Source organism: Mobula birostris, chromosome 10, assembly GCF_030028105.1.
Source record: "Mobula birostris isolate sMobBir1 chromosome 10, sMobBir1.hap1, whole genome shotgun sequence".
In the NCBI taxonomy this organism is placed as follows: Eukaryota; Metazoa; Chordata; class Chondrichthyes; order Myliobatiformes; family Myliobatidae; genus Mobula; species Mobula birostris.
Window position 1 is genome coordinate 22,208,717 of NC_092379.1, and position 60,948 is coordinate 22,269,664.

General features: G+C 47.4%; 1 long non-coding RNA gene across 1 annotated transcript; it reads right to left on the bottom strand.

The window, feature by feature from the left end:
* Positions 1-27,916: 27,916 nt before the first annotated feature.
* On the bottom strand, positions 27,917-59,709 carry LOC140204458 (uncharacterized). The gene is made up of 3 exons (XR_011887622.1): positions 59,402-59,709; positions 58,473-58,520; positions 27,917-28,192 (listed from the first exon to the last, which is right to left on the bottom strand). It is a non-coding gene; the product is annotated as an uncharacterized lncRNA (long non-coding RNA).
* Between the last annotated feature and the right edge of the window lie 1,239 nt (positions 59,710-60,948).

The window sequence follows — 60,948 nt, forward strand, 5'->3', positions numbered from 1 at the left end:
AAAAGATTTCAAAAGAAAAAATTGCTGTTCATTCCCAAACATGAAGCCATGGATGAACCAGGAGGTATGTTGTCTGCTGAAGGCTGGATCTGTGGCATTCAAGGCTGGCGACCCGGATCTGCAGCAGAAAACCCGTTATGACTTATGGAGGCTATTTCAAGGGCAAAGAGACAATTTTGAGCGAGGTTGGTGGCAACATCAGATGTACAGCAACTCTGGCAGGATTTGCAAGACATTACTTTCCACAAAGCAAAACCCAAATGCATGAATGGCAGCGATGCTTCACTACCAGATGAACTTAACATCTTCTATGCCCACTTTGAAAGGGAGAATATAACTACAGCTGCAAAGATCCCCGAGATCTCTGTCTCAGAGGCTGATGTTAAACTGTTTTTAAAGAGGGTGAACCCTCTCAAGGCGAAAGGCCCTGATGATCTACCAGGTAAGGCTCTGAAAACTTGCGCCATCCAACTGGTGAGAATATTCAAGGCCATTTTCAACCTCTCACTGCTATGGGAGAAGTTCCCACTTGCTTCAAAAAGGTAACAATTATACCAGTGCCTAAGAAGAATAATGTGTGCTGCCGTTATGACTATCACCTCGTTACACTCATATCTGCAGTGATGAAATGCTTTGAGAGGTCAGTCATGACGAGATCGAACTCCTGCCTCAGCAAGGACCTGGATCCTCCACAGTTTGCCTATTGCCACAATAGATCAATGGCAGACGCAATCTCAATGGCTCTTCACACGGTCTTGGACCACCTGGCCAATACAGACACCTATTTCAGGATGCTGTTCATCGACTGTAGCTCAGCATTTAACACCATCATTCCCACAATCCTGACTGATATGTTACAGCACCTGGCCCTCTGTACCTCCCTCTGCAATTAGATCCTTGACTTCCTAACCAGAAGACCACAATTGGTGATAATATCTCACCTGCGGCCCCTTTAAGTTATATGTTTTGGTCTTGTATAAAGCTAGATAACTTTTAGAGAGATGTTTTTAAAACGCTATCAAAAGTCTTGGATCAGGACCTACAACCTAATTTACTTACGGCAATCTTTGGGATTATCCCATCGGAAGCAGGAACTATTCCTGTTTCCGCTCAATGTATGATAGCCTTTTCAACTTTATTGGCTAGGAGAGCCATTTTAATGAAGTGGAAGGATTCTAATCCACATACTGTCTTTTTTGGCCTTCCTCCATTATGTCCTGTTTTAGTTTAGAGCAAATCTGGCGACCTTCTATTCAATATTTTCATTTGATTTGATTTCCTACGCTCCCAATTTTTTTTTTGAAGTTTTAGATTTGATCAGAAAGTTTTCCCTTTTGTTTTGTCATATCCTCAGAATGGACTGCCCAGTCCCTTTTTTCTCCCTTTTTTCTTATAGTTTAGTGTTTTTTACCTTCATTTAGAAAATATAAAGTTTTTTTTTCTATGAATTGATAAAAGGAGAATTAGTTGTCTTTTTTAATTATATATTACATATTTGCTTAATACTATGCATGATTTTGATAATGTCTATTTCACTTCCTGTTTGTATTGTTATTGATATATATATTTCAGATAAATCTCCTCTTGTTTGTATATAGGCTCTTTTTAAGTCAATAAAAAGATTAATAAATAATGAAAGAATATCTCACCTTCACTGACGATCAGCACTGGTGCAGTTCAGGGGTGTGTGCTTTGCCCACTGCTCTACCTTCTCGATACCCATGACTGTGTGGCTGGGCATAGCTAAAACAGCATCTATAAATTTGCCAGTGACATGACCTTTGTTGGTGGAATATCAGGTGGAGACAAGAGAGTGGACTGGAGTGAGATATGCCAACTACTGGAGTGGTGTCGCAGTAACAACCTTGCACTCAGCGTTAGTACGACGAAAGAGCTGATTGTGGACTTCAGGAAGGGTAAGACGAACCAACACATCCCAATCCTCATAGAGGGATCAGAAGTGGGAGAGTGAGTGGTTTCAAGTCCCTGGGTGTCAAGATCTCTGAGAACCTAACCTGGTCCCAACATATCGATGCTGTTATACAGAAGGCAAGACAGTGACTGTACTTCATTAGCAGTTTGAAGTGATTTGGTTTGTCAACAAAAACATTCAAAAACCTCAACAGATGTACGGTGGAGAGCATTCTGACAGGCTGCATCACTGTCTGGTATGGGGAGCTACTGCACTGGACTGAAAGAAGCTGCAGTGGGTCGTAAATCTCCAGCTTGCATACTAGCCTACAAAGTACCCAGGACTTCTTCAAGGAGCGATGTCTCAGAAAGACAGTGTCCATTACTAAGGACCCCCAGCACCCAGGGCAAGCCCTTTTCTCACTGTTACCATCAGAAGCCTGAAGGTACACACTCAGCGATTCAGGAACAGCTTCTTCCCCTCTGCTATCCAATTCCTAAATGGACATTGAACCCATGAACACTACATCACTCTTTTAATATATATTATTTCTGTTTTTGCACGATTTTTAATCTCTTCAATACACATATACTGTAATTGATTGATTTTTTTTCTTCTTCTTTTATATTATGTATTGCTTTGAACTGCTGCTGCTAAGTTGACAAATTTCACGACACATGCCGGTGATAATAAACCGGATTCTGATTCTGATTGCGCTTCTATTTGCAGACAAGGATAGGTGTGGTCCTTGTGGAAGAGTTTTAAATTGAGGTCAAGCTATTTACAAGGACATTTGGCAGGAACTAATAAGTGTTAATTGGGAACATCTTTTCTCTGGCTGACCACATCAGACATGTGGAGGGTGTTTAAAGAGCAATTGCACAGAGTGCAGGAAAGGTATGTTCCTGTCAGAAGGAAGGATGGGGATGGAAATACAAAAGAACATTGGATGTCTCGGGAAGTGATGAATTTAGTCAAGAAGAAAACGAAAATGTATGTAGAGCTTCAGAAATCAGCACATCAGGTGTATAAAGAAGACAGAAAGGAACTAAAGAGAATGAAGAAAGCCAGGAGAGGCCACAAAATGTCCTTGTCAAGTAGGATTAAGGTGAGTCCCAAGGCATTCTTGTGGTAAACCATACATATATGTTGTAACAGGGTTACCTGTCTGGACACACCCCTCTGCTGACTGTCCCTGTGGCTCCTCCCACAGACCCTGAATAAAGGTGATTTCGCCATTGCTCCTCCTCCTCAGTCCAGGGGCAGACACTCAGCATGGAGGTCACATTTTACTGTGAATAAAAGCCTTTCAGTGTTTACCCTACTTCCAGTCTTTTGGAGTAATTGAAGGTGCATCAATTTTACTTGCAGTAACTTGAAAGCAATGAACACAACGGAGACCCGACAAGTTAGACCTCGACCCGCAAACACCTGAAGCTGGAAACGCTTTCGAACTCTGGCTGGCTTGCTTCGAATCACACCTAGAGGCGATTAAAGCAACCGACTCCACAGCGAATCGCAGAGTTCCACTCTCCAGGGTCAGTCCACGGGTCTACTCGATGATCAGAGACCAGCCGAGCCACGACAGCTCGACAAGCGCACTCAAAGGACAATACCTGCGGCCGGTAAACACCGTCTATATGCGGCATCGCTTAGCGACTCGGCACCAGCGGCTCGGGGAATCGAGTACTGAGTTTGTCCGGGCACTACAGACGCCCGTGCAGCCCTGCAATTGCCAGGGACTGACAGCAGGACAACATGCAGAGCTCCTAGTGAGAGACGCCTTCGTCATAGGGACTAGGTCAGTGTATGTGCGCCAGCGGCTATTGGAAAAAGCTGATCTTACCTTACGTTTGGCGATCAAGCTGGCCGACACGCTGGAGGCCGCTCTGCACAACTCGGAGGCTCTCCAGGCACGCGATCCCCTGATGGCCTCGTGGGTGCCGCAGACCCCACAACCCGCCGGCGAATCGACATCGGCTGCTGTCAGTCGCGAGTCCGTGAAGTGCTACTTCTGCAGACTCGAGAAGCAGCCCCGGAAACGCTGCCCAGTCCGAGAAGTTCCAGCTGCGGAAAGAAGGGCCACTTCGCCAAGGTCTGTAAGTCCAAACCGCGAGCGGGATCGAGCAGCACCGCATGTGAGACATGGGTATTGCCATCTTCCTTGCACGCCGCCACCACGTGCGAGACATAGGGGTCGCCATCTTGCCTGCCGCTATCTTCCCTGCACGCCGCCACCACGTGCGAGACGTGGGGGTTGCCATCTTACCTGCTGCCATCTTCCCTGCACGCCGCCACCACATGCGAGACATGGGGGTCGCCATCTTGCCTGCCGCTATCTTCCCTGCACGCCGCCACCATGTGTGAGACATGGGGGCGGCCATCTTGGTCAGCGCAACCCCCCCACCGCCTACAACCAGCGGGTGCTCACGGGGCACCCCACTGCGCTGGACCAAGACAGCGACTCAACCCTGGCCTCCGTGACCCTTGATCAAAGTGCTCCCCACCAGCTTGCAAGGTCAATGATGGACATCCTGGTGGAGGGGCGTAGGACAAGCTGCCTGTTTGACACGGGCAGCACGGAGAGTTTTATCCACCCGGACACGGTGCAGCATTGCGGACTTGTGATACGGCCAGTAAGTCAGAGGATCACCATGGCTTCCAGGTCGCATATAACAGACATCCGGGGGGGTTGTGTAGCGACGCTAGTGGTGCAGGGCACAGGATATCGAGACTTTACATTACTGGTCATGCCTCAACTGTGTGCCCGTGTTATTGGGGCTCAACTTCCAGAGCCACCTGAAAAGCGTGACAATGGAGTATGATGGGCCTCTCCCACCAATCACTGTCGTAAATCCCCAATTTTGTAGGGATACATCACATCCCCCGCTACTAACCACACACACACACACCGACCCGCACATCCCACCCAACACCATGCCAACTGCCGCACTACCGACACCACTTGCGGCCTCTCCACCTTCAAGATCCCTCCTCCACCGCTGTTCGCCAACCTGACCCCTGACTGTAAACCTGTGGCAACTAAAAGCAGGAGGTACAGCGCGGGGGACAGAGCCTTCATTAAGTCGGAGGTGCAGCGGCTGCTCAGGGAGGGGGTCATTGATGCAAGCACAAGTCCTTGGAGGGTGCAGGTGGTCGTTGTTCAGAACAGGGAGAAAAATAGGATGGTCGAGGACTATAGCCAGACCATCAATAGGTTCACGCAGCTCGACGCGTACCCTCTACCCCGCATCGCGGATATGGTCAATCAGATAGCACAGTACAAGGTGTACTCGACCATAGACCTAAAATCCACTTATCACCAGCTCCCCATCCGCCGGGAGATCCGCCCTTACACCGCCTTCAAGGCGGACGGCAGGCTTTATCACTTCCTGCGCGTCCCCTTCAGTGCCACAAATGGTGTATCTGTCTTCCAGAGGGCAATAGACCGGATGGTGGACCAATGCCAACTGAAGGCCACATTCCCATATCTGGATAACATCACCATCTGCGGTCACGACCGGCAGGATCACGACAACAACCTCCAAAAATTTCTCCAAGCAGCCAAAGCTTTCAATCTCACCTACAAGGACAAGTGTGTATTTGGGACCACCCGACTTGCTATCCTTGGGTGTGTCGTGGAGAACGGAGTCATTGGCCCTGACCCTGACTGTATGCGCCCCCTGTTGGAACTCCCTCTTCCCAACACCCTCAGAGCCCTCAAAAGGTGCCTGGGCTTCTTTTCATATTATGCCCAATGGGTCTCTAACTACGCAGACAAGGCCTGCCCCCTGGTCAAGTCCACCACATTCCCCCTCTCAGCCGAGGCCCCCGCGGCCTTCAGCCGCATAAAAGGGGACATCGCCAAAGCAGCAATGCATGTGGTGGATGAGGCCATTCCCTTCCAAGTCGATAGTGACGCCTCCGACCTTGCACTGGCTGCTACCCTCAACCAGGCGGGAAGACTGGTGGCATTCTTCGCCTGTGCCCTTCAAGGCCCTGAAATTTGGCACTCCGCGGTGGAGAAAGAGGCCCAGGCCATAGTGGAAACTATTAGGCACTGGAGGCACTATCTCGCCGGCAAGAAGTTCACCCTGCTGACTGACCGCGCTCAGTCGCATTCATGTTTAATAACCAACAGCGGGGCAAAATCAAAAATGATAAAATTCTGAGGTGGAGAATCGAACTCTCCACCTTCAACTATGACATCATGTACAGGCCTGGGAAGCTCAACGAACCCTCCCATGCCCTATCCCAGAGAGCATGCGCCAGCGCGCTTATCGACCGGCTATATGCCCTGCATGTAGATCATTGCCACACGGGGTCACCCGGCTTTTCCACTTTGTGAAAGCCCAGAACCTGCCTTACTTCCTTGGGGAGATCAGGACGATGACCTGGGACCGCCAAGTCTGTGCAGAGTGCAAACCGCACTTCTACCGAACCGAAAAGGCACATCTAATCAAGGCCACACACCCCTTTGAGTGACTGAGCATTGACTTTAAGGGCCGCTTTCTCTCCACCAACCGCAATGTGGAACTTTCTTAACGTTATCAACGAGCACTCACGGTTCCCCTTCACCATCCCCTGCCCCGACACCACTACCAAGTCAGTTATAAAATCCCTGTGCAAGCTCCTCACTCTGTTCAGATACCCGTGCTATATCCACAGTGACAGAGGGTCCTCGTTTATGAGTGACGAGCTGTGCCAAGACCTGCGGCTAGGGGAATGGCAACCAGTAGGACCACGAGCTGTAATCCCCGGGGGAATGGACGGGTGGAGAAGATGAATGCCATGGTGTGTAAAGCCACACTCTTAGCCCTCAGGTCAAAGGGACTGCCGGTCTCCCGCTGGCAGGAGGTCCTTCCCGAGACACTCCACTCCATCCGCTCCCTGTTATGCACGTCCACCAATGTCACCCCTCATGAGCGACTCTTTTCTTTTCCAGAAAGTCGACCACTGGGACCACCCTACCAACTTGGCTGATGGCCCCGGGGCCAGTGCTGCTCCGGATACATGCGAGGAGCAATAAATACTCCCAGATGGTCGAGAGGGCTCACTTATTTCATGCGAACCCCCAGTATGCGATGTGGTTTTACCTGATGGGCGGGAGGACACGGTCTCCATCTGCGACCTGGTGCCCGCAGGAGCACTGGGCCCCTACCCTGAACACTCCGTGGTGACTATTAACCCCGTATCCACCGATATCTGTACCCACCGGACACCGCGCACTCCAAGCCCCACACAGATACCACACAACACTCCCATACCGGACGTGACGCACACGCACGAGGGATTACCAACACCTAACGTGCTGACACCTCAAGTCAGGCCGGAGCCAGCACAACCGCCGTCGCCAGTGCAATCACCACCGGTGCTACGTAGATCACAGCGACGGACTCGACCGCCTGACAGACTTGACCTGTAAATATGCTTTTTTAAAATATTGTCAGTCACTTCACCCCGTGGAACTCTTTTTTAAAATAAAAAGGAGGGGTGAATGTGGTAAACCATATATATGTTGTAACTGGGTTAACAGTCTGGAAACGCCCCTCTGCTGACTGCCCCTGTGGCTCCTCCCGCAGACCCCTGAATAAAGGTGATTTCACCTTGCTCCTCCCCCTCAGTCCAGGGGCAGACACTCAGCATGGAAGTTGTATTTTACTGCGAATAAAAGCCTTTCAGTATTTACCCTACTTCAGTCTTTTGGAGTTATTGAAGGTGCTTCATTATCCTAATTCTCCGCACCCCATGTCCAATCAAACTGTGGGTACAGGAGCTTCTCCATTCCATGCACAATCTCCCTTTAATCTCTCAGCTGAAAGCAGTACCTCTGTCCCTCTGTACTACAGTGAACAGCCAAGTCAGCCTGAATTTCTGTTCTCACATCACTGAAAAGTGACTCAACAGCATCAGTGCCCTGGAAGAGAACTCACTGTGGGGACCAAAGCCTTTGGCCTGCTCGGTGTTTAGCTGAAGGAAACTTTGTGCATCCTGCAGCATCCCCCATCAGAGAGTGTGGAGCTGTTGGTACAAGTACAGGTGACTCAGAACTGGAGATCGACCATGTACATGTTTTAATGTGATGTCAGCAGGAGAGAGCATTCTGAAAAAATATGTCAATGCAGGAAAATACAACAGATACTGGGGTAAACACATTAGGAGTAGAAAACATTAAACAGTTACTAATCAATGCAAACCAAGAATAGAACAGAACAGCTATTTAGATGATGGGCACCAGCACCTGATTTGAACAGAGTAAGTCCAAGAAACAGGCATTGCAGGAAGGCACACAGGACCAGATATTGAAGGAATACACTCCAGGAATAGACATTGGGGAAAACTATGAAGGACCAGACAATGGGAAAAATACCCCTCCACAGAACCAGAAATTGTGGTTAATTCTCAACTTTGTTCATGAGGGAATACGACAGAGATTGGGAATACACGATTGATCTTCAGGAAGGTTGTGATTCCAATGTATGAGAAACAATTTTAAAATCAGTTATTTGGAAGAATCTGGGAATCTGATTCCAACCCCCACATCTCAGGGATGCATCATGTCAGTCATATGGGAAAATATATGCCGAGCAGATTTTAGAAACTGCACCCAAAATCACAGGTTGTAGGAGTTTCCCTGTGCCCATAACCTGGAGTGCAGAGCAGGTCATGAGGGTGCATGGCACTGAATCAGATACTGGGGACGTTATTGCAGGAAAAGGAGAAGACTTGGGACCAGCTCCAAATTTAATTAAAAATTAATTAAGAATTAAGTCACAGTTACATGTTTAATCAACTGACTTTAAACATCCCCGCGGCCGTGGTGTGATCTGAACTCAGCTGTCTACGTCACAAACTCAGCTTCTTGATTCCATATGTTTTGCTCAGCAACCAGTCTCCCTCCCAGTCTCACGCTCCAGCCAACTAGAAAGCCAGGATGTGCAACAACTGAGGACCTTACCTTGTCACTGGCCTCTGCTCCCCTCTGGGAATGTCGGTTCCTGACACTGACCTGCCCACTCCTTCTTTCCCTCCCTGATTTCGTGCTGCCAGTCCTCCAGCATATCTTACACCCTTCACTGCTCACAGTAACAGCATTGCCTTCTGCTTCCTGTTTGTGTCTCTGCCTCTCTCTCTTTCTCAGCTAATGGCTCTGACAGTCTGTTTGTACACAGTGCAGGCAGCTTGTCAGAGCCAGCATCTGACCCTGTGTACTGTGGGGTGGGAGGGAGAAATGAGGCAGCAGATTGGAGGTTTGAAAAGTTTGAAATGAGCTGAGGGAAGGTGGAAGGAGAGAGAGAGAAGCAGGAAGGACAAGGACAGAGAGATCACAGTGTACGAGGGAGAGACTCTCCAAGGCCAGGACGCCAGACTAATATCCAAATCTGTGCCATCTTCCTCACTGCCTCCTCTGCACCCGGTGTTCCAGACAATGGGAATCTCCCCGACTTTGTGAATGTGTGGCTCTCCAAAATCTGATCCAAGTATATTTTAGCACAATACTGCATTTGGGGGCATTCCCACAGAGACGGACTGAGAATTATTCCTTTCAATCTCATCCAAATGATTGCTGTTACCTGGATGAAGGAAGCCTCTCATTGATGGGAATCGATCCCATATTCCTGAGTATTAGGTGACAGCTGACACTGAAACAGATGGTATTGTAGGGGTTGAAGAAGGTTAGCAACAATTACAGTGGGATCTTGATCAGCTGGGTCGGTGAGGTGAGGAATTACAAATAGAGTAGAATTCAGATGAGGATGTCTCAGAGCGATTGCAGAACATTCTCAGTGTGGAGGGTGAGCAAACAGAAATGGTTGCACACATTGGCTCAAATGACAATTGGAAGAAAAAATGGATGTACTGCTGTGCAGTGAATATAGGGAGAAAGAAAATGTGTTAAAATGGAAGACCCCAACAGTGGTCATCTCTGGATTATTCCCAGTACCATGTGCAGGTGAGGTTAAAAACTGAATTTATCATTGATTAGTACATTGCTGAAACCTTGCACAGGGAGCAGGAATTCAGTTCAGTTCAGCAATTCAAGAAGGGTTACAATTAAAAATAAAATGTTGGGAACTACAGATGAGTAAATCCAATATCTGTGGTAGGAAGCTAATATAACAGAGCAAAAACTGGTGAGAAATTAGAATGGGAAGATTTTAAAAACATCAGAAGGCAATTTACAAAAACAAGGAGGCAAAACATCGAATACAAAAGTAGGTTAGCCAATAATATTGAAGAGGTTACCAAAAGATTCTGCAGATACATAAAGTGTAAAAGAGAGGCGAGAATGGATATCAGACCACTGGAAAATGAGGCTGGAGAGGTAGTAATCGGAGACAAGGAAATGATGGACAAACTGAACAAGTATTTTCCAAACAAACAACAGGAATTCTGCAGATGCTGGAAATTCAAGCAACACACATCAAAGTTGCTGGTGAACGCAGCAGGCCAGGCAGCATCTCTAGGAAGAGGTGCAGTCGACGTTTCAGGCTGAGACCCTTCATCAGGACTAACTGAAGGAAGAGTGAGTAAGCGATTTGAAAGTTGGAGGGGGAGGGGGAGATCCAAAATGATAGGAGAAGACAGGAGGGGGAGGGATGGAGCCAAGAGCTGGACAGGTGATTGGCAAAAGGGATACGAGAGGATCATGGGACAGGAGGTCCCGGAAGAAAGACAAGGGCGGGGGAACCCAGAGGATGGACAAGGGGTATATTCAGAGGGACAGAGGGAGAAAAAGGAGAGTGAGAGAAAGAATGTGTGTATAAAAATAAGTAACAGATGGGGTACAAGGGGGAGGTGGGGCATTAGCGGAAGTTAGAGAAGTCAATGTTCATGCTATCAGGTTGGAGGCTACCCAGACGGAATATAAGGTGTTGTTCCTCCAATTTGAGTGTGGCTTCATCTTTAGAGTAGAGGTGGCCGTGGATAGGCATGTCAGAATGGGAATGGGATGTGGAATTCAAATGTGTGGCCACTGGGAGATCCTGCTTTCTCTGGCGGACAGAGCGTAGGTGTTCAGCAAAGCAGTCTCCCAGTCTGCGTTGGGTCTCGCCAATATATAAAAGGCCACATCGGGAGCACCGGACGCAGTATATCACCCCATTCGACTCACAGGTGAAGTCACAGAGGACCTCATCCGTTTCCTCCGTCCAACGCGACACTACTTTTGACACCGTGACCTCCCGCTTCAGTTTCTCTTTGTAAGGCGGGAGGAGGAGTATGGCCTGATGGTCCGATTTTCTGAAGTGAGGTCCTGGGACGGAAGGGTAGGCATCCTTGACCGCTGTGTAACAGTGGTCAAGTATATTCGGGCCTCTAGTGGGGCAGGAGACATGCTGGGATAACTTTGGCAGCGCCTTTCTGAGGTTGGCCTGGTTAAAGTCCCCGGCTGTAATGAGCAAAGCCTCCGGATACCCAGTCTCAAGTTCACTGATGTTGGCATACAGTATGTTCAGAGCACACTCCACGCCCGCCTGGGGGGGAATGTAGACTGCTGTCAGTATGACCGAGGTGAATTCCCATGGCAGATAGTAGGGACGACAGTTCACCGACAGGTGTTCCAGGTCCGGGCTGCAGGAGCTTGTCAGTGCCACTGTGTCCGATCACCACCCAGTGTTGATCAGTAGGCAGACACCACCTCCCCTCGTCTTGCCCGAAGACGCCGTGCGGTCCATCCGATGGACCGAAAATTCCTCCGGTCAGATGGCACAGTCGGGCCTGGCAGGAGAGAGCCAGGTCTCAGTGAAACAGAATACACAGCAGTTCCTCATCTCCCTGCAGTAGGTGAATCTCCCTTTAAGATCATCCACCTTGTTCTCTATGGCTTGCGCATTAGCTAGCAGGATTGTGGGCATAGGGACCCAGAAGCCCCTCAGCTTCAATCTGACCAGCAGCCCAGCTCTTTTCCCACGCTTCCTCAGTAAATAGTGCATCTTTCCAGGTTTCCATCAATGCAGTGTGTTGTTGTCAGCTCTTTGAGAAATGTGGACGCATCCTGTGGGGATCGATCGGCTGGTCGCGTCGTTGGACACTCCAGGTCAGGCCGAGTGGGGGAGTCTTCGCTGCCACTTCCAGCTGCCAGGGGCCAGGGCTGTCGATTGGGTCGGACCCCGAAGCCAACACTTAATCCCGGATGGCTGGGCTCCTGGCTAAAACAAGTCTGTAAACCGAGTCACAGTTGCGGAGGCCTCCACTCCAGCCGAGCCTCGGGCTCGACTTCCGAGTTTGGCGGTGGAGGTCTCATCTTCCAGCAGCTGTGGATGGCTACCAATGGGGCTTTACAGTGGCCGCTCTGGGGAAGCGTCTGGGGCGCCTTGAGGTCCCCGCCGTCACTTCTGTGTGGTCGTCTGCTCCGAAGAGGTGCTGGTCAGAATGGGCCGTGTCTCCAAGCGCTCTGGCTCGGTAGCAGACCGCTGGTTTCCGGGAACGTGGTGCGCCTTGTTGGTCAGGTCCAGGTGAGGTACGGAGTTTATGAAGCAGGTCTGGCACGGTGGTCTCCATCTGGGTCAGTATCTTCGCCAGAGTGCTGTTGATCTTTATCTTTATAAATTGGAGTTTTAGAAGGGTTTCTCGGTTATAGGACAGTGGAGAGGGCAGTTTGCTCAGGAGAGCTGACGCAAAGTCGCCAGTTACCGGCGCCATCTTCGACAAACTGCACAGGACCGAAAGAAGGGTCGTAAGTTTAGTTGGCTCCAACTTGGGTATGAGCCTACAACGTACCCAGGACATCTTCAAGGTGTGGTGTCTCAGAAAGACGGCGTCCATTATTAAGGACATCCAGCACCCAGGGCATTCCCTTTTCTCACTTTTACCATCAGTGGGAGGTACAGAAGCCTGAAGGCTCACACTCAGCGATTCAGGAACAGCTTCTTCTCCTCTACCATCCAATTCCTAAATGGACATTGAACCCTCGAACACTCCCTCACTTGGTTAATATATATTATTTCTGTTTTTGCATGATTTTTAATCTATTCAACATACATACACGGAAATTTATTTATTCATTACGACCCGGATCTGGGCCGTACCCTCCAAATATCCGGTCCTGCCTCTCGGATTTTTTGCACTACCTTACTTTCCATTTTCTATTTTCTATTTATGATTTATAATTTAAATTTTTAATATTTACTATCAATTTGTACTCCAGGGAGTGGGAAGTGCAGAATCAAATATCGCTGTGATGATTGTGTGTTCTAGTATTAATTATTTGGTGACAATAAAATATAAAGTATTTATTTTTTCTTTTATATGATGTATTGCATTGAACTGCTGCTGCTAAGTCAATAAATTTCACGACACATGCCGGTGATAATAAACCTGATTCTAATTCTGATTCTGGATGTCGAACTGACCGATGAATCAATGGGATTGGAAGTAGTGACTGATACGATCACAGTCCTCCCGATACTGGACGGTCTTAGTTGTCCTGATAGTTGCAGCCTGGGACATTCAATCATGCCCACAGAACCTCGTCTCTGTCCCGCTGTCTGAGGAATCTCCTATCATCACTGCATTCCTCTTCACCTCTCTGCTTTTCTGCGTCCCATCACCAGATCAGTGCCAGAGACCCGGTCCCTCTGGCTCCCCGCTGGCAGGTCAGCCCCGCAATATTATCTGAAGTTAAATTCTTATTATTGAGGGGAACAGCCATGGGTGTTCTCTGCAGAAGCTGTCCATTTCCCCTTCTTCGCCTGACATTCACCCAGTTATTTGTCTTCCCCATACTAAAGGTAACTACTTAATTGTACCTCCTGTCGATCACCTCCTCATTCTCCAGTATGAGTTGAAGATCATTGAGCTGCAGCTCTAATTCCTTAATACATTCTCTCAGTTTCTGCAACTCGGTGCACCTGGAGCAGATGTGTTCACCTGGGAGACTGGAGTCTCCCTGACTTCCCACATCCCACACAGAGTGCAAAACACTGCCCCTGGAGCCATTCCTACTAAACTACTATGCCCTAATAGATGAGGAATGAACTAATGGGAACAGAAAGAGAGAAACCTTATGGTCTAATGGAAGGTGGAGCAGGACTAAACAGAGGAAATCCATGAGACATAATCTCTCACACACAGAGCCTTGCTCACTAATCCTAATCTACCCCAAGGCCATTTGGCCCATCGAGTCTGTTTCGCCATTTTATCATGGCTGATCCATTTTCCCTCTCAGCCCCAATTGTCTGTCTGCTACCCATATCTCTTCATACCCTGATTAATCAAGAATCTATCAACCTCTACCTTGAATATGCCGAGACTTGGCCTCCACAGCCGCCTGTGGCAGTGAATTCATCTTCTAAAATAAACCCCTATTTTCTGAGGCTGTATCATCTGGTCTTAGACTCTCCAGTCATGGGAAACATCCTCTCCACATCCACTCTTAAAATGGCTATTCAACATTTGATCGGTTTCAATAGGTCGCCCCTCATTCTTCTGAATTCCAGTGAGCACGTGAAATGCTCATCATGTGACAAGCCTTTCAATCCCAGAATCATTTTTGAGAATCTCCTGTGAACCCTCCACTATGTCAGCACATTTTTTCTCAGATAAGGGGCCCAAAATTGCTCACAGTACTCCGTTAGGCCTCACCAGTGCTTTGTAAAGCCTCAACATTACATCCTTGCTTTTATCTTGTAGTCCTCTTCAAATGAATGCTGACATCACTTTTGCCTTCCTCACCACCCACTCAACCTGCAAATTAACCTTTAGGGAAGCCCACACAATGACTCCCAAGTTCATTTGCACCTCAGATTTTTGAATTTTCTGTCCATTTAGAAAATTGTCTGTCCTTTTATTTCTTCTGGCAAAGTGCATGACTGTTCACTACCGAACGTTGTATTCCATCTGCCAGTTCATTGCCCATTCTACCAATCTGGCTTCGTCCTTCTGTAGCCTCTCTACTTCCTCAAAACTACCTGCCCCTCCACCCATCTTGTATCATGTGCAGACATTGCAACAAAGCCACCAATCCTGTGATCCAAGACTCTGACATTTTATGTTAAAGGGAGCAGTCCCTCCACTAGTCATCGGCAGCCAAACAGAAAAGGCTCCCTTTATTCCCATTCTTTGCCTCATGTCAATCAGCCACTTTATCCATGCCAGTGTCTTTGCTGTAATATCTTGATCGCTTAACTTGTTAAGCAGCCTCATTTGTAGCAACTTGTCAGAGGCCTCTGAAAATTCAAGTACACAATATCCACCAATTCTTCTTTGTCTATTCTACTTCATATTTCTTCAAAGAATTCCAACAAATTTCTACGGCAAGGTGTTCCTTGAGAAAACCAATGCTGACTACAGCCTATTTTATCAAGTGCCTCCAAGTATCTGGAAACCACAACCTTAACAATCGACTCCAACTTCTTCCCAACCCCTGAGGTCAGAATAACTGGCCTACAATTTCCTTTCTTCTGCCTCTTTGCTTCTTGAAAAGTGGAGTGACTTTTGGAAATTTCCAGTCTTCCAGAATTATTCTGGAATCTATTGATTCGTGAAAGATCATTACTAATGCCTCCAAAGTTTCTTCAGCCAAGTAACGGGAGCATCACCCACTCCTGCTCCCGACACTCTCGAAGTTCCACCATACTGCTCGTGCCTTCCACAGTGAAGACTGATGGAAAATACTTGCAACACACATCAAAGTTGCTGGTGAACACAGCAGGCCAGGCAGTATCTCTAGGAAGAGGTGCAGTCGACGTTTCAGGCCGAGACCCTTCGTCAGGACTATCTGAAGGAAAAGTGAGTAAGAGATTTGAAAGTGGGAGGGGGTGGGGGAGATCCAAAATGATAGGAGAAGACAGGAGGGGGAGGGATGGAACCAGGAGCTGGACAGGTGATTGGCAAAGGGATACGAGAGGATCATGGGACAGGAGGTCAGGGAAGAAAGACAGGTCGGGGGGGGGGACTCAGAGGATGGGCAAGGGGTATATTCAGAGGGACAGAGGGAGAAAAAGGAGAGTGAGAGAAAGAATGTGTGTATAAAAATAAGTAACAGATGGGATACGAGGGGGAGATGGGGCATTAGGTCTCCCTGTCTAGGACGACTGGAAATTTCCAAAAGTCACTCCACTTTTCAAGAAGCAAATAGGCAGAAGAAAGGAAATTGTAGGCCAGTTATTCTGACCTCAGGGGTTGGGAAGAAGTTGGAGTCGATTGCTAAGGTTGTCGGAGTCGCCGACACTAATGGTTCCTTTTTTTGATGTTACATAACAGCCCATGTCTTTTTTTTCTTAGTTTAGTTGATTAACACTGTTTAGGTTAGTTTTTCTTTTGGGGTATATTTTTATATTTTTTTCCTTCTTCATGATTTTATTTCTATATTTTTGAATATTATATTTGTATCCTGTATGATTGGGAAGTTTAATACCCATGTGTCAACTGGGTTTATATTTAACTATGTTAATTATAACAATGTAATCCCAATAACTTTGTATCAATACTATGGTATGTTTATCATTATGAAACCAATAAAAAGATTGAAAAAGAAAGATGGCCAACTCCTGCTCCTATGTGTTATGTACGACAGACCCCCTAATAGCCACCAGGACATTGAGGAACAGGTATGTAATCTGATTAAGGAAATGTGTAAAAATAATAGGGTTGTTGTCATGGGCATTTTAAAATTTCCACATATAAACTAGGACCTTCTTAGGTTAAGGGTTTCAGATGGGGCTGAATTTATTCGGTGCATCCAGGAAGGTTTCTCAAATCGGTATGTGCACGGTCCAATGAAAGGAGGGGCCATACTGTACCTGGTGTTGGGTAATGAGCCTGACCAGGGAACTGATCTTTCAGTGGATGAAGAGTGACCACAACTCCTAATCTTTCAGGAAGTTTCAGACTACTGTGCTATTCCATGCCCTCACTTTGGGAAGTCAGATCATCTGGTTATACTTCTACTCCCTGAATATAGGCAGAGACTGAAGACTGCAGCACCAGTCGTGAGGACCAAGAAGGTATGGACCAAGGAAGTACAGGAGTGCTTACAGGACTGCTTCGAATCGGTGGTCTGGACCGTATTCAGGGATTCATATTTGAATCTGGACTAGTATGCTTCAGTTGTTAGGGACCTCATTCAAACCTGTGTGGATTTTTCAAGATTTTTATAATGAACTTTATAAATCTTTATGTCCAGTAGATTCTTCCAAAGTGAATGCTTTCTTACAAAAGATTGTTTTTCCTAAAATTTCTGTTGAGGATCAAAAAACTCCTGATGTCCAAATTACTGAAGCCGAAATTTATAAAGCTATTTTCTCAATGCAATCTGGTAAGGCCCCTGGACATGATGGCTATCCTGTAGAATTTTATAAAAAATTTGGAAAATTGCATTCTCCATATATGTTGGAATTGTTTAAGGATTCACTTGTGAAAGGTGATTTACCCTCTACTTTTTATGAGGCTTCTATTTCTTTAATTGTTAAAAGGGATAAAGATCCTACTGGTTGTGCCTCATATAGACCTATTTCATTATTGAATGTCAATGCTAAGATTCTGTCAAAGATAATGGCCAATCGGTTGGAGAATATTTTATGTAAAATTATTTTTAAAGATCAAACAGGCTTTATAAAGGGTCTTTATTCTTTTTCGAATGTTTGGAGATTATTTAACATCATATATTTGTCCTCTTTTAAAACTCCACAATGTGTAGTCTCTTTGGATGCTGTAAAAGCATTTGAGCGAGTCGAATGGAAATATTTATTTAACGTTTCAGAGAAATTTGGCTTTGGTATTAATTTTAATAATTGGATTAGAATGATATATAAAACTATTGCTACTGTTATTACTAATAACTGTAGATCCCCTTTTTTCACCTTTCACGGGGGACAAGACAAGGTTGTCTATTAAGTCCTTTCTTATTTAATTTAATACTAGAACCCCTTGCTATTGCTCTTCGTGAAGCTAAAGATATTTTTGGGATTTTTGTGAATGAGACCATTCATAAGATTTCTCCTTATGCTGACGATTTACTGGTTTATATATCCAATCCCCATAAATCTATTCCTGCCTTGCTAAAATTATTAAATGAATTTGGAAAGTTTTCAAGATATAAAATAAAATTTAGTAAAAGTGAACTGTTTCCTTTAAATGAAACTGTTTCTATATATGATAGTACTGCTTTCAAAGCCACAGATTCCTTTAGATATTTAGGTGTTATAATCACTTAAAAATATAAGGATCATTATAAAGCTAATTTTGTTCCCTTGGTGGATTCTATGAAGTATTTATTTAGTAGATGGAACCCACTTACCTTTTCACTAGTTGGTCGCATCCATATAGTCAAAGTGATGATTTTACCAAAATGTTTATATTTATTTCAGAATATCGCTGTTTTTCTGACTAAGAAGTTTTTTGATCGGATTGATTTTATTATTTTATCTTTTATTTGGAATAATAAAAGACCAAGAATTAGTAAATGTCACTTACAAAAGTTGAAAAAGGATGGAGCTCTCGCTTTGCCTAATATAACAATGTATTACTGGGCCGTTAATGTGCGATATATGTCCTTTTGGTTACACTGGGTTAATAAGAACGATCGGGCAATTTGGGTAGACTTGGAATTGAAAGCTGTGAAACAGTTTTATTTAACCTCGTTATTGGGAGCTGCTTTACCTATACAATTAGCTAAAGTTGCTAATTTAAATTCATACCCTATGATTAAGCATTCTTTACAAACTTGGCTCCAGTTCTGCAATTTTTTTAATCTTAAAAAATTTAATCTTTGTAGTTTAATTTATCGAAATTAATTTTTTAAGCTTTCTTTGAGTGATCCAATTTTTTTACTTTGGAAAAATAAAGGTATTAATTCTTTTTCTGGATTTATTTAAAGAAGATAGACTGATGTCTTTTGAACAAATAGTTGATAAATATTCTCTTTCATACTCACAGTTTTTACAATACCTTCAAGTTAGACATTTCTTACAAAAATATTTCAGTAATTTTCCTTACATATTGGATGCCGACCTGTTGGATACTATTACAAGTATGAACCCTTTGATGAAGGGTTCCATTGGAAGAATTTATAATTTATTATTACAATGGGATAAGCATCCTTTATTTAAGATTAAACAAGATTGGGAAAAGGAACTTAATTTGACTCCTATGACGGAGGATTGGACGCGGATTCTGAAATTGGTTAACTCTTCTTCGACCTGTGCTAGTCATTCACTGATTCAATTTAAAATTATACATCGTTACTATTTGACATAGGAGAGATTGTTTAAAGAGTTTCCTAATGTTGATAGTTAGTGCGATAGATGTAAAACTGAGACAGCTACACTGACACACATTTTGTTCCTGTTCTATACTGGAATAGTTCTGGAAGTCAGTTTTTTTCTACAATTTCTAAAGCACTTAAAATTAATTTATAACCTAACAAATTAACTGTGCTTTTTGGAATAATTCCTCAAAATATCCACAGTATCTCTTTGTCTGACCAACATGTAACTGCATTTGTTACATTAATAGTTAGGAGGGCCATTTTGTTGAAGTGGAAGGAGACATTGGCTCCCATTTTGTCACAATGGTTCTCTGAAGTGATGCTGTGCCTTAGTTTAGAGAAAATTAGAAGTCGAACCTTTGAACCTATGTTTGATTTTGAGAAAAGATGGGGTTTATTTGCTCGCTACTATAATTTGAATTAATTGATTGATTTTCTCCACAGTCGAATTGTAAATTTTTGGTAGATTTTTTTTCTTGCTGGCAGGTTGATGTTTATCTTTAGAAGCTTTCTGTCTGACGCGTGGCTCCGGGGTGGAACAGCAGGTGGGTTTCTTTCCTCACTTTTCCTTGCTTAGCGGATTTTTTCCTCTTTCTTTGTCACCAAAATTTTTTCAATCTTTAAAACAATGTTTTCTTTTTCTTAAGACATTGTAAGTGTTGCCTACTTTGACGTAATCTTGCTAATTTTGGATAATAATAATAAGATTTGAAAAGAAAAAATTGCTGTTTATTGCCAAACATGAAGCCATGGATGAACCAGGAGGTATGTTGTCTGCTGAAGGCTGGATCTGTGGCATTCAAGGCTGGCGACCCGGATCTGAAGCAGAAAACCTGTTATGACTTTTGGAGGCTATTTCAAGGGCAAAGAGACAATTTTGAGCGAGGTTGGTGGCAACATCGGATGTACAACAACTCTGGCAGGGTTTGCAAGACATTACTTTCCACAAAGCAAAACCCAAATGCATGAATGGCAGCGATGCTTCACTACCAGATGAACTTAGCGTCTTCTATGCCCACTTTGAAAGGGAGAATATAACTACAGCTGCAAAGATCCCCGAGATCTCTGTCTCAGAGGCCGATGTTAAACTGTTTTTAAAGAGGGTGAACCCTCTCAAGGCGTAAGGCCCTGATGATCTACCAGGTAAGGCTCTGAAAACTTGTGCCGTCCAACTGGTGAGAATATTCAAGGACATTTTCAACCTCTCACTGCTATGGGAGAAGTTCCTACTTGCTTCAAAAAGGCAACAATTATACCAGTGCCTAAGAAGAATAATGTGAGCTGCCTTTATGACTATCGCCCAGTTGCACTCACATCTACATTGATGAAATGCTTTAAGAGGTCAGTCATGACGAGATTGAACTCCTGCCTCAGGAAGGACCTGGATCCTCCACAGTTTGCCTATTGCCACAAGAGATCAACGGCAGACGCAATCTCAATGGCTCTTCACACGGTCTTGGACCACCTGGACAATACAAACACCTATTTCAGGATGCTGTTCATCGACTGTAGCTCAGCATTTAACACCATCATTCCCACAATCCTGACTGATATGTTCCAGCACCTGGCCCTCTGTACCTCCCTCTGCAATTGGATCCTTGACTTCCTAACCAGAAGACCACGATTGGTGATAATATCTCACCTGTGGCCCCTTTAAGTCATATGTTTTGGTCTTGTATAAAGCTAGATAACTTTTGGAGAGATGATTTTAAAACACTATATAAAGTCTTGGATCTGGACCTACAACCTAATTTACTTACGGCGATCTTTGGGATCATCCCATCGGAAGCAGGAACTATTCCTGTTTCCGCTCAACGTATGATAGACTTTTCAACTTTATTGGCTAGGAGAACCATTTTATTGAAGTGGAAGGATTCTAATCCACGTACCGTCTTTTTTGGCCTTCTCCATTATGTCCTGTTTTAGTTTAGAGAAAAGAAGTAGTCGGACATTTGATACATGCTTAAATTTGAGCAAATCTGGCGACCTTTTATTCAATATTTTCATTTGATTTGATTTCTTACTCGCCCAATTTTTTTTCTGAAGTTTTAGATTTGATCAGAAAGTCTTTCCTTTTTTTTTGGTCATATCCTCAGAATGGACTGCCCAGTCCCTTCTTTCCCCCTTTCTTCTTATAGTTTAATGTTTTTTTCCTTCATTTTGAAAATCTAAAGTTTTTTTTCCCTCTATGAATGATAAAAGGAGAATTAGTTGTCTTTTTTTAATTATATATTACATATTTGCTTAATACTATGCATGATTTTGATAATGTCTATTTCACTTTCTGTTTGTATTCTTATTGATATATATATTTTAGAGAAATCTCCTCTTGTTTGCATATAGGCTCTTTTTAAATCAATAAAAAGATTAATAAATAATGAAAGAATATCTCACCTTCGCTGACGATCAGCACTGGTGCAGTTCAGGGGTGTGTGCTTTGCTCACTGCTCTACCTGCTCGATACCCATGACTGTATGGCTGGGCATTGCTAAAGCAGCATCTATAAATTTGCCAGTGACACGACCTTTGTTGGTGGAATATCAGGTGGAGACAAGAGAGTAGACTGGAGTGAGATATGCCAACTACTGGAGTGGTGTCACAGTAACAACCTTGCACTCAGCGTCAGTACGACGAAAGAGCTGATTGTGGACTTCAGGAAGGGTAAGACGAAGCAACACATCCCAATCCTCATAGAGGGATCAGAAGTGGGAGAGTGAGTGGTTTCAAGGTTCTGGGTGTCAAGATCGCTGAGAACCTAAGCTGATCGCAACATATCGATGCAGTTATACAGAAGGCAAGACAGTGACTGTACTTCATTAGCAGTTTGAAGTGATTTGGTATGTGAACAAAAACATTCAAAAACCTCGACAGATGTACGGTGGAGAGCATTCTGACAGACTGCGTCACTGTCTGGTATGGGGAGCTACTGCACTGGACTGAAAGAAGCTGCAGTGGGTTGTAAATCTCCAGCTTGCATACTAGCCTACAAAGTACCCAGGACTTCTTCAAAGAGCAGTGTCTCAGAAAGACAGTGTCCATTACTAGGACCCCCAGCACCCAGGGCAAGCCCTTTTCTCACTGTTACCATCAGAAGCCTGAAGGTACACACTCAGCGATTCAGGAACAGCTTCTTCCCCTCTGCCATCCGATTCCTAAATGGACATTGAACCCTTGAACACTACATCACTCTTTTAATATATATTATTTCTGTTTTTGCACGATTTTTAATCTCTTCAACACACATATACTGTAATTGATTGATTTTTTTCTTCTTCTTTTATATCACGTATTGCATTGAACTGCTGCTGCTAAGTTAACAAATTTCACGACACATGCTGGTGATAATAAACCGGATTCTGATTCTGATTGTGATTCTATTTGCAGACAAGGATAGGTATGGTCCTTGTGGAAGAGTTTTATATTGAGGTCAAGCTATTTACAAGGGCATTTGGCAGGAACTAATAAGTGTTAATTGGGAACATCTTTTCTCTGGCTGACCACATCAGACATGTGGAGGGTGTTTAAAGAGCAATTGCACAGAGTGCAGGAAAGGTACGTTCCTGTCAGAAGGAAGGATGAGGATGGAAATACAAGAAAACATTGGATGTCTCGGGAAGTGATGAATTTAGCCATGAAGAGAAAGAAAATGTATGTTGAGCTTCAGAAATCAGCACATGAGGAGTAAAAAGAAGACAGAAAGGAACTAAAGAGAATGAAGAAAGCCAGGAGAGGCCACAAAATGTCCTTGTCAAGTAGGATTAAGGTGAGTCCCAAGGCATTCTTGTAGTAAACCATACATATATGTTGTAACAGGGTTACCTGTCTGGACACGCCCCTCTGCTGACTGTCCCTGTGGCTCCTCCCACAGACCCTGAATAAAGGTGATTTCACCATTGCTCCTCCTCCTCAGTCCAGGGGCAGACACTCAGTATGGAGGTCACATTTTACTGCGAATAAAAGCCTTTTAGTATTTACCCTACTTCCAGTCTTTTGGAGTAATTGAAGGTGCATCAACTTTACTCGCAGTAATTTTAAAGCATGAACCATACCTGAGACCTGACAAGTTAGACCTCGACCCACAAACACCTGAAGCTGGAAACGCTTTCGAACTCTGGCTGGCTTGCTTCGAATCACATCTGGAGACGATTAAAGCAACCGACTCCACAGCAAATCGCAGAGTTCCACTCTCCAGGGTCAGTCCACAGGTCTATACGATGACCAGAGACCAGCTGAGCTACGACGGCGTGATGAGCGCACTCAAAGGACAATACCTGCGGCTGGTAAACACCGTTTGCGCGCAGCATCACTTAGCGACTCGGCACCAGCAGCCCGGGGAATCAAGTGCTGAGTTTGTCCAGGCACTACAGACGCCCGTGCAGGCCTGCGATTGCCAGGGACTGACGGCAGGACAGCATGCAGAGCTCCTAGTGAGAGACGCCTTCATCACGGGGACCAGGTCAGTGTATGTGCGCCAGCGGCTATTGGAAAAAGCTGATCTTACCTTACGTTTGGCGATCAAGCTGGCTGATACGCTGGAGGCCACTCTGCACAACTCTGAGACTCTCCAGGCACGCGATCCCCTGATGGCCTCGTGGGCGCCGCAGACCCCACAACCCGCCGGTGAATCGACATCGGCTGCTGCCAGTTGCGAGTCCGTGAAGTGCTACTTCTGTAGACTCGAGAAGCAACCCCGGAAACGCTGCCCGGCCCGAGAAGCAACCTGCTCCAGCTGTGGAAAGAAGGGCCACTTAGCCAAGGTCTGTAAGTCCAAACCACGAGCGGGATCGAGCAGCGCCGCATACGAGACATGGAGGTCGCTATCTTACCTGCTGCCATCTTTCCTGCACGCCGCCACCACATGCGAGACATGGGGGTCTCCATCTTGACTGCCGCTGTCTTCCCTGCACGCCGCCACCATGTGTGAGACATGGGGGCGGCCATCTTGGTCTGCACAACCCCCCACCGCCTATGACCAACGGGTGCTCACGGGGTACCCCACCACGCCGGACCAAGACAGCGACTCAACCCTGGCCTCCGTGACCCTCGACCAAAGCGCTCCCCACCAGCTCGCAAGGTCAATGATGGACATCCTGGTGGAGGGGCGCAGGACAAGCTGCCTGTTTGACACGGGCAGCACGCAGAGTTTTATCCACCCGGACACGGTGCAGCATTGTGGACTTGTGATACGGCCGGTAAGTCAGAGAGTCGCCATGGCTTCCAGGTCCCAAAAACAGACATCCGGTGGTGGGGGGGGGGGGGTGTTGTGTAGCGACACTAGTGGTGCAGGGCACAGGATATCAAGACTTTACGTTACTGGTCATGCCTCAACTGTGTGCCCTTGTGCTATTGGGGCTCGACTTCCAGAGCCACCTGAAAAGTGTGACAATGGAGTATGACGGGCCCCTCTCACCAATCACTGTGGTAAATCCTCAGTTTTGTAGAGATATGTCACGTACCCTGCTACTGACCACCCCGACACACCGACCCGCACATCCCACCCAACACCATGCCAACTGCCCCACTACCGACACCACTTGCGGCCTCTCCACCCTCAAGATCTCTCCCCCACTGCTGTTCGCCAACCTGACCCCCGACTGTAAACCTGTGGCAACTAAAAGCAGGAGGTACAGTGCAGGGGACAGAGCCTTCATTAAGTCGGAGGTGCAGCGGCTGTTCAGGGGGGACAGAGCCTTCATTAACTTGGAGGTGCAGCGGCTACTCAGGGAGGGGGTCATTGATGCAAGCACAAGTCCTTGGAGGGCGCAGGTGGTCGTTGTTCAGAACGGGGAGAAAAATAGGATGGTCGTGGACTATAGCCAGACCATCAATAGGTTCACGCAGCTCGACGCGTACCCTCTACCCCGCATTGCGGATATGGTCAATCAGATAGCACAGTACAAGGTGTACTCGACCATAGACCTAAAATCCGCTTACCACGAGCTCCCCATCCACCAGGTGGACCGCCCTTACACCGCCTTCGAGGCGGACGGCAGGCTTTATCACTTCCTGTGCATCCCCTTCGGTGTCATGAATGGTGTATCTGCCTTCCAGAGGGAAATGGACCGGATGATGGACCAGTGCCAGCTGAAGGACACATTCCCATATCTGGATAACATCACCATCTGCGGTCACGACCGGCAGGATCACGACAACAACCTCCAAAAATTTCTCCAAGCAGCCAAAGCTTTCAATCTCACCTATAACAAGGACAAGTGTGTGTTTGGGACCACCCGACTTGCTATTCTTGAGTGTGTCGTGGAGAGCGGAGTCATTGGCCCTGACCCCAACCGTATGCGCCCCCTGTTGGAACTCCCTCTTCCCAACACCCTCAGAGCCCTCAAAAGGTGCCCGGGCTTCTTTTCATATTATGCCCAATGGGTCTCTAACTACGCAGACAAGGCCCGCCCCCTGGTCAAGTCCACCACATTCCCCCTCTCAGCCGAGGCCCGCGCAGCCTTCAGCCGCATAAAAGGGGACATTGTCAAAGCAGCAATGCATGCGGTGGATGAGGCCATTCCCTTCCAAGTAGAGAGTGACGCCTCCGACTTCGCACTGGCTGCTACCCTCAACCAGGCGGGAAGACTGGTTATGTTCTTCTGCTGTACCCTTCAAAGCCCTGAAATTTGGCACTCCACGGTGGAGAAAGAGGCCCAGGCCATAGTGGAAGCTATTAGGCACTGGAGGCACTATCTCGCCGGCAAGAAGTTCACCCTGCTGACTGACCGCGATCAGTCGCATTCATGTTTAATAACCAACAGCGGGGCAAAATCAAAAATGATAAAATTCTGAGGTGGAGAATCGAACTCTCCACCTTCAACTATGACATCATGTACCGGCCTGGGAAGCTCAACGAGCCCTCCCATGCCCTATCCCAGAGAGCGTGCGCCAGCGCGCTTATCGACGGCTATACGCCCTGCATGTAGATCATTGCCACATGGGGTCACCCGGCTTTTCCACTTCGTGAAAGCCCGGAACCTACCTTACTCCCTTGAGGAGATCAGGACGATGACCAGGGACTGCCAAGTCTGCACAGAGTGCAAACCGCACTTCTACCGACCCGAAAAGGCACATCTAATCAAGGCCACCCGCCCTTTGAGTGACTGAATATTGACTTCAAGGGCCCCCTTCCCTCCACCGACCTCAATGTGTACTTTCTTAACGTTATCAACGAGCACTCGCGGCTCCCCTTCACCATCCCCTGCCCCGACACCACTATCACGTCAGCTGTAAAAGCCCTGCGCAAGCTCTTCACTCTGTTCGGATACCCGTGCTGTATCCACAGTGACAGGGGGTCCTCGTTTATGAGTGACGAGCTGCGCCAATACCTACTGGCTAGGGGAATGGCAACTAGTAGGACCACGAGCTATAATCCCGGGGCAATGGACAGGTAGAGAAGGAGAATGGCACAGTGTGGAAAGCCACACTCTTAGCCCTCAGGTCAAAGGGACTGCCGGTCTCTCACTGGCAGGAGGTCCTTCCCGAGACACTCCACTCCATCCGCTCCCTGTTATGCACGTCCACCAATGCCACCCCTCATGAGCGGCTCTTTTCTTTTCCCAGAAAGTCGACCACTGGGACCACCCTACCAACTTGGCTGATGGCCCCGGGGCCAGTGCTGCTCCGGACACATGCGAGGAGCAATAAATACTCCCAGATGGTTGAGAGGGCTCACTTATTTCATGCGAACCCCCAGTATGCGATGTGGTTTTACCTGATGGGCGGGAGGACACGGTCTCCATCTGCGACCTGGTGCCCGCAGGAGAACCGGGCCCCTACCCTGAACACTCTGTGGTGACTATTAACCCCGTATCCACCAATATCTGTACCCACCGGACACCGCGCACTCCAAGCCCCACACAGATACCACACGACACTCCCATACCGGACGTGACGCACACGCACGAGGGATTACCAACACCTAACGTGCTGACACCTCAAGTCAGGCCGGAGCCAGCACAACCGCCGTCGCCAGTGCAATCACCACCGGTGCTACGTAGATCACAGCGACGGACTCGACCGCCTGACAGACTTGACCTGTAAATATGCTTTTTTAAAATATTGTCGGTCACTTCACCCCGTGGAACTCTTTTTTAAAATAAAAAGGAGGGGTGAATGTGGTAAACCATATATATGTTGTAACTGGGTTAACAGTCTGGAAACGCCCCTCTGCTGACTGCCCCTGTGGCTCCTCCCGCAGACCCCTGAATAAAGGTGATTTCACCTTGCTCCTCCCCCTCAATTCAGGGGCAGACACTCACCATGGAAGTTGTATTTTACTGCGAATAAAAGCCTTTCAGTATTTACCCTACTTCAGTCTTTTGGAGTTATTGAAGGTGTTTCATTATCCTAATTCTCCGCACCCCATGTCCAATCAAACTGTGGGGACAGGAGCTTCTCCATTCCATGCACAATCTCCCTTTAATGTCTCAGCTGAAAGCAGTACCTCTGTCCCTCTGTACTACAGTGAACAGCCAAGTCAGCCTGTGTTTTTGATCTCAGGTCAGTGAAAAGGGACAACAGCATCAGTGCCCTGGAACAGAAGTCACTGTTGGAACCAAAGCTTTTGGCCTTCGCAGTGTTTATCTGAAGGAAACTCTGTGCATCCTGCAGCATCCCCCATCAGAGAGTGTGGAGCTGTTGGTACAAGTACAGGTGACACAGAACTGGATATCGACCATGTACATGTTTTAATCTGATGTCAGAACAGAAACAACTTAACAATGGAATTTCCATAGAAACAATTCAATATTGCGATGTAACTACATAAAGTAATAAACAGTAATAAAGTCATGAAATATTATTAACACTAAATTTAAAAATCAATCCCAATCTTGTGGGATCGATCTGAAAACAATACAGTGATGGATCCATCATGATACAACATAACCGTGGATGACTTTTCGTTATTCATTCATGGGATGTGAGTAGAACAACATTTCTTTCCCATCCCAACTGCTCTTGAACTGGGTGGATCACTGGGCCATTTCACAGTGCAGTTAAAGGTCAATTACATTACTGAGAGCCTGGAGACATATACAGGCCAGACCAGGTAAGTCAGCAGATTCCATTCCCTGAAACACATCAGTCATGCATTTAGACACCAATTCATTTCTCAAAGCCAGAGTTACATGTTTAAAAAACTGACTTTAACATTCCAGCTGCCATGATGCGATCTGACTTTACGTATTTTCATCACCAACTCGGCCTATTGATTAAATTCTCAGTAACTCTCACTCGCATGGTACCATATCTGTTGCTCTGCAGCCAGACTCTCTCCCACTCTCACGTTTCAGCCATCTGCAAAGCCAGGAAGTGCAACAACTGAGGACCTTACCTTGCCACTGGCCTCTGCTCCCCTCTGGGAATGTTGGCTCCCGACCCTGGCCTGCCTCTCCTTCTTGCCCTCTGTGAGTACGTGCTGCCAGTCCTCCAGTATATTTTACACTCTTCACTGCTCACAGCAACAGCTTAGTCTTCTGCTTCCTGTTTGTGTCTCTGCTTCTCTCTCTCTCCCAGCTAATGGCTCTGACAGTCTGTTTGTACAAAGTACAGGCTGCTTGTCAGAGCCAGCTTCTTTCCCCGTGTGCTATGGGGCGGGAGGGAGGAATGCGGCAAAAAATAGGAGGTTTGAAAAGTCTTAAATGAGCTTTGAGAAGGTGGAAAGAGAGAGAGAAAGGTCAGTTTGAGAGAAAAATGCAAGGAAGGGAATGAAGGGAGAGATCACAGAGTAAAAGGGAGAGACCCTCCACGGCCAATGTACTGGACTAATATACAAATCCAAGCCACGTTCCTCACTTCCTGCTCTGCAACCTGTGTTTTAGCACTGGGAATCTCCCCCACTATCTGAATGTGTGTGTGTGTGTCCAAAACCGTATCCAATTATATTTTCACACAACACTGAATTAGGGGGCATTTCCCTGGAGATGGACTGAGAATTGTTCCTTTGAATCTTATCCTGGTCCAAATGACTGCTGATACCTGGATGAAGAAGTCATCTCACTGATAGGAATTGATCCCATATTCCTGAATATTGGATGACAGGTGACACTGAAATAGACGGTATTGTGGGCAGTGAAAAAGGTTAGCAACAATTACAGCGGGATCTTGATCAGCTGAGTAGGTGGACTGAGGAATTACAAATAGAGTACAATTCAGATGAGGATGTCTCTGAGTGATGGCAGAACATTCTCAGTGGGGAGGCTGAGCAGATAGAAGTGGTTGCACACATTGGTTCAAATGACGATAGGCAGAAAAATGGATGTGCTGCTGTGGAGTGAAAATAGGGAGTTGGAGAACAGGTTAAGATGTAAGACTCCATCAGTGATAATCTCTGGATAATTCCCAATGCCGTGTGCTGGGGAGGTTAAAAATTTAACACATTGTACATTAGTACATTGCTGAGACCTTGCACAGGGAGCAGGAATTCAGTTCTCCGCCCTTTCAGATGTTTACTGGGGTCTGTTCGGATAATTTTGGGCCTTAATTTAAGAAGGGTTGCAAAAAAAAAATGCTAGGAACTATGGACCGTGAACCCAATATCAATGGTAGGAAGTTAATATAATTAAGCAAAATTCAGTGGAAAGTTAGATTGGGAAGATTTTAAAAACCAGGAGAAGTAAACGAAAAAGATCTTAATGAAGCAAAAGATGGAATATGAAAATAAGCTAGCCAATAATATTAAAGAGGATACCAAAAGTGTCTTCAGATACATAGAGTGTAAAAGAGAGGTGAGAGTGGATATCAGACCACTGGAAAACAATGCTGGAGAGGTAGTAATGGGGCCAAGGAAATGGTGGACAAACTGGACAAGTATTTTGCATCAGTCGTCACTGTGGAAGAGACAAGCAGTATTGTGGAAGTTCGAGAGTGTCGGGAGCAGAAGTGAGTGAAGCTGCCATTACTAGGGAGAAGGTTCTTGAGAATCTGAAAGGTCTGAATGTAAATAATTCAACTGGACCGATGGTGTACACCCCCGGGTTCTGAAAGAGGTGGCTGAAGGGATTGTGGAGATATCAGTGATGATCTTTCAGGAATCACTAGATTCTGAAATGGTTCCAAAAGCATGGAAAATGGTAAATGTCACTCCACTCTTCAAGAAGGGAGAGAGGCAGAAGAAAGGAAATTATAGGCCAGTTGGTCTGACCTCAGTGGTTGGGAAGATGTTGGAGTTGATTCGTTTTGGAGTACATGGAGGCACATGATAAAATAGGCACAGTCAGCATGGTTTCCTCAAGTGAAAATCTTGCCTGACAAATCTGCTGGAATTCTTCAAAGAAATACAAAGCGGAAAAGACAGAGGAGAATTAGTGGATGAAGTGCACTTGGATTTTCAGAAGGTCTTTGATAAGGTTCCACATGTGAGGCTGTTTAAAACGTTACGAGCCCATGGTATTTCAGGAAAGATATTAGCATGGATAAAGTGGCTGATTGGCAGGAGGCAAAGAGTGGGAAGAGGAGCTTTTTCTGGTTGGCTGTCGGTGACTAGTGGTGTTCTGCAGGGTTCTGTGTTGGGACTGTTTCATTGAACATATAATGTTGATGACTTGGATGACGGAATTGATGGCTTTGTTGCAAAGTTAGCAGATGATATGAAGATAGGTGAAGGGGCAGGTAGTTTTGAGGAAGTAGAGAGGCTACATAAGGATTTAGTCAGATTAGGAGAATGAACATTCAATATTAACCTTCCTTTTAAAATTGTAAGAAAACAATTTACATATTTGGGTGTAACAATCCCAAAGAATTATAAAGATCTGTTCAAAGAAAATTTTCTAACCTCAATGATTTATGTGAAAAAGACACTTTCTAATTGGTTGCCTCTCTCTTTATTATTGATTGGTCAAATTAATTCTATTAAAATGAATATTTTACCTAAATTTATATACCTTTTTCTAGTTGCACCTGTTTTTATTCCTAAGTCTTTTTTTGATTCTTTAGATTCGATTCTTTCTTCTTATATATGGAAGAACAGAAAACCTCGATTAAATAAAGCGCATCTTCAAAAAATTAAAAAGAATGGAGGCCTTGCTCTGCCCAATTTTAGGTTATATTATTGGGCAATTAACATACGAAAGCTCACGTTCTGGTTATATTATATTGATTGTGAGGATTGTCCAATATGGGTCTTTTTTGGAAGCCAGCTCTGTTGCAAAATTTTCTATTATCTCTCTTCTTCGATACTCTCTTCCTTTATCTTTAAATAAATTAACTAACAGTTTGGTGGTTAAACACACTTTGAGGATCTGGCTACAGTTTAAAAAACATTTAAGTTTATTGAGATTTTCTCTTTCTAGTCCTATTTTTTTCTAATTTTTTTTAACCATCTACAACCGATCTGTATTTTAGAGAATGGGATAGATTAGGCATTAAACGATTTCAGGATCTGTTTGTTGGAGGGTATTTTTCTTCTTTTGAGCAGCTCTCAGTGAAATATAACATCAAATACCCACTTTTTTCAATATCTACAGATTAGAGATTTTTTAAGATCTAAACTACATACATTTCCCACCAGCCCGGAAAAGAACATAATAGACGTAATTTTTAACTTGAAACCTTTTGATACTGGCTCAATATCTTATATTTATGGTCTGTTGTTGGGACTGAGAATGGCTCCTTTAGACAAAATTAAAGAAAGATTGGAAAAAGGATTTACAGACTTCATTATCTGATGAGATCTGGAGGGCTGTTTTCAAAATAGTTAACTCTTCATCATTACGTGCTCATCATTCCCTCCCACAATTTAAAGTGGTACTGAGGGCTCATATGTCTAAAGACAAGCTCTCTCGTTTTTTTGCAGATATAGCTCCTTATCGTGACAGATGTAATAATGGAGAGGTTTCATTAATTCAGATGTTTTTGTCATATTCAAGCCTTGAAAAATGTTGGAAAGATGTATTCCAAACTTTTTCTGTACTTTTTAAAGTTAATTTTAAACCCAATCCTTTGACTGCCTTATTTGGTATCGTTGAAGAAAGACTATAATTTTGGAGTCTTCTCATTTGAGGGTACTGGCTTTTATTTCTCATATGGCTAGGAGGGCGATCTTGCTTAAATGGAAGGAGGTTGCTCCCCCCCACACATGCTCAATGGTTATGCGATATTATGTCATGTTTAAATTTACAGAAGATTCGTTGTTTGATTTCTGATTCTAATCAAGATTTTCAAATGTTATGGGGATCCTTTCTGAACTATTTTGAAACTCTTTGAATTGTTATTGTTATTAAAATATAGATCTGGTCTACTATTATAAAACACTATATCGTACTCTATTTTTTTTGTTTTTTTTTAACCACCCAGCTTTGTCTTGGCAGGGGTTGTAGATCTTTTTATAACATAATTAACTATATTATTGTATTTCATAATTCAATTTATTTAATTTGATTGATCATGAATATGGGAAACCATGATGGTATCAGTGTGATTTATATATAGTGCATTATGTGCTACCTTATACTGATTTATAATAAGTATCCTTATGAATTCTGTATTTATGTATATGAAATTTAATAAAAATATTGGAAAAAGAATGAACGAATAGAAAATAAGTTACCTCAAACTGTCTACCAGGAGGGGGCATCACTTCCCTGGCTATAGGTTGACTCATTATAGAGCCCAATGGCCGAGGGTATGAATGACCTCATGTAGCTCTGTTTGCAGCAGCACACTTGTCTTAGTCTATTATTAAAAGTGCTCCTCTGTTTCGCCAAGGTGGCATGCGGAGGGTGAGAAACATTGTCCAGAATTGCCAGGATTCTCCGATGGGCCCTTTGCTCTACCACAGCCTCCAGTATATCCACTTTGACTCCTATAACAGAGCCAGCCTTTCTAATCAGTTTATTGAGCCTGTTAGCATCACCCATATTGATGTCATTGCCCCAGGACACCACCCCATAGAAGACTGTACTGGCAACAACAGACTGGTAGAACATGTGAAGGAAAGGCCTGCATCCTCCAAAGGATCTCACTCTCCTCAGGAAGTAGAAGTAACTCTGGCCCTTCCTGTGGAAGACATTCGTTTCTACATTATTGACTCTCCACTCATACCCCTGATCCTCGGGTACCCTTGGCTGTCCCAGCATAACCCATCCATGAACTGGAGGGAGAGGAGAATCATTGCTTGGTCCAGTCATTGTAAGACTGTTTGTTTGTGGCATGGTGTTCCAAGTCCCAGACTCTCCTGTGACCAATGACCAGTAATGGGGCAGCCTCAGACCTTCTGGACACCTAGTCCTGCCCTCAAGGATGTACAAGCTGGTTCCAGCCAGTGGGACTGTGAGAGTCCTGAACACTCTTGAGTCGGGATCCCACAGGAACTAGAGAGAGGGAATCTCTAGTTCAGGAGAGGACCAAAGAGATGCCCAAACAGTCTGGGGAACTTGCAGACAAGTTTAAGGAATCCAGGTGCCAGGTCTCAAGGAAGGGAAAAGACTGCTTTACACTGAACCATGAAACCAATTTCCAGGAGGGAAGGAACCCTCTGTAATGCCTCGCTGCCATTGCCTGAGGATTTAGACGGGGATTTGGACTCCGATTTGGCCCGTTTCCATGAATGATCTTTGAGCATAGGGAGGGGTCTCTGAGGTCGATTGAATCACTCATGCTGCCCAAGGCTCAGGAGTCATTCTCACAGGAAGGTCTGAAGGAGAGAGCAACACCCAAAAGGGTCGAAATCCTTTCATTCCACAAGGAGTTTCAGGAGGTCTTTGGCAAGAGACAGGCCTCACGCCTTCCCCCGCACTGACCCTACGACTGTGCGATTGACCTGCTGCCCATTTCTTTACCCCGCAGAATTGATTGTACCTGCTCTTGGGCCCAGAGAGAAGTGTAATGGAAGACCATATGAAGGAAGGTCTTGCCATGGGCTTCATTCAGCCCTCCACCTCACCCGCCTGCGCAGGCTTCTTCTTCGTACAAAACAAGGGTGGGACCCAGCGGCCGTGCATTGCTTATAAGGGATTAAACTGCATGACAGCCAAAAATCACTACCCACTACCATTCATGAAAACGGCATTCGAGATGCTTCACGGAGCGAGCGTGTTCACAAAACTAGACGTACGGAGTGAATACAATCTGGTCCATATAAGGGAAGGCGATGAGTGTAAAACTGCATTCAGTACACTGATGGGGCACGACGAGTACCTGGTTATGCCCTTCAGCCTTGTGAATGCTGCAGCCATTTACAAATGACATGCTCCAGGATCCTTTCCATAAGTATGCCTTAGTTGACTTGGACGACATCCTTATCTTCCCAAAACCCATGAAGGAGAACGTTGTTTATGAAGGGACATTTTAAAGAGATTTCCAGAGCATGAACTTTATGTCAAGTTGGAGAACTCCGAGTTTCACGTGATGACTGTTTCATTTTCGAGGTTCGTCATCTCCAGTGGCAATCTCAAGGTGGACTCTTTGTTTGGGCATCTCTTTGGTCCTCTCCTGAACTAGAGTTTCCCTCTCTCCGGTTCCTGTGGGATCCCGACTCGAGAGTGTCAGGACCCACACAGTCCCATTTGCTGGAACCGGCTTGTCCATCCTTGAGGGCAGGACTAGGTGTCCAGAAGCTCTAAGGCTTCCCCATTACTGGTTGTTGGTCACAGGAGAGTCCGGGACTTGGAACACCATGCCACAAACAAACGGTCTTACAATGACTGGACCAAGCAATGATTCTCCCCTCCCTCCATTTATTGGATGGGTTATTCTGGGACAGCCAAGGGTACCCAAGGATCAGGGGTATGAGTGGAGAGTCAATAATGTAGAAACTAATGTCTTCCACAAAGAGGGCCAGAGTTACTTCTACTTCCTGAGGAGAGTGAGATCCTTTGGAGGATGCAGGCCTTTCCTTCACATGTTCTACCAGTCTGTTGTTGCCAGTACAGTCTTCTATGGGGTGGTGTCCAGGGGCAATGACATCAACACGGGTGATGCTAACAGGCTCAGTACACCGATAAGAAAGGCTGGCTCTGTTATCGGAGTCAAACTGGATATACTGGAGGCTGTGGTGGAACAAAGGACCCATCGGAGAACCCTGGCAATTCTGGACAATGTTTCTCACCCGCCGCATGCCATCTTGGCTGAACAGAGGAGCACTTTTAGTGATAGACTAAGACTAGTGTGCTGCTGCAAACAGAGCTACATGAGGTCATTCATACTCTCGGCCATTGAGCTCTATAATGAGTCAACCTATAGCCAGGGAAGTGATGGCTTCCTCCTGATAGACAGTTTTTATTCTTTCTGCTTTTAATATTTATATCTGTGCACTTGTAATGCTACTGTGACACTGTAATTTCCTTTGGGATCAATAAAGTATCCATCTCTCTATCTGTCCTCATCTGCAAATCCACAGTCTGTCCACAGCTGGATCTGTCCAGAACCTGGAGGATGACCATCCAAGACATTTGCAGACATGGGTTGACTCAACTCTCGCTGCAGTATGTCGAACCAATGGGCTGTTCTTAAATCCAAAAAATTACCCGCTGCCCTAGTACAGTGAAGTCCCCACCTGCCTTAAGTTGTTACCCTGGAAAACTCTGCCTTCAGCATGAACCCAGAATCAGTGGGAAGGGAGTAGTGACTACCACCATCACTGTCCTCCCGATACTGGACGTCTTAGCCGTCCCAACAGTTGCAGCCTGGGACATACGGCCCGCTGGTGACATACTTCCCTGCAGGTAAACCAGCGATCTCGATTCCGATCCCGGGATCTCTCATCGGCAGAGAGTCTCATGCAACTGAGCTGCATGGGTTTGACTGGATCTTGAGCAGGTGACAGGCTGGTTATGGTCTAAGGCTGGGGAGTGGAACTACGATGTGTAGGAACCGGGCTTGGAGTGGCTCCCTTTGATTTCCTGAAGTGGTCCCACTTTCGCTCTGACAGATAATTATTGAGATGGATGGACTGGTCAATCAGAACCTTTGAGTTCTCTGCTGGCTCTGCTGAGGCGAGGGAATACTTCAGTTCATCTTGGAATTCATGGCGGTGTGACGGCCAAGATCTCCCTGTTCCAACCACTCTCCTGGGCCAAGATCCAAAATTCGACTGTGTAGTCGGCCGTGGACTATACCCCGTGCTGAATCTTCATCAGGCGGCCCGAGGCTCGCAGGCTCCTCTGGGGTGATGAAATACCTTCCTCATGGCGGCCATGAATTCCTCTGAATCCGAGCAGATCTCTGACTGAGTCCCCAGTGCATAGTAGCCCAGGTCAGGGTCTTCCAGTCACGAGAGAGGTAATGAAGGCCACTTTTCCGTGCTCTGAAGGGAACTGGGATGGCTGTAGTTTAAACACTAATGAGTATTGTGTGAGGAAGCTGTGGCAAGAACCTGGGTACCATCGAATCTCTCCAAGGATGGAAGAAGTGCTGGCTCCACAGAAGAACTGACTGGCTCTCCTGAGTGAACTTGGCTTCCTCTTTATGCAAGTTGATGTACGGTTACCTGGAGGTTCTGGATCTCCAGACCTTGTCTGGAAATCATTTCACTGCAGCTGGCCACAGTGCAGGAAAGATTTTGATATCCCACTGGGTCCATGTTGGCTCAATCGTACTGAGATGAGAGTCCTTGATGAGGATGGTTTGGACCAATTGCTGGGGTATGCGAAGCAAGATTTTATACGCTGTATCAAACTAGATTTGGACACAAAGCAAACACGAGATGATATCACTAGTCACCTTACAATTGAGCACCAAAACTAATCAGCTGTTCCTTACAAACAAGAGAAAATCTGCAGATGCTGGAAATCCAAGAAACACACACAAAATTCTGGAGGAACTCAGCAGATCCCTCATCGTGATGAAGGGTCCCAGCCTGAAACGTCAACTATACTCTTTTCCATAGATGCTGCTTGGCCTGCTGAGTTCCTCCAGGATTTTCTGTGCGTTGCTTGATGATATTCCATGTGGCATCAAATATCTGTTCAGTTATTCATTATATAGTCAATTCTTAGCACCAAAACCAGGACTACCAATTAGCGGGATCATCCTGAATCCTAAAAGGGGCCGTGCCAGCTATCCGTACTCCCGAGTGTTCGTGTGCCTAAATCCCGGAAGTTGGTGCAGTTGGGAGTGTCTCATAGCAAAGACTTCTGGCTGCTCACCCTCACCCTTGAGATTGCCATGGGCACAATTTGAGACATCCCTAAGCCTGGCAGTAGTGATACAACCTACCATCTGCATGTCTCTACTGCGCCCACAGAACCTCATCTCTGTTTCTCTGACCGAGGAATCTCCTATCAACACTGCAGACCTCTTGATATCTCTGCTCTTCTGAGCCACATCACCAGACTCAGTGCTAGAGACCCGGTCATTCTGGCTCCCCACTGGAAGGTCGACCCCTCAGTAGTACGAAAAGTTAAACACTTATTATTGAGGGGAACAGCCACAGGTGCCCTCTGCACTGGTTGTGCATTTCCCCTCGTTCTCCTGACAGTCACCCAGTTGTTGAGACTTCAGAAAGCACTGGTGAGGCCAACTTGGATTATTGTGAGCAATTTTGGCCCCATATCAAAGAAAGGATGTGGTGACATTGGAAAAGGTTCAAATGAGATTCACAAAAATGATTCCTGGATTGAAAGGCTTGTCATATGAAGACCGTTTGATGGCTTTGGGCCTGTGTTCAGTGGATTTCAGAAAAATGACCTCATTGAAACAGATCAAATGTTCATATTCATGAGACATAATCTCCCACACACACAACCTTGTTTACTAATCCTAATCTACCCCAGTTTTTTGAAATAGCTCTCAAGCTTCAGAACTCCTCCATTAAAATCATAAGATATAGCAGAATTAGGCCATTTTGACCCATCGCGTCTGCTTCGACATTTCATCGTGGTTGATCCATTTTCTCTCTCAGCCCCAACCTCCTGACAGTCTCCTGCAACCTTGGGGTTATTACCTCCCTGTAGCTCCTGTCTTTCACCTCCTCATTCTTCCGTACGAGTCGAAGGTCATCGAGTTGCAGCTCCAGTTCCTTAATACATTCTCTCAGTTGCTGCAACTGGGCGCACCTGGTACAGATGTGTTCACCTGGGAGACTGGAGTCTCCCAGACACCCCACATCCCACACAGAATGCAAAACACTGCCCCTGGAGCCATTCCCACTAAACTACTAGTCCTAATAGATCAGTAATGAAGAAATGAGAGCAGAAAGAGAGAAACCTTATGGTCTTACGGAAGGTGAAGCAGGGACTAAACAGAGGAAACTCATGAAACATAATCTCCCACACGAAGAGCCTTACTCACTAATCCTAATCTACCCCAGTTTTCTGGAATAGCTCTTAACTCTCAGAACTCCTACGTTAAAAGCTTAAGATATAACAGTAGAATTAGACCATTTGGCCCATCGAATCTGCTTTGCCACTTCATCATGGCTGATCGATTTTCCCTCATCCCCAATCTCCTGTCTGCTTCCCGTATCCCTTCTTGCCCTAACTAGTCAAGAATCTATCAACATCTGCCTCAAAACACTTCGCCCCTACAGCCGTCCGTGGCAGCGAACTCCACAGATTCACCACTTCTCTGAAAGAATTTTGTCCTCACCTCTGTTCTGGCAGGACACCCCTCTATTCTGAGGCTGTGTCCTCTGGTCTTAAGACTCTCCCACCATTGGAAACATCCTCTCCACAGCCGCTCCATTGAGGCTTTTCAACATTCGATCTGTTTCAATGAGATCACCCCTCATTCTTCTGAAATCCACTGAGCACAGGCCCAAAGCCATCAAACGGTCTTCATATGACAAGCCTTTCAATCCCGGAATCATTTTCATGAATTTGCTTTGAATCCTTTCCAATGTCACCACATCCTTTCTTTGATAAGGGGCCCAAAATTGCTCACAATACTCCAAGTTGGCCTCACCAGTGCTTTCTGAAGTCTCAACATTACATCATTGCTTTTACCTTCTCGACCTCCTGAAATGAATGCTGACATCACATTTGCCTTCCTCACCAATGATGCCACATACAAGTTAACCTTTAAGGAATCCTGCACAAGGACTCCCAAGTCCATTTGCACATCAGATTTTTGAATTTTCTCTCCATTTAGAAAATAGTCTATCCTCTTATTTCATCTGCCAGAGTGCAAAACCAAACCCTTCCAGACACTGAATTCCACTATATTCCATCTGCAATTTCATTGCCCATTCTCCTAATCTGGCTAAATCCTTCTGTAGCCTCTGTAATTCCTCAAAACTACCTGCCCCTTCAGTTACCTTCGTATCATCTGCAAACTTCACAACAAAGCCATCAATTCCATCGTCCCAGTCATCGACATTTGTTACATACTCAAGGAGATGTGTTTCTTTTCTGTGAGACTGATGTAATGGTCTTTTGGAGGTCACCTGATGTGATTTTCCCACCGATGTGAGGTCACGTGATGACGTGACCCATGACTATATAAGGGTCGACCCAGGTGACGCAGTAGGGTTTTTTAGTTTGTAGGTTTCCACGTAGAGCGTGTTGTGTCTCCGTTTGTTGCGCGTTTGTTTTTGTGACACAGTTTCATGTTTAAAACGGAGTACTGCGTTCTCTAGAAAAATACCATATTGTTGGACTGGAAATTTTTGCTAGATGTGTTGATTTACCCAATTCCAACAGTAGAAGGGAGGGTGAAGAATTTATCAAAGTACAGAATCGAAGGATCGAGAGAAGTCGGCATCGTTTGGCAGTTTAAGGATCGACCTTACTGAGTCTCCGTTGGAGAAGTACGACCTGCATCGAGATAACTCTTGCCAAAAAGAGAAAGGAGTTCATGCAAAAAGGTGCTCTCTCTCTCTAAAGGAACTTAAGGTCAGTTGATATAAACTGTTTATTTTCGATATCATGAATCCTGTGGACAGAACCAGCAGGAAAGTTGCGTGTGTGAAGAAATCCTTCTCCAGAGAAGTCTCTCCCAATTGAACGTGTAAAACTGTTGGACTTCCTCGAAGTTATCGCTTTAAGAACTATATCTGACTGTATCACTTTAAGAACTGTTTTCGCATTTAACGCTTTGAGAACCAGAGCCGAGTGGCGAGCTGGTGAACGGCTGCATATCTGTTAACTTCCAGTTAAAGATTTTGTTTATTTTTTCCCTTATCGTTTATCCGTGTTTAATAAATGTTTGGTTGTTTTTATATAACCTGTCTCGATTGATATTCATTGTTGCCGGTTACATTACACATTACATGTTCAATGAAACAGTCCCAACACAAAACCCTGTGGAACACCACCAGTCACCCACAGCCAACCAGAAAGGCTCCTCTTCTCACTCTGTGCCTCCTGCCAATCAGCCACTTTATCCATTCTAATATCTTTCCTGAAATACCATGGGCTCATAACTTGTTAAGCGGCCTCATGTGTGGCACCTTGTCAAAGGCCTTCTGAAATTTCAAATGCACAGCATCCATTAATTCTCCTGTGTTTTTTCTGCTTTGTATTTCTTTGAAGAATTCCAAGTTTCATCAGTCAGGATTTTCAATTGAGGAAACCTTGATGACTGTGCCTATTTGTGCCTCCAAGTACTCCAAAACGAATCAACTCCAACATCTTCCCAACCACTGAGGTCAGACCAACTGGCCTATAATTTCCTTTCTTCTGCCTCTCTCCCTTCTTGAAGAGTGGAGTGACATTTACAATCTTCTATGCTTTTGGAACCATTTCAGAATCTAGTGATTCCTGAAAGATCATCAGTAATATCTCCACAATCCCTTCAGCCACCTCTTTCAGATCCCTGGGGTGTGCACCATCGGTCCAGGTGAATTATTTAACTTCAGACATTTCGGTTTGTCAAGAACTTTCTCCCTAGTAATGGCAGCTTCACTCCCTTCTGCCCCCGACCCTCTCGAACTTCCACAATACTGCTAGTGTCTTCCACAGTGATGACTGATGCAAAATACTTGTGCAGTTTGTCCACCATTTCCTTGTCCCCATTACTACCTCTCCAGCATTGTTTTCCAGTGGTCTGGTATCCACTCTCACCTCTCTTTACACTTTATGTATCTGAAGACACTTTTGGTATCCTCTTTAATATTATTGGCTAGCTTATTTTCATATTCCATCTTTTGCTTCTTTAAGACTTTTATTGTTGACTTCTGGTGGTTTTTATATCTTCCCAAACTAACTTCCCACTGATTTTTGCTCTATTATATTAACTTAATTCCACAGATATTGGGTTCACTCGTCCATAGTTCCCAGCATTTTATTTTTATTTGCAGCCCTTCTTAAGTTAAGGTGCAAAATTATCTGTGCACATTAAGTCTGTCCCAGAAAACATCTGAAAGGTCCGGAGAACTGAATTCCTGCTCCCTGTGCAAGGTCTCTGCAATGTCCTCATCTACAATACGTCAATTTTTTAACCTCACCAGCACACGGCACTGGGAATTATCCAGAGATTATCACTGATGGAGTCTTACATCTTAACCTGTTTTCCAACTCCCTGTATTCACCCCACAGCAGCACATCCACTTTTCTGCCTATTGTCATTTCAGCCAATGTGTGCAACCATTTCTATCTGTTCACCTTCCTCACTGAGAATGTTCTGCCATCACTCAGAGACATCCTCATCTGAATTATACTCTATTTGTAATTCCTCAGCCCACCTACTCAGCTGATCAACAACCCACTGTAATTGTTGCTAACCTTTTTCACTCCCCACAATATTGTGGGGACCCACTTTCCAGCACACACGAACCGGCTCACAAAACGACGCGCGCCGGCAGAGAGGCCGGCCCCCAAAAACAGCGCCAGGCCATCTTCACCAGTGCAGGAAAATCCCGTGCGCGAAACGGTCTGGGAATATGCATTCCCCACAGCAGTCCAGCCCGGGGAGGGCGGGAAGGGGAAGGCTTTAAAGGAGGCCGCGAAGTTTGAATAAATCTTTTTTATCGCAACTCCAACTCACCGACTACGTGTCGTTATTCTAGCGCTGTGTGTAGCACACCGCTACAATTGGTGACCCTGACGGCCCAAACGATATTTGGACCAGAGATGACCAACGCCGCATCTGTTCATGCAGTTTCGTTAAAACTGCCAAGCTTCTGGACGCTGCGACCCCGCTTATGCTTCAAACAAGCAGAAGCCCAATTCCACATTCGGCCGATAACCTCCGATTCCGCTCATTACTACTACGTGGTGAGCTCGCTCGACCAGGAGACAGCTGCACAAGTTGAGGAGTTTATACAGTTGCCCCCGGAGGACGGCAAATACACAGCATTCAAAGCCCTGCTCATAAGGACTTTTGGACTCTCACGGCGCAAGCGAGCTGCCCGCTTACTGCACCTGGATGGTCTGGGCGACAGGCTGCCGTCGGCATTAATGAACGAAATGCTGGCCCTGGCTGAAGGACACAAACCCTGCCCCATGTTTGAGCAGGTGTTCCTAGAGCAACTGTCCGAGGACATTTGCCTGCTGCTGTCCGACGCAGATTTCAGCGACCCCCGGGAGGTGGCGGCCCGGGCAGATGTGCTGTGGAATGCCAGGAAGGAGAGAGGGGCGTCTGCACAGATCACCAAGCCGCGTGCCCAACCGCAGACCAGACCAGGCCCGGCAGCAGAGCCTACAAAACCCGGCGACGGGAGTGAGGAGCCCAACGACCAATGCTGCTTCTACCACCAGTGGTGGGGCACAGAGGCCCGCCACTGTAGACCACCCTGCAAATTCCCGGGAAACGCAGGGCAGCCGCCGCTGATCGCTACGGCAGCTGGCCATCAGGACAGCCTCCTGTATGTCTGGGACAAGCAGTCAGGACGCCGCCTTTTGGTCGACACCAGAGCGAAGATCAGCGTTTTACCTCCCAGTTACAACACCCGTAACAGAGAACTGGGACCCACCCTGAGGGCAGCACAATACGGACCGACGGCACCCACATGGTGCGGCTACAGTTCAGCTCCAGCCGGTTCACGTGGGACGTCACACTGGCAGCCGTGGCCCAACCACTCCTGGGGGCAGATTTTCCACAAGCTCACAGCCTGCTGGTCGACCTGCAACGGAAGCAACTAGTCCACGCCAAGACTTTTCAAACATTCTCCCTGAGTGAAGCCAAGTTGCCAGGCCCACGCCTGGACTTCATCACGCTGTCCAACGACGAATTCACCAGGGTCCTGGTGGATTTCCCATCAGTTCTGACACCGCAGTTCACGGCAGCCATGCCCAGACACAGAGTACAGCACCACATCCCGACCCAGGGACTACCCCTCCACGCCCGTAATCGAAGGCTCCCACCGGACAAGCTCCGACTGGCGAAGGAGGAATTCAAGAAGATGGAGGAATTGGGGATCATACAATGCTCCAACAGCCGATGGGCCTCCCTCCCATCTTCTTGGGGAGCTGTGCTGACTGAGCTGGGAGAAATCGAGGCAAAACTACTGGATAAAGTTCGTGGAATACTTTGGAGGTGGCTCTAAACGTCTCTTGGACAACTGAGTGAGTGACGGCGCTGGTGTGGAAACTCGGTGTGGAGTTTTACTGCTGGTTTGGGCTGGGTTTGTTGGCGGCTGCTAACTGCGTAGCTCCCAGCTGCGGCCGCTGGCAACTCGCCAGGAAGCCGGTTCGCTCCAAAACCGGAGGCAAACGCCGTCGTTCCCCCCCATTGACATCGGGGCAACGTTCCTCCTCCATTGTTTTCCTGATTTTCGTCCGGTGTTGGTGCCGGAGCATCTGGAAGGACGTTTCGGCCTCTCCCGGCCTGGGTCTCTGCAAGTCCGACGGAGCCTTTCCTGGCGCCGAGCCAGCGAGGAACTGTCGACTGCAAACTTTCCCGGCCAGTTATCCGACTCGTTCCAGGACTTCTAACCGGCACCGCTGTAGGATTCTCGGACTGGAAAGAGCGCCAGCATGCCGGACCGGTCTCCAGGGAGTCGCGGGCCTTCGGGGAGTTACGCAAGGGCGGCTGCCTCCCCGGCCTCGGACAACGCCCTGTTTCGGTCGGTGAAGGTGGAACGTGGGGTGCAATGTATTTTGCGCCCTGGAATGACACTAGAAAAGTGTACGGAGGCAATGGAGGACCTTGTTGGGAAAGGTGGTATTCTGGCCACCGAGAAGGAGTTCGGAAAGGCGGTGTTTTATCTGGCGAATGAAGAGCTAGTGCACCGGGCCCTAAGCAGGGGAGTCACGGTAGACAACATCCTTTTACCTATGGAGCTGGTGACAGCCCCCACGCAACGTATCGTGCTTGGGCATGTTAAGCCTTTCATTCCAGATGAGGATTTGCTTCCCCCACTGGCCCGTTTAGGGCAAGTAAGGTCGGAGATCACTGCCATCCGACACAAATTTAAGAGACGCACCCTCCGCACCGTAATCTCTTTCTGGCGTCAGGTATTCATGCAGCTGGAAAGGGAGGACGATGTTGAGGGCCGGTTTACTGTCCAGCACGAGGGAGTGGATTATCAGGTGTACTGGAGCTCCGAGCGCCCGCGGTGCCATGTGTGCAGGGAGGTGGGGCACTTTCGGAGGGACTGTCCTGCCGCCCGGAACCCGAGGGAGCCCTTTTCGGGCACCAGTGCCCCAGCTACCTCTGCTCCTGATCCTACTCCTGCGCGTGCGTCTGCGCCTGCATCTGACCCTGCCCCCGCCCGTGATCCTGCCCCAGCCCCTCACCCTGCCCCTACCCCTACTCCTACGGTTGGGTCGGTCCCTGCTCCTCTCCCTGTGGTTCAGGTGGGGGACGGGGTGGAGTCTGTGCGGAGTAAGAAGGCAAAGGGGAAATCCAAACACAGTAAGAAGCGGGCCTTTGAGGCCGCAGAGCTCACGCCCATTTCGCCTGAAGTGGAGCGTGGGACTCGGGGAGGTGCGCAAGCAGACGGGGCGATGGAAACAGAAAGCGCCGCCCCATCGGTGAAGCCTGCACCTGTGTGCTCCTCCGGCGTGAAGAGGAGAAGGGAACGTTCCCGCAAGAGGGCAGGGGATGTAGATGCGGGGGAGTCCCAGGAAGGGGTGGGAATCCGGGTAGGGGTTGGTTCTAAACCTGAGTCCCCAGATGTAGCCACCAGTCCTGGGGTAGATGGTGTGGTTGTGCAAAAAGCTTATCATAGCCCTGTTTGCACAAATGAGGCAGCCCTGGAGGCCTCCACCCAGGACCTACAAGTCAGCGCCTCTCTGGAGGCCAGTGTACCGAATAATGTAAGAGGAGACGAGACAAAGCTCTCTCATTCTCAGCACCAGGCTGCTTGTGAATCCCTTGGACCAAAGGTGCCGGGTTCCCCTCTATGCCTGCCCCCTGGGGAGGCCGATATTCTGTGCACGTCGACCCCAGCAATTAATGACTTGCAGGGAGTCCCTGGGGATTGTCCCTCCACTGTCGCGAATGTGGATGAGGCTGATGCGACGGTGGAGCGGGCAGGTAAGAGCGAGGTGCCCGCTGCGCGGTATGGGTCACAAGCGCAGCCATCTTTTGGAACATGCGGGGAGGCCGATGGGGATTCTGTCTGCAGTGACGGGTTGGAGGGGGACTCTTTCGATAGTGAAATAATGGACATCCTCACCCCTCCTGAGAAGTCCCCATTGATACCTGTAGAGAAAATTAAGCATTTTATTCTCACCTCTGAGGGTGCCAAGCACCGGCCTCAACTAGCCTCGCTTCGCTGGCCCAGCATGCCGAGGCTGGTGAGGTCCCTGCGAGTCATCCTCGGACGAAAGGGAAAGGGAAAGAGGAATGTGGTGGCGGGGAACGACAGACAGCAACTAAAATCTTTCCTAGATGACCTAGTAAGGGACATCAGAGGGAGAAGCAGCCTCGCTCCAGGGTGTCGCTGGTACCGCTCGAGCCCGGAAGGCAAAAAGTAACCTTGCTTTCTTTCCGGACAGTGTGGTGGAGGACGCCTCCGCTCTCACCGAAATGGGCACAGCTGCTGAGACCTAGTGTGCTCCCGCCATGAAGCTTACCATAGCTAGTCTCAATGTAAACGGCAGCAAGGGTCCTCTTCGCAGGCATAACAATCTCTCAGTCCTCAGGGATGGGCGGTATACGGTGAGTTTCCTGCAGGAAACCTATACCATCCCTGGGAACGAGTCTGCTTGGCTCCTGGAGTGGCGGGGCGGGGTCCACATGAGCCACCTCAGCTCCATTTCTAGCGGGGTGGCGATCCTGTTGGCCCCGACCTTCCAGCCAGTAATTAAAAGAGTCCAGGACGCTGTGCCCGGCCGTCTGCTCCACCTGGTTGTGCGCCTGGATGGCGTACCATTGCATTTTATCAATGTGTATGCTCCCAGGCGCGGTGTGATGCAGACGCGCCTATTCTGCCAGCTGTCCACCTTGCTGAGCTCCATCGATCGTGGGGATTGCGTCATCCTCGGGGGAGATTTCAATTGTACCCTCGAGGCGGAGGACCGTTCGGGCCTCCAACGCGACCCAGCATCGGCAAAAAAGTTAAAGGAGCTAGTCGGCTCCTTTGACTTGGTGGACAGATGGCGGAATCTTCACCCCAACTCTAGCACCTTCTCGAGAAGGTCTAGAGAAGGAGGTTCCAGGATAGACCGCATTTACATCTCTCGGGCCTACGTCTCCCGCGTGTCGGCGTCCTCCATGCGGCCGGTGTCGTGCTCGGATCATCACCTTGTGTGGATGGAATTTATTCCACTACACCCTCGGGTGGGATCCGGATATTGGCATTTTAACAACCGGCTGCTGGAGGACAGCCGGTTCCGGGATTCGTTCCGAGCTTTCTGGGTCTCCTGGAAGGAGAGGCGGAGAGAGTTCTGTTCCCGACAGCTATGGTGGGATCCGGTTTTTATGTCGGGAGTACACTAGGGGGTCGACAGAGAGGCGGAGCTCTGAGGTTGAGCGGCTTGAGAGAGCGTTGCTGGACCTGGAGTCCCGCCTCGGTCCGACCGCTGGAGACCAGCAGCTGTGGCAAGAATACCAGGAGAAGAAGGACGCACTAAGGAACCTGCAGCTTCAGCAGTCCCGAGGTGCGTACGTGAGGTCACGGATCCAAATGCTGCAGGATTTGGACCGTGGCTCACCCTTCTTCTACTCGTTGGAAAGGTGGCGGGGAGTTCAAAAGCAGCAGGTGGAGCTGCTGGCTGCCGATGGCTCCTCCATCACGGACCCTGATGGAATTAACAACGAGGTCCGTTCATTCTATCGGTCCTTATTCTCGCCTGATCCGTCAAATGCGGAGGCGTGTAATGAGGTCTGGAAGGATTTGCCTAAGGTCAGCCCAGAGGACGCAGTGCGTCTGGATGCCCCCCTGACTCGGGAGGAGCTGTCCACTGCCCTTCGGCAACTCCGGAGGGGCAAGTCCCCTGGTTTGGATGGACTGAGTGTTGAGTTTTATCAGGCTTTTTGGGATGTCCTGGGGGATGATTACAGCCTTGTCCTAGGGGAGAGCCTAGCTACCGGAGAAATGCCCCTCTCATGGCAAAGAGCTGTTGTGGTCCTACTGCCCAAGAAGGGAGACCTCCGCCTGCTAAAGAACTGGCGGCCGGTCTCCCTCTTGTGCACGGACTACAAGATCTTCGCCCGGGCAATGGCCAACCGTCTGGGTTCGGTAATTGGACAGGTGGTCCATCCTGACCAATCTTACACAGTCCCGGGCCGCTCCATCCAGGACAATGTCCACCTAGTACGGGACCTGATCCACCTACTCCAGGAGACTGGGACCCCAGCAGCGTTTCTTTCTCTTGACCAGGAGAAGGCTTTTGACCGGGTGGACCACAGTTTCCTGGTGGGCGGGGAGTACAAAAGCAGCTAGGAAAGGTGGCGGGGAGTTCAAAAGCAGCTAGTGGAGCTGCTGGCTGCCGATGGCTCCTCCATCACAGACCCTGATGGAAAGGTGGCGGCTTTTGGGCTCGGACCACACTTTGTGGCCCGAGTTCGGCTCCTGTACTCTGCCGCAGAGTGCCCAGTTAAGATTAACGGATCATTGACAGGACCTATCCACTTCCGAAGAGGAGTGCGTCAAGGGTGCCCCATGTCCGGTCAACTGTATGCGATCTGTGTCGAGCCATTCCTCGGCCTTCTTCGGCGAAGGCTGACAGGTCTGGTTCTGCGCGAACCGGACATGGGGGTCGTCCTCTCGGCCTACGCCGATGACGTACTCCTCAAGATGACAGACCCCTGTGACCTGCGGAGGATGCGCGAGTGCCAAGATGTTTTCTCGGCGGCATCCTCCGCCAGGATCAACTGGGCGAAATGTTCCGGACTCTTAGTAGGCCAGTGGCAGGTGGACTCCCTGCTGGAGGAGATGAGAGATTTTGAGTGGAGCACCAGACGTCTTCTCTATCTGGGAGTCTACCTGAGTCCTTCTGGGGAGAGCTGGCTGGCGAACTGGCAGGACCTGGAGACAAAGGTCATGGCCCGGCTAAGGCGCTGGTCAGGCCTTCTCAGGGTGCTTTCCTATCGAGGCAGGGTGGTGGTCATAAACCAGCTGGTGGCTTCCATGTTGTGGTACCGGATGGTCACCTTGACCCCCCCTTCCCCCTTTTGTTGCAAGAATGCAGAGGAAGCTAGTGGACTTCTTCTGGGGAAACAGGAAGCACTGGGTCTCTGCAGCGGTTTGGAGTCTCCCAGAAGGAGAGGGCTGACAGTCGCTGGTGTGTGTACGTACACGACTGGCGGCTCTCCGCCTCAGGACTCTGCAGAGATTCCTGTATGCCGAGCACCCTCCCAGGTGGCACGTGTTGGCGACTTTCTTCCTCCGGAGGGGCTGCTGTCTTGCCGAAGATATGCAGCTACCACCGGCGGGCGTTAGCCGTGCTGCTTTGCAGAGGCTGCCCGGCTTCTATCAGGACCTACTGAGAGTCTGGAACATGGTTGCCTCAGGCCGGGAATCCCCTCCTCTGGCAGAGGGCGGGGTCCTGGCCGACCCTTGTCCTGTCTCAACGGATGTCAGTGCGGCTCAGGTGTGTGGAACGACTCGGGCTGAGCTGCTCGTCGGGCCCAGGCCCCGCAGCCTTGCCCGAGAGACGAATCCACACAACTTGAGCCGTCTTTCATCGACACCCACAATCCCATTCAGGGATGCAGGCAGGAGGTACCTTTATGGGCTGCTGCTCCACACCCTCCACTTCCTCGCATTTGTCCACCGTCCCGACATGCCATGGTGGTCGGTCTTTCCACCTGGAGGTGAGGGGGGTCCCCAGTGGAAGTCCCTTTACAAGGGAGTCCTTCCCATGCACCTTGTGGATCTCGGCTGGAGGGTGCTGCATAAAGCGGTGCCCTGCAAGAAGTTCTTTAGTTTGTACACGGATCTCCCAGCCGCATGTCACTTCTGCGGGCTGGAGGAGACCGTGTACCATATGTACATGGAGTGTGTGAGGCTGCAGCCCCTTTTCGCGTTTTTGCGTGGGCTGCTTCTCGCCTTCTGGTTGCATTTCAGTCCCACCCTATTCATATATGGTCATCCAGTAAGGAGGGGGGCACAGAGGGATGAGGATGTCCTTGTCAACTTGCTCCTGGGGCTGGCGAAAATTGCCATCCGTGGCTCCTGGAAAAGGGTGGCAGGAGGTTCTCCCCAGGCACACTGCCTGGCTATGTTTAGGGGGTATGTTCGTGCCCGGGTGAATATTGAAAAGGAATACGCACAGTCCACGGCGACCGTCGAGATGTTCCAGGACCGTTGGGCTCCGCGAGGTGCAAATGCCATCATTGATGAGGATGGCAATATATTGGTTTAACATGTATTGTCTGTTTGTAGTGTAGTAAATGTGTTAGTCACTGGGTTTGTAAATATTGTATAGCACCGACATTTGTAATAAAGAATTTTGTAAAAAAAAAGGCTGCGGGGGCTGGAGACCATGCGGCGACTACCGCAGGCTGAACAAGGCTACAACTCCAGACCGCTACCCTGTGCCACACATTCAAGACTTTGCAGCAAACCTACACGGCGCAAGGATCTTTTCCAAGGTAGACCTCATCCGGGGACTACCATCAAATCCCAGGACATCTGGACGACATCCCCAAAACAGCACTCATCACCCCGTTCGGCCTTTTCGAATTCCCCCGAATGCCACTCGGCCTAAAGAATGCCGCAAAGACGTTCCAGCGGCTAATGGACGCAGTGGCACGCGACCTGGACTTTGCATTCATCTATTTGGACGACATCCTCATAGCCAGCAGTAGTCGTCAGAAGCATCTGTCCCACCTCCGTCAACTCTACACCCGACTGAGCGAATTCGGCCTTACAATCAACCCGGCCAAATGCCAATTCGGATTCGACACCATCGACTTCCTGGGCCACAGGATTGCTAAAGACGGGGCAACCTCTCTGCCCGCCAAGGTAGACGCAGTCCGCCACTTCCCCCGACCCAACACAACCAAAGGCCTGCAGGAATTCGTGGGTGTGGTGAATTTCTAACACCGTTTCCTTCCCTTAGCAGCCCGAATCATGCACCCCCTGTTCACCCTGATGTCGGGTAAGGGCAAGGACATTACCTGGGATGAAGAGGCCGCGGCCGCTTTCATTAAAACCAAAGAAGCCTTGGCAAATGCCACAATGCCAGTGCACCCCAGAACGGATGTTCCTACTGCCCTCACGGTGGACGCATCCAACATAGCAGTCGATGGCGTGCTGGAACAACTCATCGAGGGTCGCTGGCAACCCCTGGCGTTCTTCAGCAAACACCTACGACCACCCAAACTCCAAAACAGTGCTTTCGACTGAGAGCTATTGGCACTATACCTGGCAATCCGGCATTTCAGATACTTCTTAGAAGGTAGGCCCTTCACCATGTTCACGGACCACAAACCGCTTACCTTTGCGTTCACTAAGGTGTCTGACCCCTGGTCGTCCCACCAGCAGTGACATCTGTCCTACATCTCCGAATACACGACGGACATCTGGCATGTCTCGGGAAAGGGCAACGTCGTGGTGGACGCACTACCCAGACCTACCATACAGGCCCTGTCCCAGGGGGTGGACTATGCAGCGCTGGCGGAGGCACAGCAGGCAGACGATGAGATCCCTAGTTACAGAACTGCGGTCTCCGGTTTGCAGCTCCAAGACCTCCCCGTAGACCAAGGTGAGAGGATCCTACTGTGTGACGTAGCTACCGGCCAACCCCACCCCATCGTCCCGGCAGCATGGCGGTGGCGAGTTTTCGACTCCATTCACAACTTAGCGCACCCCTCCATCAAGACAACTGTCCGGCTGGTCGCCAACAGGTTCGTGTGGCATGGACTTCGTAAACAGATCAGTGAATGGGCCAAAGCGTGCATGCAGTGCCAAACAGCCAAGGTGCAGTGGCACACCAAGGCTCCGCCACAGCAGTTCGAACCCACCCGCCGGAGGTTCGACCACATTCATGTGGATAACGTGGGGCCCTTGCCAGTGTCGCGAGGAGCGCGGTACCTCCTAACTATGATAGACCGGTTCACCAGATGGCCAGAGGCGGTCCCGCTCACCGACACCACCTCTGAATCCTGCACCCGAGCACTGATCGCAACCTGGGTAGCACACTTCGGGGTACCAGCCCACATTACCTCCGTCAGAGGCGCCCAGTTCACCTCCAGCCTGTGGTCAGCTATGGCCAGACTTTTAGGAAAACAGCTACACCAAACAACTGCCTACCACCCACAGTCGAACAGACTAGTGGAGCGTTTCCACCGTCACCTGAAGTCGGCTCTCATGGCCCGCCTGGGAGGGCCTAACTGGGTGGACGAACTTCCCTGGGTCCTGCTCGGAATCCGCACGGCACCCAAGGAGGATCTACACACCTCGTCGGCCGAGTTGGTGTACGGCACATCCCTGGTAGTCCCAGGAGAGTTCACACCAGCCCCAAGGGAGCAAGAGGAAGAACCCGCAACAGTCATGGCCAGACTACGTGACAGGCTCAGTAACCTGGACCCCATACCCACTTCACAGCACGGACAGAGCCCGACCTGCGTACCCAAAGATCTGCAGAACTGTAAGTTTCTTTTTGTATGACGGGGCGGACACCGGCACCGCTACAGCGGCCCGACGAGGGGCCGTTTAAGATGATCAGGAACAACGGGTCCACGTTCGTGCTGGACATTGGGGGGAGAGAGGAGGTTTTCACAGTGGACCGACTCAAACTGGCCCATGTAGACTTGGCACAGCTGGTACGGGCTCCCACCCCTCGTTCTGGACTTCCCCAACATTGGGAACAATCTTCCTGCATCTAGCCTGTCCAATCCCTTTAGGATCTTATACGTTTCAATCAGATCCCCCCTCAATCCTCTAAATTCCAACGAGTACAAGCCCAGTTCATCCATTCTTTCTTCATATGAAAGTCCTGCCATCCCAGGAATCAATCTGGTGAACCTTCTCTGTACTCCCTCTATGTCAAGGATGTCTTTCCTCAGATTAGGGGACCAAAACTGCACACAATACTCCAGGTGCGGTCTCACCAAGGCCTTTTACAACTGCAGTAGTACCTCCCTGCTCCTGTACTCGAATCCTCTTGCTATGAATGCCAGCATACCATTCGCCTTTTTCACCGCCTGCTGTACCTGCATGCACACTTTCAATGACTGGTGTACAATGACACCCAGGTCTCGTTGCACCGCCCCTCTTCCTAATCAGCCACCATTCAGATAATAATCTGTTTTCCTGTTCTTGCCACCAAAGTGGATAACCTCACATTTATCCACATTAAAGTGCATCTTCCATGAATTTGCCCACTCACCTAACCTATCCAAGTCACCCTGCATCCTCGTAGCATCCTCCTCACAGCTAACACTGCCGCCCAGCTTCATGTCATCCGCAAATTTGGATATGCTGCATTTAATTCCCTTGCCTAAGTCATTTCTATATATTGGAAACAACTGGGGTCCCAGCACTGAGCCTTGCGGTACCCCACTAGTCACTGCCTGCCATTCTGAAAAGGTCCCATTTATTCCCACTCATTGCTTTCTGTCTGCCAACCAATTCTCTATCCACATCAATACCATACCCCCAATACCGTGTGCTTTAAGTTTGCACACCAATCTCCTGTGTGGGACCTTGTCAAAAGCCTTTTGAAAATCCAAATATACCACATCCACTGGTTCTCCCCTCTCCACTCTACTAGTTACATCCTCAAAAAATTCTATGAGATTCATCAGACATGATTTTCCTTTCACAAATCCATGCTGACTTTGTCCGATGATATCACCGCTTTCCAAATATGCTGTTATCACATCTTTGATAACTGATTCTAGCATTTTCCCCACCACCAACATCAGGCTTACGGGTCTATAATTCCCCGGTTTCTCTCTACCCACTTTTTTAAAAAGCGAGGTTACATTAGCCACCTTCCAATCCTCAGGAACTAAACCAGAATCTAAAAAGTTTTGAAAAATTATCACTAATGCATCCACTATTTCTTGGGCTACTTCCTTAAGCACTCTGGGATGCAGACCATCTGGCCCTGGGGATTTATCTGCCTTTAATCCCTTCAATTTACCTAATACCACTTCCCTACCAACATGTATTACCCTCTGTTCCTCCATCTCACTAGACCCTCAGTCCCCTACTATTTCCAGAAGATTATTTATGTCCTCCTTACTGCAGACAGAACTAAAGTACTTGTTCAATTGGTCTGCCATGTCCTTGTTCCCCATGATCAATTCACCTGTTTCTGTCTGTAAGGGACCTACATATGCCTTAACCAATCTTTTTCTCTTCACATATCTATAAAAGCTTTTACAGTCAGTTTTTATGTTCCTTGCCAGCTTTCTCTCACAATCTTTTATCCCTTTCCTAATTAAGCCCTTTGTCCTCCTCTGCTGGACTCTGAATTTCTCCCAGTCCCCAGGTATGCCACTTTTTCTGGCTAATTTGTATGTTTCTTCTTTGGAATTGATACTATCCCTAATTTCCCTTGTCAGCCACGGGTGCACTACCTTCCCTGGTTGATTCTTTTGCCAAACTGGGATGAACAATTGTTGTAGTTCATCCATGCAACCTTTAAATGCTTGCCGCTGCATATCCACCGTCAACCCTTTAGGTATCATTTGCCAGTCTATCTTAGCTAATTCACATCTCGTACCTTCAAAGTTACCCTTCTTTAAGTTTAGAACCTTTGCTGCTGAATTAACAATATCACTCTCCATCTTAATGAAGAATTCCACCATATCATGGTCACTCTTACCCAAGGGGCCTCGCACGCCAAGATTGCTAACTAACCCTTCCTCATTGCTCAATACCCAGTCTAGAATGGCCTGCTCTCTAGTTGGTTCCTCGACATGTTGGTTCAGAAAACTATCCCGCATACATTCCAAGAAATCCTCTTCCTCAGCACCCTCACCAATTTGGTTCACCCAATCTATATTTAGATTGAAGTCACCCATTATAACTGCTGTTCTTTTATTGCACGCATTTCTAATTTCCTGTTTAATGCCATCCCCAACCTCACTACTATTGTTAGGTGGCCTGTACACAACTCCCACTTGCGTTTTCTGCCCCTTAGTGTTATGCAGCTCTACCCATATCGATTCCACATCCTCCTGGCTAATGTCCTTCCTTTCTATTGCGTCAATCTCCTCTCTAACCAGCAATGCCACCCCACCTCCTTTTCTTTCATGTCTATCCCTCCTGAATACTGAATATCCCTGAATGTTGAGCTCCCATCCTTGGTCACCCTGGAGCCATGTCTCTGTGATCCCAACTATATCATATTCATTAAATCTGCACATTCAATTCATCCACCTTGTTACGAATGCTCCTTGCATTGACACACAAAGCCTTCAGGCTTGCTTTTACAACACTCTTAGCCCTTATATAATTATGTTGAAAAGTGGCCCTTCTTGATTTTTGCCCTGGATTTGCCGGCCTGCCACTTTACTTTTCACCTTACTACTTTTTGCTTCTACCCTCATTTTACACCCCTCTGTCTCTCTGCACTTGTTCCCATCCCCCTGCCACATTAGTTTAAATCCTCCTGCACAACAGTAGCAAACGCTCCCCCTCGGACATTGGTTCCAGTCCAGCCCAGGTGCAGACCGTCCTGTTTGTAACGGTCCCACCTCCTCCAGAACTGGTCCCATTACCCCAGAAATTTGAAATTTCAAGCCACATATTCATCTGAAATATCCTCCTATTTCTACTCTGACTAGCACGTGGCACTGGTAGTAATCCAGAGATTATTACCATTGTAGTCCTACTGTTTAGTTCACCTCCTAACTCCTTAAATTCACCTTGTCGGGCCTCATCCCGTTTTTTTCCCTATATTGTTGGTACCTATGTGCACCCTCCCACTCCAGAATGTCCTGCAGCCGCTCAGAGATATCCTTGACCCTTGCACCAGGGAGGCAACCTACCCTCCTGGAGTCTCATTTGTGGCCGCAGAAACGCCTATCTATTCCCCTTACAATCGAATCCCCTATCACTACAGCTCTCCCACTCCTTTTCCTTCCCTCCTGTGCCGCAGAGCCATCCGTGGTGCCATGAGCTCGGCTGCTGCTGCCTTCCCCTGATGAGACATCTCCCCCAACAGTATCCAAAACAGTATATCTGTTTAGGAGGGAGATGACCTCAGGGGACTCCTGCACTACCTGCCTACTGCTGTGCTGTTCAGTGGCCACCCATTCCCTTTCTGCCTGTGTAGCCTTTACCTGCGGTGTGGCCAACTCACTGAACGTACTATTCACGACTTTCTCAGCATCGCGGATGCTCCCGTATGAATCCAGTCGCAGCTCCAGCTGCTCAATGCAGTCTGCCATTGCGGAAAGTTGATTAGCAAAAGGGATACCAGAGGATCATGGGACGGGAGGCCTAGGGAGAAAGAAAGGGGGAGGGGGAAGCCTAGAGGATGGGCAAGGAGTACAGTGAGAGGGACACAAGAAGAAAATGGAGAGAGAGAAAAAAAATTAATAATAATAAACAAACAAATATCGGATGGGGTACAAAGGGGAGGTGGGGCATTAACGGAAGTTAGAGAGTCAATGTTCATGCCATCAAATTGGAGGCTACCCAGACCGAATATAAGGTGTTGTTCCTCTAACCTGAGTGTGGCTTCATCCTGACAGTAGAGGAGGCCGTGGGTAGACATATCAGAACGGAAATGGGACGTGGAATTAAACTGTTTGGCCACTGGGAGAACCTGCTTTCTCTGGCGGACAAAGCGTAGGTGTTCAGCAAAATGGTCTCCCAATCTGCGTTGGGTCTCACCAATATATAGAAGGCCACACTTGGAGCACCAGACACAGTATATCACACCAGCAGTGTCACCTCACCTGGAAGGACTGTCTGGGGCCCTGAATGGTGGTGAGGGAAGAAGTGTAAGGGCAGGTGTAGCACTTGTTCCGCTTACAAGGATAAGTGCCAGGAGGGAGATTGGCGGGAAGGGACAGGAAGGGACCGGGGGGGGGGGGGGTTGAATGGACAAGGCAGTTGCGTAGGGAGCGATCCCTGCGGAAAGTAGAAAGTGGGGAGGGGGAGGGAAAGATGTGCTTGGTGGTGGGATTCCGTTGGATATGGCGGAAGTTACAGTGAATTATGTGTTGGACACAGAGGCTGGTGGGGTGGTAGGTGAGGACAAGGGGAACTCTATTCCTAGTGGGGTGGCGGGAGGATGGGGTGAGAGCAGATGTGCGTGAAATGGGAGAGATGCGTTTGAGGGCAGAGTTGATGGTGGAGGAAGGGAAGCCCCTTTCTTTAAAAAAGGAAGACATCTCCTTCGTCCTGGAATGAAAAGCCTCATTCTGAGAGCAGATACGGCGGAGACAGAGGAATTGAGAGAAGGGGATTGCATTTTTACAAGTAACCGGGTGGGAAGAACACTAAGAAGGTCTCAGTTTATATTCAGGAATTTTAAATTTCCCATGTCAACAACCCCATTATTTTTACACATTTCCTTAATCAGATTGCATATCTGTTCCTCAATGTCCTGGTGGCTATTAGGGGGTCTGTAGTGCACAACACATAGGAGCAGGAGTAGGCCATCTGGCCCGTCGAGCCTGCTCTGCCATTCAGTAAGATCATGGCTGATCTGGCCATGGACTCATCTCCACCTACCTGCCTTTTCCCCATAACCCTCAATTCCACGACTATGCAAAAGCCTATCCAACCTTGTCTTAAATATATCTACTGAGGTAGCCTCCACTGCTCATTGGGCAGAGAATTCACACAGATTCACCACTCTCCAGGGAAAAGCAGTTCCTCCTCATTTCCGTCCTAAATCTACTCCCCCAAATCTTGAGGCTATGTCCCCTCGTTCAATCCCTTCAATCCCATCAGTGTGATTGCACCCTGCCTATTCCTGAGTTTCACTGAAATGGACTCAGTTTTTGACCTCTCCATTATGTCTCCTCTGAGTGCAGCTGTGATATTGTCCCTGACTGGTAATGCAACACACCCCCTCTTTATCTCCTCTTCTATCTTTTCTAAAACTTCAAAAACCTGGTACATTAATCACCCATTCCTGCCCCTCTCTCAACCAAATTTCAGTAATGGCTATAACATCGTAGTTTCATGTTCTAATCGATGCTTTAATTTCATCACCCTTACCCATAATACTCCGAGCTGTACCCAGAATGATTCTACACCTTCCCATATGTCACCTCTTTCTAATGATTCGATTTAATTTTTTGCCAACATAGCCACACCACGCCTTCGGCCTACCTGCCTGTCCTTTCGATACAATGTGTATCCTTGTATATCAAGCTCCCAGCTATAATCTTCTTTCAGCCATGATTCAGTGATGCCCACAATGTCATACGTGCCAATCTGTAGCTGTGCTACAAGTTGATCTACCTTATTCCGTATACTGTCTGAATTCAAAGATAACTCTTTCAATCCTGTATTCATCACATTTTTTTGATTTTTGTCCCCCTTTTGTATTGCAACTCATCCCATTGACTGCAGTTTTGCCCTGTCATCAGCCTCTGCTTGCTAGCAGTCTCACAAACACTGCCTTTGTTTGTAAACCAACAACTCGATCCTCACCCTTCTCTCTCTCCATTTAATTATCTATTAGAATTAGAAACTGCGGATACCATTAAATTTTTAGGAATTTAGTTTGATAAAATACTCAAATGGTCAACACATATTAAAGAAATAATAACCAAAAGTCAGAAAGTGCAAAATGTTATGAGGTGTTTAACAGGAAAGGAACGGGAAGCTCATAGGAAACCCTTGAAAGCAATATATAGGATTAATAAGATCAATACTGGACTAAGGAAGTATGGTATATGGACCAGCATCACACTGTGTGCTCAATAAACTGGATATATTTCAAATTCAAGCATTAAGGTTAATCAGTGGGGCAATGAGGACAACAGCAGTGGTGGCAATGCAGGTGGAGTTGGGAGAGACACCTCTGGAACTGAGAAGGTCACAGCTTGTGTTAACATATTGGGTAAACCTACAAGGGCCTGGAGAACATCATACAAGTAAACAGCTTTTAGACCGATGCTGGGAAAAGGAAAGAAGGAAATTCAGAAATTTTGCACGGACTATTGAAGGGAAAGCAGAAAGGACAGGAATTAGTAACAAGGCAGCGAGTGATACAGTACCTTTTCCTGGGCTGACTCCATGACTGTGTGAAGCATCAGAGGTGGATCCTAAATTATTCAGAAAGAGATGGAAAAGTAGAGAAGTCAACTTAAATCAAGATATAGTTGAATGTTACGTAAACAATAATAATTATGGATATTTACAAAATTACACAGATGTTTCAAAAACAGTAATAGTAGATTAGGGGTTGGACTGGTAGTGCCTGATTTTAACATGAAAAAGCAGGTGAGGATAAATGATGATTTCTCAGTGTATACAGGTGAAATGACAGCTGGACTACAGTATTCCCTTTGCAGTGGGTGGAGGAAGCGAGTCTGACGAGATTTGTAATATTGTCTGATTCAAGCACAACAATCAGGAGTCTAAAAGATTTACATTCAGTGGCAAAACCAGACATTGTATGTGGGATAATACAAACCTTATTTCGACTTGAAATAGTATCCAGAGAGAAGTGGGATGGTTGAGGAACGCAGGAAAGAGCAGGAGGGAGGAAGTGATAATATCGAGACTGAGGTTTGGGCACAGAGGGTTAAAGTACATTGTTTTTCATAATACAAAACATGGGAGGTGTGAATATTGTAATCAACAAGACATAATCAGAAAAGCGAATAGACCAATTAAAAGTTATCACAGAATAAAATACGATTTAAAATTAACAGCATTTTCCTGAAAGAATCACAGGATTATTGCTTTAAATAGTAGTGCAGTTACTTCAGAGCACAGGTCTTTTTTTTCTAAAAATTGATACAAATATAAATATGTGGATCAAGATACGTTGACCCACACTCCAGTTCAGAAGGGGCAGCAATGGACCTTAAAGATTTTTACCAACCGCCATAAACGCCTCAGAAACCTATCGGCTATTGAAAGGCCTCGATGGGGTTGATGTGCAGAGGACGTTTGCGAGAGTGTCGGGATGTAAACATACCCAGATCATTCCCGCCTTTCGCCGTTTGCCCAAAGAAGAGCGAATAAGGCATCAACAGAGTGTTCGTCAGGCAGATACGGTGAACCAGACGTCCAGCTTCCTGTTCCGTTCCTTACCGCCATTGTTTAAAAGGACCTACGGGTCCTGACAAAGGGTCTCGGCCCGAAACGTCGACTGTACCTCTTCCTTGAGATGCTGCCTAGCCTGCTGCGTTCACCAGCAACTTTGATGTGCGTTGCTGCGGCCCTCCCACCTGTTTTACAGAGGATGAGAGACACATGCAGACCGCCTGCCGCTGTTGGTTGCTTGGAGGCGGCACCTTCCCACCCATTGTTTTGCGCGCAGAGCCGTCATACGACTTGCTCTGCCACGGGTCAAATTGTTTTAAGTCATGCGGAGGTTGAATTATTATTTCCGCACGGTATTTCTGAAGCCTTGAGGAACATTGGGAGCGAATTTGCCATTTGATGGTCACATGTTGTGTTGTTTTTAAAAAAGAAAACGATGTTTAATGGCAGTTGCGATTCTCTTCCAAATAATGAAATGGAGACACTACGTACCCAAGCGCCTCTGCGCGTAGAATAAGCTCTATCTCGAATGGAACTGGAGACGAAGTAGGGTTGAGATCTTTCATGTGGACTGAAAGACAGAGGGGAGGTGACCGGGGTAAAGAGGCGAGGGAAGGGGTAGAGCAGGTGCTGTCAGGTGATAGGGGCCGCCAGGTGAGCGGGTGGACGGGCAGATGGGGAATGGAACAGTAGCAAAAGGCTGAAGATAATGGAATCTGATGGGAGAGGAAGGTGGAGCATGAACTAAAGGGAGGGAGGTGCGGAGGGCAGAGGGGAGTAGTGGGGACGGGAACCAGTGGGATGAGTGTGTGGGTTGTGTCACGGACTGGTATGGAAACACCCTTGAATAGAAAAGCCCACAAAAATGCATGGATACAGTCCACTCCATTACAGGTAAAGCCCTTGTTGTGACTGTGAACGAAGTCACCAGGGAGACACTGAAGCTGGTGGTGATAGAAGTCTTTATTCAGCAAAACAAGCAGCAGGCATCATACTCCAGACACTCTTAGAAAAAGAGGCCTGCCTGACCCAATATTACATGACATTTTTATATGCTAAATATGAAATGTAACAGCAGGACAATTCTGTATTTACAATGCATCCAGAATGCTCCCTTTGAATCATATATAATTTTCAAATACCTCCATCTTCACATCCACACTCCAGACACCCAAAATGAATGTTAATTCCCCTGACTCTGGGCACATTCATGCTCATGCAGGTATCTGGGGTCGAATCTGGAGTTTCCTTGTTTGCAATCTACCCCATTCTGCAGCTCCAAGAACACCATTGTTCTGGGTGCAATTTAAACTGAATCTACAATCCATGTTCAATTTGAAGACTGGTTACTGTGGAAATTAGTATTTACTACATACCATCACTCCAGAATACGTCCTCACAGCCATCCACACGGTTAAGCACATCTCCAAGGGATGCTGTTGCAGGAAAGCAGCATCCATCATCGAGCACATCCACCAT